This window comes from Rhinatrema bivittatum, chromosome 1, assembly GCF_901001135.1.
Source record: "Rhinatrema bivittatum chromosome 1, aRhiBiv1.1, whole genome shotgun sequence".
NCBI classification, from domain to species: Eukaryota; Metazoa; Chordata; class Amphibia; order Gymnophiona; family Rhinatrematidae; genus Rhinatrema; species Rhinatrema bivittatum.
The window spans coordinates 481,760,118-481,832,206 of record NC_042615.1 but is presented as its reverse complement, the minus strand read 5'-3'; the positions used below and the strand labels follow the sequence as shown (position 1 = coordinate 481,832,206).

Below are 72,089 nucleotides of genomic sequence, written 5' to 3'. Positions count from 1 at the left end.
CCCCAGAGAGGTTACAATCTAAAGGGGGGTTATTTAATAAGCATTTTTCCCATAGACACAGAATGGGAGAAAAACCTTTAGTAAACAGACCCTAGGTTTGTATATGAGGCATTAAAGGGTGACGTGACTTGCCCAAGGTCACAAACTGCAGCAGGATTTAAACCCTGGCTTCACTGATTCTAGGTTCTTGTTCTAGGCAGGGCCTCTGCGAAGGTGTTAGGTGCCATAGGTGAATCTTACAGCCCTGCATGCTCCCTACTCCCAGCCTTCCCCACACACTATTAAAAATTATGCATTTATAATAGATTTTACATGGAAAAAAACACATTCAAAGTGCAGTCTTCTGAGGTAAAAATATCACAACATATATTATATTTACATACATGCATTGCTGTGGTGCCAACCCTGCAAAAAAGTGAAAAAGATATTTGGAACTCCTTATAGTATTAGGTCTATTGTATCGTGTGTTGAATATGAGCTTGACGATCAAGAAGCATGAGTAAACTGAATTATAGTTACAATATCATAAATCTCCCATCAAAACAGCACTAACTGCAATCACTCAAACAGCAACAACCCTAATTATGAAAAGCAACTCTGCAGATATTACACCAAGTCCTATAACACCAGTACATATCCTATTAGGAAAACAGAACAACCAGGCTGACATAGATTCCTACTTAGAAACTGCATTCTAGCAGAATATTTAGCTTCTGTGACTCACATAGAATCCTCAAACAATACAGAATAAAGAGACAATAAAGTATATACAGAAACATGCAGACATAAACTGAACTGGAAACTACAAAGAGCCAGACTACATGCAGTGCAACAATGGAAAAACAGAAACATCACCAAACCTCATACAATATCAGACAATGAAATAAAAAAAAAAACATCATAAGAGTAAAACTATATAAATAAAAAGAATAAATATTTCAAAACAGCTGATGAATAGAATATCCAGTAATTAAAAACTCATATACAGCCTTGATATGTAAGTCTCTATGGAGCAATTGCAGATTTTAATCATAATCTAAGCAATTGGGCTTCATATCTGACAGCTATAGATAATTGCTGGTAGGGAGCACAGTGAAAAACATGTGGGGCTCTTACAGTAGAAATCCAGAACTTGTCTCCAGCCCTGCAGATAAAATGCCACTGTTTGGTCATAAGGAAAAGTGCAGGGAAAAAGTCTTTGCTGTCTGAAGCTAGGGTTTTTGGAATAGAAAGTAAAAATCTCTTAACCAGCTTGATGTATGTGCTGACTACTTGACAGCAGAAGCATTAGAAACCAGGTTTCCTCAATCTGTCATTTTGAACAATATAACAGATCAAAATGAAAGAATCATGCTCGTTGCTGTTAAAAGTCTTAAACACACAGTGAGGAATTTGCCAAGCTGTCTCCCCTTTGACCTTCTTATCTTTCTAAGGTTCACCCTTGACAGCCTGAAATGCCTTAATGAGAAAGTCAAGTCACTTGTATGAAAAAACTTAGAATGATGAAAAGGAAAAAAAAAAGCGTATGTTCTCTGTAATACGTTAAGTTACCTGTAAACTGATATGATGTACCCACGAATACCGGTATAGAAAAGTTCTTAAATAAGTAAATAAACACATAGGGGCAGATTTTCAAAGGCTACGTGCATAATATACGCACGTAACCCGAGAAACTCTGCCCCTGTGCGCACCAAGCCTATTTTGCATAGGCTCGGCGGCACACGCAAGCCCCGGGACGCGCATATGTCCCGGGGCTTGCAAAAAGTGGTGGTCCGGGGGCGGGTCCAGGGGCATGATGGTGATCTGGGGGCGGGTCGGGGTAGCGAGCACAAATGTACCCCGCGTGTGTAATTTTAAAAATCTGCTCCATAGATTTCTACAAAACAATAAGAAAACTAATGTAAAATCCAAGTAAACTATAAATCCACCTTAAACCGTTGTGATGGTATTCAGCTGAAGGATGGTATAGAAATTTTTTAAAAATAAATACATAAATAAATAAATAAAGTAACTACTTAAAAAATATAATTGGATTATGTGCTCACAACGTCTCCATGTCAAAATCACTAAATTCCACAATCAGAATTGAATGTTGAACATAATATCATGAATTTTTTAATCTGCGAAATAATTTTTTTTAAAACATCAATGATTTTAACCTTAAAATATAAAATTGTTAAAGATAAAAAAGGTTACCTGAATGGAGCTTACCCAAGCTTTCCTCTCGCTGCCAAAAAATGCAGGAACTCAAATCAAGGCTAGCTGAGCTCAAACAACTGGGGCTTTAAATATCCACTGGTTCTTCCATGGAGTAAAAAATTAGAGAAATTTGTAATTAATTCTTTAAAATTAGAGAGCCAGGCAATGATGTCAAACATGTAAAAATTGTTTAGCATGGACAAATATTTTCTTGTTTAAACTGCTGTTTATAAAAAAGATTCCCATTCTACAGCCGAATTGAGTCCAAGAGGTATAAGAGTCTGTCACTCAAAAATTAATCATTGCTTTTGGCGCCTCAAAGAAAGGGAGACATTACCTCCACAAGTATTTGGTAAGTGGTATAGAACAAAGAATTTTGTCAGCCTCCAAATGAGAACTAGCCAATCAGTGCTGTACTATAGGGGCATCAACTGTTTTAGTCCAAATGCAACTTTTATGTTGTATTATGCATATCTTTACTTGTGGTTTGGTATGTCCAATATAGATTTTTTGACAAGGACAAACTATCGTGATATATAACCTGTGCTGAAATGTATTAAAAAGTATTTTTTGTTGTTGGTGTGATTTTGACTAATTAGTTTTTCTATGTAATTTGTAAAAAATATTTTAGGTTTTGTTAAAAATAAATAATAAATATTGAAATTTTATTACTGTGAGTATAAGATGGTTTTGCTGGAGCGCTAGGGAGCGTCCCAATTCTGGGGAGAGTTGTGTGCCCTTGGATCATGGCGTGACTGCAGAGAGGAGCTCCGTGGAAGCGCCGAGGCAGGCAAGACGTGTCCAAGCATGAGTGGAACAGGCTGACAACCGGAGCCCTAACCTGCACGCACTGCAGGTTAGGGCTCCAGTAGCCCTTTTGGACCTGCCACTAGGGAGCAGCAGATGCGACAGGATGGACAGAGGTAGAGGACAGGCGATGGTACTGGAACTTGGAACTTGAGACTTGGACAAGGCTTGAAGACTTGAACAAGACGAGGACACTTGGAACTCAGATGCAAGATGCTTAGACGTAGATGGAAATCAGATGTAGACTCAGGAGAGGATTCTGGACACTCAGACAAGGATTCTTGGAACTTAAAACTCGGACGAGATGAGGATTCTTAGAACTCGGATGGGACGAGGAAGCTTGGAACTTGGATGGGACGAGGATAAGGACTCAGGATACTCAGAGACTTAGACAGGCACTGCCCCATCAGGTCACCATTCACAGCCGACGTGGGCTAGTCATGAACCACCCTGTCCTACTGCGCGCCCTACACAACCTGAAGAGGCTGGTTGCAGACCACGCGGAGAGCGGGACATGTGCAGGACTGAGGCTCAAGACGAAGGAGGAATCCGGGCAATGCTCGAAGACGGATCTAACCGGAAGAGGGCTCCAGCCACCGGAAACAGACACTGGATCAATACAGATTTACTCCCAGGAAAGGTCAGCTGGAGATGAGGTCCGGGGGCGAGGCAAAGCTGAACCCAGAGCTAGGAACTAGCAGTACTTCAGGATCAGAACTGGATGAAGGACATCAGGATCAGGACTTGGAGCATCAGGACTGGAAAATAGGGCATCGGATACAATAGGACACCAGTACCTCTGGAAACTACGACATCTGGAGCACGAAGCATGGAACATCAGGTTCTTCTGGGAGGACGGAGACATCAGGACAAGGAACATCTGGAGACTGGACATCAGAAGATGAAGGCATCAGAAGACAGGGACATCGGAACATCTAGAGTCAAGGAGGTCTGGACATCTGGAGACAAGAAAACGGGATCCGATGAGAGACCAGGACATGGAACGAAGATGAAGATGAAGGTTCAGGGACCATGGATGAAGACAAGGTATACCAATGAAGAACAGAGTGCCTTGAAGAAGCAAGGAAAGATCACGGAAGTCTCTTGGAACAAAGAGCTGGAACCGAGAATCCAGGAGCAGTCCAGCTCCATGACTGGCTCCTTGCGAAGGCGAAGATGGAATGAAGGAAGGCCCTCTTTATAGGGCTGAAGAAGAAACATCTTGGGGATGTCAGCAGGAGGAGACCAGGAGGACAGCCCACTGCTGGCCCTTTAAATAGTGAAGAGAGGCACGGCTGCGCACCTAGGAAGGGACAGGACCTTGGAGAGCGGCATCCTGCTACATGAAGAGGAAGCAGGCCCAGACGTGAGCGGCTCCCTGCTGCGATGAAAAGAAGATTGATGATGGCTCCGGAGCAGCCTCCAGGCCATGGAAGAGGAGAGCTGGTGGCGGCCTAGCCGGGAAGAGATGGCGGTGATCGGCGGTGGCCTCCAGGCTGCGAAGAAGGCAGCGGTGGTGATGTCAGCGGCCTCCAGGCCATGAGGAAATGGCGACGGGAAGGCTGGCAAAGGAGGTAAGAGGCTGCTCGCGGCTAGGCCTGCGGGCAGCATCGCAACAGATAGTTCATTACTTTGAATATAAGATGGTTCATTAGATCACTAAAAGATCCTTTCAAATCTTTATTTCCTCAGGGGTTCAGGCTGATCCTCAGATGTGATACAAGAAAGAAGGTAAATATGTTTATTGGTTTATATTATTCTCTTTAATGTTCTCTTTGTTTCACTAAGAAAAAAACCCACCAGTAGTAGCACAGTTTCCTTATTTTCACTTCTATGCAATATGTAAATATGTAGCTTTCTCAAATTATTACTATATTATGTTGCCCCATAATTTTGTGGTGAACGATTTTCACTTAGTTGTCCTGTAATCCTTCTGGAATGGTTCCTATCTTCCTCGCTGCATCTCTCCCTTTGTCTTTTCCAGGTGCTGGATGCAGATGGCTGTACGTGGTCTGTCTCTTTTCCTCTTCTCTCTCTCCTGGTGCAGGTGTTTGAAGTTCTACCTATCTTTAAATAAATCAAAGGATGTATTCCCTGAATATACTGTCTGCGACCCCCTCTTCCAAAGATCTGCTTAAATAATGTTTCTAAATGTGGTGTCTTCGACGTTTTATTGAATTGGTCTAACTTGCTGTGTAAAATAAAAAATAATCAGTTCCCACCCTAAACTCATTAAAAGAGGGCAAATGATTTGGTTCAGGTTGGTTAAAAAATCTTTACACACACACGCTGTCACACTCAGAGCTCTTAAGTGAAAAACAGCTTAAATATACTTACAGTTCTTCTCCTCTGATATATATATTACTGTTCTCAGAGGTTTTGAATTACAGCTGACCCAGAAATATCTAGTCCTGTTTCATATGAAACACTGAATAGTCACTTAAATTTCACAGTCACTCTCAGACCTGTAGAATTTCAAAAGCTCATTAACTCTCAGACTCTCAATTTATGCAACAAAGGTACATAGTGTGGTTAGACTGAAAACGTTTATTTACACTTTTCAGTCATCAAGTAAAAAGAATATTAGCACAGGGGTGGATTTTAAGAGCCCTGCGCGCCGGTGCGCCTATGTTCAATAGGCCTACCGGCGCGCGCAGAGCCCCGGGACTTGCGTAAGTCCTGGGGTTTTCCGAGGGGGGCGTGTTGGGGGCGTGTCGGGGGCGGGGACGAGTGGGGCGCCATTTTTGGGGCGGGACGCGGCGTTTCGGGGACGGGCCCGGGGGCGTGGTTTCGGCCCGGGGCGGTCTGGGGGCTTGGCCGCGCCCTCCGGAACCACCCCCTCTGGGAGGCGTAAATCCCCCAACAAAGGTAGGGGGGGTTTAGACAGGGCCGGGGGGTGGGTTAGGTAGAGGAAGGGAGGGGAAGGTGAGGGGAGGGCGTTAGCGAATTCCCTCCGAGGCCGCTCCGATTTCGGAGCGGCCTAGGAGGGAACGGCGGCAGGCTGTGTGGCTCGGCGCGCGCCGGCTATACGGAATAGGCAGCCTTGCGCGCGCCGATCCAGGATTTTAGCGGATACGCGCGGCTACGCGCGTATCTACTAAAATCCCGCGTACTTTTGTTGGCGCCTGGAGCGCCAACAAAAGTACGCCAACGCGCCATTTTTGAAAATCTACCTCACAGTGTATTTATACACCTCAATTTCTCATATACAGTAAATTTTCTCACCACAACAGTCTAACTGAAATAAGCCAATAAAAATCTCAGTGTCTTGGCTGTGATTTTAACTAACTGACTGTTACTATTCTTATGCTGCCACTATTCTTATCTGAGTTGCTGCTTGTGATTTAACTACTCTGAACAATTTTATATCATCTGCAAATTTGATTACTTCACTTGTTATATTTCTTTCCAGATCATTTATAAATATATTGAAAAGTAAGGATCCCAGTACAGATCCCTGAGGCATCCCACTGCCCACTCCCTTCCACTGAGAAAATTGTCCATTTAATCCTACTCTCTGTTTCCTGTTTTTTAGCCAGTTTGTAATCCACGAAAGGACATCGTCACCTATCCCATGACTTTTTTCTTTTCCTAGAAGCCTCTCATGAGGAACTTTGTCAAACGCCTTCTGAAAATCCATCTACCGGTTCACATGTTTATTAACTCCTTCAAAAAAGTGAAACAGATTTGTGAGGCAAGACTTGCTTTGGGTAAAGCCATGCTGACTTTTGTTCCATTAAACCATGTTTTTCTATATGTTCTGTGATTTTGATATATAGAACACTTTCCACTATTTTTCCTGGCACTGAAGTCAGGCTAACTGGTCTGCAGTTTCCCAGATCACCCCTGGAGCCCTTTTTAAATATTGGGGTTACATTAGCTATCCTCCAGTCTTCAGGCACAATGGATGATTTTAATGATAGGTTACAAATTTTTACTAATAGGTCTGAAATTTCATTTTTTAGTTCCTTCAGAACTCTGGGGTGTATACCATCCGGTCCAGGTGATTTACTACTCTTCAATTTGTCAATCAGGCCTACCACATCTTCTAGGTTCACCGTGATTTGGTTCAGTCCATCAGAATCATTACCCATGAAAACCTTCTCCAGTACAGGTACCTCCCCAACATCCTCTTCAGTAAACACCGAAGCAAAGAAATCATTTAATCTTTCTGCGATGGCTTTATCTTCTCTAAGTGCCCCTTTAACCTCGATCATTTAACTGTCCAACTGACTCCTTCACAGGCTTTCTGCTTCGGATATATTTTAAAAAGTTTTTACTGTGATTTTTTGCCTCTACGGCCAACTTCTTTTCAAATTCTCTCTTAGCCTGTCTTATCAATGTCTTACATTTAACTTGCCAATGCTTATGTATTATCCTATTTTCTTCTGTTGGATCCTTCTTCCAATTTTTGAATGAAGATCTTTTGGCTAAAATAGCTTCTTTCACCTCCCCTTTTAACCATGCCGGTAATCGTTTGCCTTCTTTCCACCTTTCTTAATGTGTGGAATACTTCTGGACTGTGCTTCTAGGATGATATTTTTTAACAATGACCACGCCTCTTGCACACTTTTTACCTTTGTAGCTGTTCCTTTCAGTTTTTTTCAATTTTTCTCATTTTATCAAAGTTTCCCTTTTGAAAGTTAAGCATGAGAGCCGTGGATTTGCTTACTGTCCCCCTTCCAGTCATTAATTCAAATTTGATTATATTATGATCACTATTGCAAAGCGGCCTCACCACCATTACCTCTCTCACCAAATCATGTGCTCCACTGAGAATTAGATCTAAAATTGCTCCCTCTCTTGTTGGTTCCGCAACCAATTGCTGCATAAAAATGTCATTTATTCCATCCAGGAACTTTATATCTCTAGCATGTCCTGATGATACATTTACCCAGTCAATATTGGGGTAACTGAAATCTCCCATTATTACCGCACTACCAATTTGGTTAGCTTCCCTAATTTCTCTTAGCATTTCACTGTCCGTCTCACCATCTTGACCAGATGGACGGTGGTATACTCCTATCACTATAGTCTTCCCCGACACACAAGAGATTTCTACCCATAAAGATTCAATTGTGCATTTAGGGGCGGATTTTCAGAGCCCTGCTCGCCTAAATCCGCCCAAAACCGGGTGGATTTAGGCGAGCAGGGCCCTGCGCGCCGGGAAGCCTATTTTACATAGGCCTACCGGCGCGCGCAGCGCCCCGGGACTCGCGTAAGTCCCGGGGTTCTCCGAGGGGGGCGTGTCGGGGGCGTGTCGGGGGCGGGCCCGTTCGTCGCAGCGTTTCGGGGGCGTGTCGGCAGTGTTTTGGGGGCGGGTACGGGGGCGTGGCTACGGCCCGGGGCGGTCTGGGGGCGTGGCCGTGCCCTCTGTACCTGCCCCCAGGTCGCGGCCCGGCGCGCAAGAGGCCCGGAGGGAGGCGTAAATCCCCCGACAAAGGTAAGGGGGGGGGTTTAGACAGGGCCGGGCGGGTGGGTTAGGTAGGGGAAGGGAGGGGAAGGTGAGGGGAGGGCAAAGGAAAGTTCCCTCCGAGGCCGCTCCGATTTCGGAGCGGCCTTGGAGTGAACGGGGGTAGGCTGCGCGGCTCGGCGCGCGCCGGCTATACAAAATCCATAGCCTTGCGTGCGCCGATCCAGGTTTTTAGCAGATACGCGCGGCTCCGCGCGTATCTACTAAAATCCAGCGTACTTTTGTTTGCGCCTGGAGCGCAAACAAAAGTAGGCTATTCGCGCTCCTTTTAAAATCCGCCCCACAGTCTCATGCATGATGTTTATCTAGTTGGACTCTATGCCATCCCGGACATAAAGCGCTACACTGCCTCCCGGGTGCTCCTCTCTATCATTGCGATATAATTTGTACCCCGGAATAGCACTGTCCCATTGGTTGTCCTCCTTCCACCATGTCTCTGAGATGCCAATTAAGTCTATGTCATCATTTACTGCTATACATTCTAATTCTCCCATCTTACTTCTTAGACTTCTGGCATTAGCATACAAACATTTCAAAGTGTGTTTTTGTTTGCATTTTCATTTTGCTTTTTAATTGATAGGGATAAGTTAGAATCTTTTAGCTCAGGTGAGTTTTTAGTTATAAGCACTTGGACTACTTTTCTTATTATTGGAACCTCACTGTCAGGATGCCCTAATTCTAATGCATCATTAGTATCCTTTGAAGATACCTCTCTCCGAACCATGCGCTGCTGAGCGACTGTAGGCTTTCCCCTTTGTTCTATTTTAAAAGCTGCTCTATCTCCTTTTTAAAGGTTAGCGCCAGCAGTCTGGTTCCACCCTGGTTAAGGTGGAGCCCATCCCTTCGGAAGAGACTCCCCTTCTCCAAAAGTTTCCCCAGTTCCTTACAAAACTGAATCCCTCTTCCTTGCACCATTGTCTCATCCACGCATTGAGACTCAGGAGCTCTGCCTGCCTCTGAGGACCTGCGCATGGAAGAGGGAGCATTTCAGAGAATGCTACCCTAGAGGTTCTGGATTTAAGCTTTCTACCTAAGAGCCTAAATTTGGCTTCCAGAACCTCCCTCCCACATTTTCCTCATTTTCCTATGTTGTTGTTGCCCACATGTACCATGACAGCTGGCTCCTCCCCAGCACTATCTAAAATCCTATCTAGGTGATGCGTGAGGTCCACCACCTTTGAACCAGGTAGGCATGTTATCAGGCGATCCTCATGCCCACCAGCCACCTGGCTGTCTACATTCCTAATAATTGAATCACCAACTATGACGGCTGACCAAACCCCTCCCTCCTGGGCAGTAGGCCATGGGGAGATATCCTCGGTGCGAAAGGACAATGCATCACCTGGAGAGCAGGTCCTTGCTACAGGATCCTTTCCTGCTACACCAGTTTGATACTCTCCAATCATGAGACCTTCTTCCTTCAAGGCAGCACCAGGGCTGCCAGTCTGAAGTTGGGACTTGGCTACTATGTCCCTGAAGGTCTCATCTGCATACCTCTCTGTCTGCCTCAGTTCCTCCAGGTCTGCTACTCTAGCCTCCAGAGATCAGACTCATTCTCTGAGAGCCAGGAGCTCTTTGCATCGCATGCACATGTCCAATTTCTCATCGGCGGGTAAAAAATCATACATGTGACACTCGATGCAAAAGACTGGGAAGCCCCCTCTTGCTGCTGGACTGCTGCCTTCACCTCAAATTTGTTCAGTTCCTACTTAAGTTTTAGGTTGCTATGGGAGCAGGAATGTGCCTAATTAATGTTCTTTAAATGTATTAGTGAATTTACTATATGTCTGGTAGTGGCCTACACGGGAATGATCAAACTCTCAATAAGGTGTTGTTTTTTTTGTGTTTTTTTTAAAGTGGCACCTGCATATAAATTAAAGGAGGAGCTAGGGGTGGGTGGGAAAAACAAACAGTCTAACTTCAATTAGTCAGCCAGAGTGACTCACTGCTCTCTTGATTAACAAATGTTGGTACCTAATCAAACCAAATCACACTACCTTAACAGCTTTCCAAGGTGAGTAACTGAACTGAACTTTTCAAACTTTTTACTTAGGTATACACTGCTGCTAGCTTATTTCTAGCTTCTGGCTACTTTTTTCTTTTCTTTTTGTTTTTAATATACAAACACTCTAGCTTCTGCTTACTAGCTGCCTTACAGACTATTAAAAATAATCACACTAACTACTGCTTACTAGCTGCCTTACTGACTGACTATTTAAAAATACAAACAGTCTAACTTCTGTTTATTCACTGCCTTACTGACTATTAAAAGCACAAACGCACTAAATAATATTCCCAAATAGTTTACTTTGCCCCGATACTTTAAAAAAAGAAAATGACCCAAGCAAAAACTTACTGATTCCTTTCAGCCAGAAGCACGGTGATCCTCTCCTCTCAGTGCTCCCACTGTTAGCACAGGTACGTTCAAATCCCATGTAAAAGAAGGCATTAGTTATGGCTTAGAAATACAGAGGGATGCATTAAAGGGCAATCAGCTTAAAGCACATTTTCTTAATGCTGAAAATTAAGCTCCTGGGTCCAAGATGGAGTAAACTCACATTTCTGCTAGCTATGTTATAGTATTCCTGTGCCCAGTGTGGTAGTTTCTAGCTGCTTCTACCAGACTGGGCACAGCAACAGAATAACTTTGACCACCAGAAATGTGAGTTTACTCCATCTCAGACCCTGAGTTTAATTTTCGGTGTAAGCTCTTGGGACTGGCACCTACAGCTGAACAGTACAGAGGCGCTGTGCATCCTGACTTTGAAGTATAATTCAACAGAAGATGCCCATTCTAGAGAGCAAATTCTTGCATCTAAGGTCATTTTGGCAATGAATGGCAAGTAAAATGAAAGCATAAACGTTCTGGGATGAACACCTACAGTTAGCGTAACAAAGCTGAATTTGATGCCAAAGTCGGATGCAGAGCGCCAAAGTGCATACTGTTCAGCTGAAGGTGCCCACCCCAGAGAGCTTATGCTTCGATTTTTCTTGCCATGTCTTGCTAAAATGGCATTACGGGTGAGACTGATGTTGTATATCCGAACTGTGGGCACATTCTCTCATTCAAGGCCATTTTGACAAGGATTGGTAAGTAAAATAAAGGAATAAGCTCTCTGGGGAAGGCAGCAACTGCTAAAGGAACAAAGAATAGGCTGCCTGGGTGGGCATCAACAGCTGAACAGCGCACATCTTAGCACTTTACGCGCACTGTCCAGCCATTCAAGAAAACCAAGAACACCTGTGGTTGGTGCCTACCTCAGAGAGTTTACATTGGAAATTTAACTCCTGGGTCTGAGGTGGAGTAAACTATTGTTGTGCCCAGTATTGTTCTCCACCTCAGACCCAGGAAGGACTATAATTTCCAGTGTAAGCTCTCTGGGGCGGGCACCTACAGCTGAACAGTATGCCAGTCAGAATGCACAACACCAAAGTGCATGCTGGAGATGCTTTCCCCGGAGACATGCTTTCTTCAGCTGTAGGTGCCAGATGGAGGGAGCCTACATCGGAAATATAACTCATTTTTTTGGTCTGAGGTGGAGTAAACTCACATTTTTGGTGGCCAAGGTTATTCTATTGCTGAGCATAGTGTGGTAGAAACAGCTGGACACTTCCACATGGGCACAGCAATAGAACATCATGGCCACCAGAAATGTGAGTTAACGTTTACTCCACCTCAGGCCAAAGAGTTAACCTGAAGATTCACAGTGCTTGAAGCTGGGAGGAGTGTGACCAACATGGCCTTACATGCAAGACTGGCACTGGGCACCCCAACTTAGGAACGATCTGGCATGCAAGATCATTTGAGTAAGGCATGTCAAGTGAAAGCATAGGATGAGCTCTCTAGAATGGGCAACTACATCTATTAGGGATGCACAGCACCAAAGTGTGCAATGTTTGGCTGTAGATGCCCCCCCAAGAGAGCTTTCCCTTTGATTTCACTTGGGTATGCCTTGCCCAAATGACCTTGCTTGCAAGGTTGTGCCCGTTGGAATGCCCAGTGCCAGCCTTGCATGCAATGTCATTTTGTTCACACTCCTTCCAACTTCAAGCAAGCACTGTGTAGGGCTAGGGGGTCAACTGAATGTTTTGTTGAATGAGAGAATAGATTGCTTAATGAAATTAACTAAGAACATTTTTTTCAGACAGGTGATATGCCAGAAGGCCTTCAAGCAAGACATGAGGGAGCAGAATGAATAATAATATTAAGGAGCTTAAATTGGAGGATTGGACAACTACTGCTGCCAAAGAAATAGAAGTTTTCAAGACTTTCTATGAGCATCTCTATACTACAAAAGAGAGGTGAATCAGGAGAGGATGGCAGAAATGCTGCTGACAAATGGATTATCAAAACTATGACTGAAACCTCAATCAGTGTTATAATGAAGGAGGGGATTGCCAGGTATGATTGAGTATCATATCATCCAATATCACTGTTAAATACAGACCTAAACATTTTCACAAAAATATTGGCTAACATACTTGGAATACTGCATAAAATAATGCCAGGTAGACATTCTCATGATAATGTGTTGTTTTCACTGGGGGTTATATATATGGGGTTAGGAATGGAGCTCAGGATGCAGTTCTGATCTCACTAGATGTTGAGAAGACCTTCGACAGGGTTGAATAGAGTTTTCTGGTCAAGAGGCTGGGGAAGGTAGGGCTTGAAGGTAAAATGAGATGGATTAATGCGGTGGTAAGACTTAATGGTATGGAATCAAAGTCCTTTATATTGCAAAGGGAGACTAGACAGGGATGTCCATTGTCCCCATAGCTATTTGTCCATTGTCCCCATGATTATTGAACCATTAGCAGCCCACATTAGAGGAGACTAACGGATATGTGTATCACAGTAGGAGAAATGGAGCAAAATAGCCCTTTATGCAGATGACATGCTATTGTATGTTGCAGAGCTGGAGAGATCAGCACTAGTAGTTATGCTGAGAAAACTCAAAGAGTGTAGAGCTATCTCAGGGTACAAAGTCAATATAAGTAAGTCCAAGACAGTGGTTTTGCATGAAGTGGAGGCAGGGGATATAAGAAGGATTGATTATCCATTGAGATAGACAAGAAGACAGATTAAATATCTGGGAATTTGGTTGCCCTCCAGGCTCAGTGAGTTATATCAGTTAAATTACTGTGTTATTCTTTATAAATTAAAAAAAGAAACAAAGAAATGGATAGTGCTGTCTAATTCCTAGCTGGGTAGGGTGAATGTAGCACACGTTGTTTGGGAGCATTCACTCCTGCAGTATTTTTCACAATGGAAAATTCCACAGGCTATGGTATTTTCCATGGGGAAAAATACCGTGGGATATACAGAGCAGCAGGGTCATTTATTTGTGGCTCCCTATGTATTTTCCCCCTGAGGGCAAAATACCCCAGCTTAGAAAAAGAGCCCCATAGACATAGAAGGATATGCTGTGTACAGAGTTGAGATGGTGGGGGAGGGGCACATTGAGGCAGAGGGTGGGGGAAGATTCTGAGGGGAGAAATGAATACAGTTTTTCATCTGGACACAATCTGAAATGTTCTATGTGGTCATTTTTCATAAAAGTTCTGGTTACCCCTGCCTTACATTAACAAAAATCTGCCCTAGTGAAACTGGAGACTGGGGGTCATATGAAGGAGTGTAATGCTCCCTACCGAGGAGAACCTAGGGGGAAAGGGAAAGATAACCTGACATGCAAAAACAAATTAGGCCTGGAAAAAAAGAGGTGCAGGAGGGCAGAAATAGCTAAACAATAAAAATCATGGGGAGGAGTCAGGGGGTGGGGCAGTGCTGAATCCCTGGACGCCACCCTTCTCTTTCCTAGAAAAGGTCCCTGCCCGAGTAGGAAGACGTTTTCTTTTGAAGAAGTTAGTGTGGTTGGTGTTACTGGAGAAGCAGGTAATGGCAAGGCTTGAGCTTATGAGCAGGGCTTTTGTTAGTGGAAGATAGTTTGATATTGCTTGTTTTGTTTCTGTAAATATTTCCTGGGCTCAGGTTTTAGGAAGGTAGTGTAAAATATTGGATGCTGGGGACCTTAAAACTAAGTCTGCCTTGCATCTGAGCTGCTGCTTATAGCAGGCTTGCACAATCTGTGCTCTCTTTATAGAGCTGATGTACTATGTAAGACATGTGTGGCCTGCTGTTGTCTAGAGTTGTGACTAGGCCAGGCTTCCAGACTAGTCACAATGACTAGATTTTGTAGGAGAGCTGTATGGTTACTGTAGTATGTCTATGTGTAGCTGGCAAGCCTTGTGCTGGATGACCTGAAGTTGGCAATTCCTGTGCTAGGTCTGTTCACTGCATACAAAATCACAAAAGCCCTTAATACATCTGACTCCAAAATAACTAAAGTTGGACTTCATGGTTAATGGAACTCAGACTTAAATGAAGTGTGTATTCTCTTCACTTGTGTCAGGAAACCCTCAAGGCTCTTATTAACCAAACATCTTTTTGGATGGTATTAATCTTGATACTATGTGTTTTAAATGTTCTCCCTGCCCCTGTTCCTTTGCTTGTCTGGTGCAGAATGGGGCTTTGGTCTGGTGGTGCTAGTTATGTCTACTAAACTTCAACTAACCCTTCCCCCACAAACTGAAACGTGATTCTGCTACCTGATAACAAACTGCATTAGTAGCTACTTCTACCCAAGCTAGGAGGCATTGCTCCTCTAGCTCTTTGTAGTTTGAAAGTGTATTATGAGCTAACAACCACCTCTTGTATTCTCTTCTCTTATAATTCCTTGAAAACCATGGCTTTAATACTTTTGTTACCTCATTTCTGTTGGCTGTTTACCACAAAAGGTGGAATAGTCATCTTTAAACTGGGTCTAAACCAGGCCACTCCTCTTCAGCTTCAATTGCTAAACTGCCCTGCCCCACCCCAAAGGAGTGCAGAAAGTGACTGAACTCAAAAGTTAGTAGTGAGGGGTAGGTAGTATATCTATCTACTTGGTGGCAATGCCAAGTGGGCAATTGTATGATCTGGTAACTGCAAACAGGGCAACACATGTTCAGTGAACTTACTAGTGTAGTAGTATAGACAACTTTTTTTTTATTACCCTAGTCATTAGCTCCCCTCATTAGTATCTTGTTGACAGTAAAACTACAATGAGCAGGTGTATTTGATGTTGTAGGTCTAGCAGATCATGCTATCTTAAATGACCTAACAAGGATTTTAATGTGTGAACTCAAATTGAGCTTATTACTGCAGAGTACAATAACATAACACTAGCCTCCCAAAGATTGGGGAAGTCCTATAAACTGCTTCTGGCAGGAAGTGAACATCAAACTCTGGCATGGAATTGAAGCTGAAATACTTTCAACTAAACTAATTTTGAAAGAAAATGTGTAAGTACTTGTTTAGTATGATGATTCTGCTAGGAGTGGAGGCATAGGCTAGAGCAGTGGGCTACAAACAAGGTTCAAATACTGCTACTGCCTCTCCTTGGGCAAGACTTGTACGTCCAAACTTACCCCTAGATGCATCAAGCTGCAACTTTTGAGTGGCCCTACTGTTGGGGGAGGGGGGGCCCTCCCCTGAAAACATTGTGGCTCTATGGTAGCTTCTTCACCCTCATGGCCAAACAAGAGTACCTAATGGCAACCGCCATCCTCAATAGACCACAATTGCCTTTTAAGGGCTGCTGGCACAAAAATGTCATGATAGCAGGGGTCAGTGCTGACACTCAACCCTGAGCTGCCAGTCAAGGTGGACCTGAATGTGTTGTGTTTCAGCACCGTTGTACCTGGTCCTGATACAGGATCTGTTTATGGATGTGAAGGCTGGGACATAATTCTATTTATTTTTCTTTGGGGGTGTAGGACACTTCTATATTCAGGGGTGGGGGGTCTAGGGCCACATTTGACTTCTGTGCTCTGGGAATGTTGGGGTAGCAGCCAGTGCTGGATGGGTCTCTTCCCAATTAACATTTTGGGGGTGTTAGAGGCTGCCTTGACTGGTGGCCCCAGGTTGAGATATTGGGAGGGGGGGTAGCACTGACCCCTGTTTGCTGCATTTTTTTGCTGTTGCTTTAAATGTGCATCAGGAGCCTTGGTACCTTTTAGGGTCCCAGGCTTCACACTGCATATTTAAAGTAACTACAACTATTTGGAATGTTATCATGGTTGATTCTTCATTTGGCTGCAATGATATTTATACTGAATTGACTGACATTCTTTGGATGCATTTGCATTATTCATGCATGTGAATCACATGCAAAAGGAGAGGAAACTTTGTTGGGGAGATGCAGAATATGTATCACACAATCACTTGAGTGTTGTATTGTGACAACATGCATGTTGGAGCACTACTATTGCTTGATGCATCACCTACTTAGATTGTAAGTCCTTTAAGGATAGGGAAATACCTACAGTAACCATGTAATCTTTGAAGTGCAAACAAAGCAGAATTTAAATAAACTAGAAGAAGCAATCCTTCATTTTTCTCTTTGAAGGCTTTAAAGATAATGGCTTCAGTAGCAGCTGGACCACAGCAGGTATGTATGAAATGGCTTGAGTCTTCTGTTTACTGATGTTCAGCTATGACTAGATTGCTAACTGTACTTAAACCTTTGGCTCCAGAGTGTGGTGGTGAGGGTGGCTAACCTGCCCCTGGTGAGCTCTACCTGTGACCTGGTGTCATCTGCTTACATCAGCACAAAAGAGAACCATCCATACCTGAAGTCTGTCTGTGAGGTGGCAGAGAAAGGGGTGAAGAACATCACTGTTGTGGCCCTCACCAGTGCAAAGCCCATCATCCAGAAACTGGAGCCACAAAGTAAGTGATGGCATCTGCTCACCTGAGTAAAGTTTGCACTCCTTTAATAAAGGAAAGCAAAGCAAGTGGTAGAGGATTTATGTAGCAAATGACACCTAGACTAGCTTGGGCTGAGTAGGTCTAATCTTTTCTCATAGTAACATTGTCCTAAATAGACCTAAACTATATTTTGAGTTAATACCTGGACTAATCTGTTCCATAAGCAATCAACTATTGAGTACTTTATCACATGTTAGCTCTCCTGCTAGTTCTTAAGTTAGAGGTTTTGATTTTTAATTTATTCTAAGTGCAAAAAAGCTTTACACTTAGCCTGGTAGTCTCCTGCTCTGAGCTGCCAGCCTCTGGGCTATGGCACTGTGATACCTTAGGATCATCTAGTACAGAACCCAGAAACACAAAGTGGCACAACTAACTTGCTGTAGCACCCCCTGTGTGGTAGGCTGCATCACTCAGATCTGTGTGGCCCTTTGAGTTGGCAGTTGGAGCAGGAACTGTTGCTTAAGGAGTTCCCCCTGCTCTAGGCCTTGAAGTAAATAGGAAGGAAGATAAGTTGTGCATAAGATAGGTCTATCTTTTGTGAAAGTAGATTGTATGGCATTCTTTCTCTCTGAATGGTGACTTGCTGTAGAAAAGTTCTGCTATTCACCTCTGTGAAGACTTGGTTTTTTGGTTTTTGGGGGCAGGAAAGAGTCCTGCTGCTCAAAAGTGAGGCCTGAGTTTGAGTGGAGCTTCTCATCTGAAGAGTTTCATCTATCTGGGGACACCCCCCCCATCCCCATGTTCATCCTGGGTGAAATAATGTGGGAGATGTGGGATGCCTTTTGGGCACCAGTGTTTTGTGTTTGGGGGGGGGGGGGGGTGGGTAGGCAGGGTGTTATACCCATCTGGGATCCCACTTTTCAATGCCCTAGAGGTGGTGGTGGTTCCTGAAGGCTGCATTTGGAGAACTGGCTCCAGTGTGGACTGCTAAGCTACTAGAAGACCTGCAGCAGAAGTCTTACTTATCAACCTGTCTTGGCATGCACATCCACTAGACACACTGAACTAGTCAAACTCCCCCCCCCCCCCCCCCCCCCCCCATGCATTGGGACCTTGGAGGCATAGTCTTCCTCCTCCATGCTCCCAATCAGAAGAATTCAGATCTTTTGGTCCTGTGGTATTTCCACAACCCCTTTATCCATGAAAAGAGATAGACCCAAAACTAAAATACAATGATCTTTCCATGCATCTGCCTGGTTCTCTCTCCCCCTCACCCAACTTAGTGGCAAACTCATGCTGTCAGTGTGTAGGTAGGAGCTTTGTTCATGGCCACAAGTGTTGCAGGATGAATACTACCTCTAGAGCAGACTAGATAGAAATCCTGTACATAGTAGGACATAGATATCAGTGCTGCTGGGCCTACCCACTGCAAGCTCAGCTTCACTACTGCATCTGAAGGTTTTCTCTTCCTGAAAGACTGTTTCCCCCCCACTACCACCACCTCCAGTAGTCGACACATGTTGCCTGATCTCAGCCCCATTTTCACTCCTTTTCTGTAGTTGACTGCATTTTGGCAGCTTTTTTTCTTTGTAATGCAGTAACATCTATTGAATTAAAATAACTTCAGTAGAAGTTCTAGTGGCTCTTGAATAGAATGACTTGGTTTCCATCTTGCAGCTTCCTATAAAATGTGGTTCCCTGCCCCTTCAGTTGTAGGACTGCTTGAGGAAATACACTGGGAAAGGAGTCTACCCCATTCCCCCCCCACACCCCTCTGCCAGCTTTGGGCAGTGTTATCTGCTTGGTGCAGTGGGCAGCAGTCCCACTAAAAGGTGGTTAGGCTGCAAGTGAAGGACCATTGAGAAATGGCCAATTAATGCAGCATATTGTCTTGGACCCAGTTCCATCCTGTGCAAGGCACCAACCTTTTCCTCTGCCTCCCAGCACTGCTGTGGGAACTCACTGGCACCTGATGCTCCTATCTCTCCTGTCCCCTCACCCATAAAGCTGATGCAGTTGGTACCACTCTCACTTAATAAACAGGAGTCTAGCACTGCTTCCAGGCTTTGCCATGCTGTCAGACCAGGCCCTAAAGCATGTTGTAGTCTTGTATCCTAGTGCTGGCATTAAGGAGTGACTCAGTCAAAACACTGCTAGCTGTACCCTGCTGCTGTTGGCACTGGCTCCTTGATTGGGGGGGGGGGGGAGATGGAAAAGGCTTTGAGGGAATATGGCCCTAGTGCACAATAGCTTACACCACCAGGGCCTCTGGTTATGGCTGTGCCACTGGCAATCTGTTTGGACTTTAGGTAATGTCAACATTTTCCACAAACAAAGTGAGGAATTACAGTATTCATCTCAAACTTTCTATATTGCTTGCCTTTGGACAGATAGCAGTCTTATCTTGCTTTTCTAGTTGCTCTTGCCAATAACTGTGCCTGCATCAGCCTGGATAAAATTGAAGAGAAGCTGCCTATCCTCCACCAGCCAACTGATAAGGTGAGGCAACTTCCCCCTTTTATACATGAATCTGACCTACTTGTAAAACCTGAGAATACTTGCACTACAGACATTAAAACAAGCTTCATAGCCTTGGCAAGGTGCTCTTCTGGGCTACCATAACTTGTAAAGCCTTAAGTTACAAGCAGTGTTGCTTTTTTAAAAATTAGAAAAAATGTGGAAAACATTTCTGCAACTTTAATTTATAAACTTGTACTATAAGCCATTACAATGCAGACTGTCTTGCTGTGTACACAGCTTTACAGGGAACTGGTTATAGATGGCTTTACTCTGCATGGACCTATGTCTATACAGCTAGAAATCAGATCTGAGTTTCCTATGCTTTTTTAGTATGTATCAACAGCTTCTTGAACTAGTGCAGATCAAGCTTTCCACTTATGGGGAAGGGACTGTTACAGATGTCTTTCCCTTATGGAACAACAAAAGAGCAACATTCTCCACATTATGAAAATGGAGCAAGGTGGATATAAAGACAGTAGGAACAATCTGCAACTCATTCTCAAAATGAGGGCATTGAATTTCTGAGCTCAAACAAGATGCTATTCTCTCAGCCTTTGAGTTTGATGCAGGTGAGGCATTAACTGTAAACATTTCTCCATGTAGCTTGTTGCTAATGCCACAGACATGGTGGCTGGTGCAAAGGAAGCTGTATCAGGGACTGTGACAGGTGCCAAGGACACTGTTGCCCATACAATCACTGGAGTGGTGGACAAGGCCAAGGGAGCTGCACAGGAGAGCATGGAAATGACCAAGGCTGTTGTGACTGGCAGCATTAACACGGTTCTGGGAAGCCGCATGGTGCAGGTGGTAAGCACTGGGGTAGATGCTGCACTGACAAAGACTGAGGCTCTTGTGGATCACTATCTCCCATTGACTGAAGGAGAAGCAGGTAAGCGAGTTTCAAAAAGCTTTAAATGTCTTGTAGTAGCTTGTTAGAATAACATTGGCTCTGCCTGGATTCCTATCTGTCTTCTCTTCAGGTTCTGATTGATTTGGAATACTTCAGTGCATGTGTGGCCTAATGCTTCAAGGACAGAGTTCAGCTAGACTTGTCAGTTAAATGTTTGACTTGGTAGCCATCCCCCATAAGAGGGAATGCTAGGTGTTGAGACTTTTACTTTCTGTACCAGGCTGACAGTTGCTTGCTTTTGCCACTTAGCCAAAGAAATTACCAGAGCTGAAGAATTTGGTGCTGGAGCCCAGAAGCCAAGTTATTACACTAGATTGGGGTCTTTGTCTTCCAAGATTCGCAGGCAGGCTTATGAGCAGGCCTTGACCAGGGTCAAAGATGCCAAACATAAGAGCCAGGAAGCCATCTCTCAACTCCACCATACAATTGATCTGGTAAGAAATATTGAAGTTGGGTCTGCAGGGAACTGTTGGCACAGATTTCATAATTAGCTGGCATTAAACTCCCAGATGTATTGGCCACCTCCTAGCACTATTTCAGGAATGCTTGTTGCAGTGCAGGAGAGGCCAGGTGGTTATGCTGTCATAAGGTTCAGTGGAGATTCCTGCAGGCTCAACTAGCATGTAAAGGTTTAGGGTTTCCTACCTTTAGCACTAACTTATTGAAAAATGTAGATGAATCTTGTACTAGGCATGCTGAACACTTAATGCAGTGCACATGCCTATGTACATAAGAGTGCAAATACTTGGGCTTCAGCTTTTTTTTTTGTAGAGATCCTCCATAACAGAACAGGCACTCTGCTTTCAGGTGGAATATGCTCATAAGAATCTGTCTAGTGCCAACCAGAAACTGCAGGATACCCAGGAGAGGTTGTACCAGTCTTGGGTAGCATGGAATAGCACAGGACAGCAGGATGGAGAAGCACTCAGCAGAGAGGTAAATATCTGCATAGCTATCCAGAAGCTAATACCCATAACACTAAACTCTTAACCTTGTTAACACAACTTCTTCTTGCTTGCCTTGCTTAATTGAAATTCTCAAATTTCAGCTCTTTATAGAGCCATGCCATGTCAGTAGGGCCAATACAAAGGCTAAGATCATACAGATGTGCACAGCTGCTGAGCCATTAGTTTTCTGATCCCTTTTGACACAGTGCATAGATGAGTTGAGGCTTAGTATAGTGAGCTCTGAAGCCCAGTGTTCGATATCCAGGGTAGCAGAACTCTATTAGTAGCTAGGCTTCATGGAACATGGTCTCTAATAGCATTTTTCCATTCCAATCCCTTGCAGCAGTTTAGTCATCTACTAGACAATTCAGTCTCCAGGAAGACTGACTTGTATGAAAACCCCTCAATTCTGTGCTTGTATTGAACATCTGGGAGCTTTGGGGGGCCATCATGCATCCCATGAGACAAACAGGCCAATGCAATACCATGCACTTAGGCTAGCACACAGGTTAACCTGCAGTTGGAAATGTGTTCATAACACCTGATGCAAAAAGGGGTCCACATGTCCAAAACCTTCTTCCAAACCAGCATGTAGCAAATAGGTGGGATCACATGTAAATGCCATGTTGAGGCTATAGCTAGTACCCCTTATGTAAATAACTGCATCTGATGCACACTTTAACCCTTAACACTTAATGCCAGCTCTGGGGTTGGAGTTTAAAGTCTTTGGGAGCCCCAAAAGTTTTCACAAAAGCAGTATCTTCTGTTCAACTTAATATGGTGATATTAAGTCAGAACCACAAAGCAACATGAGAATCTAAATTCTGGCAGTCAGGCTAGGAAAAAGACACTTGTAAAATGGAGCATTCATCTTCCTAACCCACAGCACCACTTCTCCTGGGTGCCCAATGCCAAGGAGATGCTAGGGCTGCACACTTTCCTCAAGTTGCTCCTTAATACAGCAACTCATTAGCCTACTGCATTGCACACTGGGAGAGGTGGATGAGTGCATGTTAGGGAAGTGGGTGCTCAATCATGAGCTTCCCCATGCAGATATTGCATTGGCCTGTTGGTGGCAAATCCTTACCTAAAACGCCCAAGCTCAACAAATTTAGTTCCAAAAAGCTCTAATTGTAGAACTTGTAACTGGCAAACCCCTTGAAGTCACATCCAAAACTGTTCAACAGGCAGCAGGGGCTCTGGTTTGGGAGTCAATTGAATACTGTTAGTCCCACAGGCTGTGGCTTCCTTTCTTTAACTGAATCATTCAGTGACTTCTCTTCCTCTAAGGGCAGCATTCCTATACCAGAACACAATACTCTTGCTCTAGTGGCTCCCCTAGGAGACTGACAATTCACACTAACTCTGCAGGTGCCAAGCCTCTTCCCACTGGACTGCATGCTCAGTGGCATAAGCATGTAGTTCAAGCTGCCACCACACTATTCTTGCTTGGAGCCCTCACAGATCTAAAGTTGCCAAACTTAAGTCCTGGACTACTTCAACAGTCCCAAAGGATCTGTTTCTTGGCTATATTTCAACTCTTCACTTCTACATCTTCTGAGTGTCTAATTGCTAACTATTGACATGGCTATGTCAGACACCTGTCTAGCAAGGGACATGCTTGTTTGGACAAGCACATTATAAACATACAGTAACCCAAGGGTGTCCAACTAAGCCACAGACTGGTCTGACTTTCAAAAATGCACTGATTACACTACCTCCATTGTCTACAAATATCCTGCATAATTAGGGCTGGTCTGATCCAGGCTTGTCTGCAGCTTGAGGATCAGTTGGCCACTTCTGCAGTAGCTTGAGTTCTAAGTGAGAAACAGGTACAAGATGCATGCATGTCTGCCAATCACTAACTTTGGATTAAATTGCTACATAGTTTGAGCAGAACATAAAACTAGAATCTTTGTACTATAGCCAGCTAAACCATTTTAACTTTTTTTGTAGCATATTCAATCACGTGCTCTAGCTATTGCCCAGGACTTGTCTCGCCAGCTTCAAACAAACTGCCTCACACTGGTATCAAGCATCAAAGGCTTGCCCCAGAACATCCAGAACAAAGCCCTCCACATTAGCTGCCTGGCTGGAGACATCTACCAGAACTTCAACTCTGTTGCCTCCTTCAGGGACCTACCTGATCAGCTCCTCATCACCAGCAAAGGACAGCTGAAGAAAATGAAGGAATCCTTGGATGAGGTGATGGCTTACCTTGCTAACACCACACCACTCAACTGGTTGGTAGATCCAGTGTGCCCACAGCTGAAGCAGGAAGAGCAAGCCAGCCAGCAAGAGTCTGAACATAGAAGCAGCTAAGTCATCGGTCTAGCACCAACAAGGATGTTAAGTAGCTTAGTAAGATAATTAATGCTATTAAAGTATCTAGTTACTGTTAAGATATTACTAAATGATTCAATTAGTGTCTCGAAGGGGGTTCTCTTGATGGGATATGGTATAACACCTAGCCACTAAGGAGATGAATGAATGGGTATTCAAGATTTCATATGTAGACAATGAAACTGCAGCCTACCACTGGTTCAACTCAATGCTGTGGAGTCTCAAACATGGCCACTGAGCTTGTTTCAACTTCAGCTGTCAAAGTTCCAGATAACTTCTAGTTTGAGACTAGACCTCATCTAAATTTCTAGACCACCCAGGAATGACAGCCTGATTTTGTAAGTCACTGTCTTCATCCCAGGCTTAAAAGCACTGGAAGTCCTACATGCTGAAAGCAAGCAGCTTGTAGATTCTAGGACTCTACAAATGTCCTGATGGACACCACATGTAACCTTGAATACCTCAATGTTTAGATGGACTATAGGCCCAATCACTAGTTTGCAAACAATGCTTGTAAAACTATTGTACTAATTAAGGCATTATCCATGTAAAGAACTTGACAAACTTTTGTAGTGGTATAATAAAACATTTTTGGCAGCCATACTTGTTCATGAAGTTTTGACTGTCCTATCCGTATTAGTCTTGGAATGGGCTGCCAAACAGGTTTAGACTGCTTTTGATTCACTAACTTTCATGCTAGTCATGTAGATCTGGTAATGGGGCAGGAGGGCAAACCACAATCATTACTCCAGAGCCATATAGGGCAAAAAAAGACTGAAGGTGGTACTCTAGCATCACCCCCTACTTTTGGCATGCGGCCTCTACCCTCCAGTGCAATTGCATCAGACTTTAAAACATTCAGTCCCTGGGCTGAAACCCAGGTCTCCCTCTTCAGTCATTTACATAAAACCTGTAGTTAGTGGATGCCATATCAACTGCCCTTCCAAACTGCTTTAAGGATTTGAGTGGCTTCTAATAACATAAGAATCCAAGCCCAGTACGACTGAGGAATGTTTCTGTAGTCTCAAAACTGTTCTTTGACCTTCACAGCAAGCTGCAGTTAACCTGAATTGGGTGTCATTCTTTTCCTAAAGCTCATTAGTAAAATGGTTTTTCCAGAGCCTCCCACTACTATTCAAGGACCTGAATATTTGACCAGAACATTTTTCCCCTGCCACTTAATCCCTTCCTGTAGTGGGCAGGGGAAACATTTCTAAAGTTTTGGACTTTAAAGGACTGCTTCATCAAGACCTTGCAGTCATTCTAGAACAGATCAGAATTAGTTATATAAATTCCTTTTTTGACCCCCCCCCCTCATAGGTCAACTTCAGGTGTAGCCTGCTTTTTGTAAAGCTAGTACTTTCAATACACCAGGTAGCTAATAGGTTTTGTTGCAGGATCTTTACATCACCTTCTCAGTAACAAAGGTAGTGTGCTAACTAAACATCAAAGTACAGATAGGGAGTGTGGCTTGTTGGGATTCCTTATTACACTCATGGCTTGTCTTCACTTGGAGACCACAATCTGTGTCCACCCTTATCAAAGTCCATAATATGGAGCTACAAGCAGTTTCTCTTCTACTACTCCCAAGATTTAGTATGGAGCAGGGATGGCAAACGTGGCTCTTGGAGCCAAAAACAGGCCTGGTTTTCAAGAAATGCATACCTCTATATTGTAGGCAAATCCTATCCCCATTTATATTTATTGTGAATATCCTGAACCAGGCTGGTTTGACTCTTGGATTAGATGGCCACCCCTGTCCTACAGCAATGTTGTACCTCTGGTAACCTGGGTTCTAGAGGTCCTGTCGGGAGACCCTGAACACTCCCACTAGGCATGAATTTGGATGGGGGACCCCTAGCTTGGTAGAACTTCATTGTAGGCTTGAGATGCATTGGTCATGGATATGTCTTCTCACATTTTGGGAAGAAAAATAAGCAATGCTAAAGTTTACCCCTAAAGGGTAGAGGCTAAGTGGTCTGTCCTACTAAATTTCAGAATAAGCAATTCTTCCAGTCAGTGTATACTTCAGTTCCACAGAGGGGATAACAATCTTTTCACTGTCCTCTTGTCTGTGCATAGGCCTCTCCACAGGGAAGAGAACTGGCACACCAAAAGACTTGTGTTTAAAAATGGAGTTGACTAGTTGTCTGCCAATCTATCACTGCTAAGGTGTATGGCTACACTTCAGTCCATTTACCATCCAGACCAAGATCTGACATGGCAAATAAGATCTCTGGTCCTGCAGATGTATTCAAAAGTCATGGGGCTGGCCCTTCCTCTATGCTGACTTCTCATGGAATAAGAACCAGAGCCATCCCTGCAGGTTCTAAATACTTGTAGCTCCAGCAGAAAGGACTCCTGCCCACTACCTCATACAGTGACAGAAAATGGAGAGGCTCCACTGGAGTTGCTGACATGCCATGCTGTTGGCAGCTGAAAGAGGCCTGGCCTGTACATGTGACAGAGCCCAGCTGCATGCAAGAAACTTGTGCACCTTTCCTCACTAATCCAGGACCCTCTCCCAGGTGACCTGGAACTCAAGTTGAGGTATAGAAGGTCTTAATCCTAATTAGTTTTATTGGATAGTTCTGTTTTTTTTTTAGTGTTAAATCTTAAACCACATACTAAATGTCTTGAATCTTTTGGGTTTTGCATGGCTTTTTTCATTTTTTTGACAAACTATTGCACTGCATAGTCTGGCTTGTAGTTCCCAGTTCAGTTTGTTTTCTATTTATGCTTTAGTCTCTACTCCATATCTAGAACTAGTTTGAATGAGGCATCTGTTTTTAATGGCTGCTTTACTGGGAGGCTGAAGTGTGGTAGAGCAGTTTTCCATATAATTTAACTTGGGTTTCTTTGTTAGCTACTCTTAGTGTATAAAAAAAAAAAATACACAAGAATCCAGGAAAATTGGAGAATGAACCAAAATGATTCATAGTAACCAGTACAGCATATTACAATTTCCTTTACTTATGCCCATGATAGTCAAGTTGACACTAGAGGAGTTAAAGGTCTTCTGGAGTCAAACTCAAGGTTTAACACACACTTAAATGTACAAGATCACAGGCCATGTTCTTGGATGTGTTTTACCCTCTAAATACAAGAAAGTGACTTCTTGCATCACATGTACAAAGGTGGGGGAAAACCAGATGCTGACCATTTACTAAAGATGTAATTTGCACACATTGGGTTTCTTTTATATCTTCCAAGAGTTGAGTAAAGTAGAACTCTATAATCAGAACTTGAGTCAAACTAACAGCAGAAAAGAATGGAGTATTGACATCTTGCATAGCTGCAGCAGAAGTAATAAGAAAATGGTCAAACAAAATAGGGGTTCCCCATAACTTTGAATCATGATAAAGTTTAGGAAACAAATTGTAAGCCTAAGCAAATTTTGACTCCTATTCCAGACTAAACATACTCTACACACTGTGGCATTGGACATTAAAGCTTTTAATATTTCATTACAGCAGCCTTTGCATTTATTGTAGATGACCCTCATAGCCCTTCCCACCCCCCCCCCCAAAAAAAACTTTAACATCAAGTCTTCAACAGCACCTAAATCCTGCTTTTAGTTCCTGAAAGGAATTGCAGTCCTGGATGGAACTACAATGCTCTCACTGCAAGGAATTAAATTCTGCTGGAGGCAGTTTCATACAAAAGGTGCTCCTATCAGCCAGGGCACAAGCAGCTTGAGGGCAGCATCAAAGTGGGCTCTCCCATGCGTTTCCTTGTCAGGTCACCATCTCTCGCCAAAGTAGTTGTACCAGCAGTCACTGGTAGGTATCATGGGGGTGCATGTTGAGTCATGCCTCTGTGCTGGAGGTAGATACATCCTTGCACCCATTGAATCAGTGTCTTGTGTGGATGTCTACAGTGCTCCTTTACACAGGTGCCAGTAGCCACCTCGGCTCCTTGTACACTAAGCAGTGGCAGGCAAGCTGGGATCAGGTGCATAAACCTAAGCATTCCCTTACATTGAAAGTTGTGTAGAGAAACCCACTTCCAAAGAAGAGCAAGGAGTTTGTCTGTGGCCTCTAACTCTATCCTGCTGCCATCTTGACTCCCCCCTTGGCACTCTTATATCTCACATTCAGGCATTCTTTTTGATAACTGAGTGAGTGTAACTACACTCAATCTAAGTGCATATGAACACATTCATACAAATGGATGTTGGTGATGTGTCAGTTTACTGTTATACATACACACAACTCATGATTTTATTTTTTGTGTAGTCTTGTTTTTCTACTTCCATCCTGTGACAATGAGCCTTCATACCTCTGAAGACCAGTATGTAAGCCTGCTAGTGCTAAGGAAATACCTCTAGTACCTAAATGGCATCTGCTTTAAAGTGCCAAAAAGCAGAATATAAATATCTTAAAGTACAAATAACAGAAAAAGCAGTGCCATTGGGCAATGAAGCAAACATCACACCACAGCGATCAACTTCTTACCCATTCCCAACCCTTTGGAATTTGGGCTGCCCCTCCCCCTTTTCTATACTAGAGCACTTGCTAAAACCCACAGCCAGGATGTAGGATATATAAGTAATAGGGTGCAGATATCTCTTAACCAATTAGCTATCTTGTCTAAGTTCTGCAGGAAGCAAAGAGGAGAGAGGCCTCTAAATAGCATGAAAACATCTAAGAGAACTAGAATGTGAAGGATCTGCAGAACCGACTTCCAAGAGAAGTAAAGCCAATATAGCCAACCCCTAAACACTCAGAGCTAGATTTTAAAAACGTACGCTGGATTTATAAGATACACGCATATCTTATAAAAGCCCGTGTCGGCGCGCGCAAGGGGGTGCACATTTGTCCAACTTGCGTGCGCTGAGCCCTGCACACGCTGCCCATTCCTTCCGAGGCCGCTCCGAAATCGGAGCGGCCTCAGAGGGAACTTTTTTCTACCCCCCCCCACCCTTTATCAGAAGTTACTACTGCCTCCGGGCAGTAGTAACTTACGTGCGCTGGCACAGCAGGCCCAGACACAGGCCACTGTGTTGGGGCACTCAGCTGCGCCCCCAACCGCCCCTTTTTTTTGTAAGCCCCGGGGCTTGGTGTGCCGCCGAGCCTATGCAAAATAGGTTCAGCACGTGCAGGGGGGGTTTGGGGTAGGCTTTCGGGGGGTACGCGCATATCTTATGCACATACCCCTTTGAAAATCTACCCCTCAGTGTCTTGTTACTTTAGCAGGCTATACCCTTAAAATACACTTCTTAGCCACAAGGCAACTTTTAAACAGTATTAGGTTCTGGGTTCAGAAGGTACCGCACTGACCACATTGTGCTTGATATGTACAGGGAAATCAAGATTGCTAAGCAAATTCCAGAAGCCTTGGATACAAGGACAATGCCAAAGCCAATGTAATGGTGTGGAAGCAACCTCTTTTCATTCTTGAGCAGGCATTAGAAGTTGAAAGTCCTGCTTTAAGCAGCCAGCACTATATTTTATATTGCATCTCTGTGAGGGCTATGCTTTGAGCAGTGTTTGTGGTGAACATGCAAGAAGATCATGATCCATAACTTCAATCACCAAATCTTTGCTCCATACGTCAGCCAGTGAGGTCAACCATACTGTAATCAGTAACAGTAAATATTGTACAACATTGATTAGACTTTTCTTTTTCTGATAAATTGCACAATTTTGAACTGGACCAGAGCAATATGAACCTCTACTTGTGAATTTTCTCTAACTTTTTTAAATTGTAGATAATGGAAAACATCTGTATTTTGCATTGTTCTGTAAAACTAAAGGGAAAGAATATATCTTGTTAGTAGTATTAAAGTATTTTACACTAGCTTTACCATTGTATTTACTAATACAATGATACTCAAGATAATCTACAAGATAATCATAATCATATATTAGTGAGGAAGAAATGGAGAAACTACAAGATAATCATATATTAGTGAGGAAGAAATGGAGAAACATCCCAAGATTCAATAAGCCTCTTACATATTTCCAAGAAGGAATGCACTAACAGATCATCTTAGTAAAGTCTATGTGATTTGGCAGTTGGACCCTCCCCTCCTGTGAAATAAGCCTCTTGATACCAGTTTTACCTTCTCTCCTATCCACTCCCTCACAGATATCAAAATGTACAAGGACAACAAAGTTGCTAAGCAAATTCCAAAAGCCTTGGATCCAAGGACAATGCCAAAGCATGTTGTATTTCAAATTAGAAACTCCCAGGCCCCCTCAGGGTCACTAATTTAGTCAAGGCCATCCTAGGTTGGATGGAAATAAATTTTTCCAGAAAAATGTATTGGATGGAATAAATGATAGCTTTATGGAGCAATTGGTTCAGGAACCAACGAGAGAGGGAGCAATTTTAGATCTAATTCTCAGTGGAGCACAGGACTTGGTGAGAGAGGTAACGGTGGTGGGGCCGCTTGGCAATAGTGATCATAATATGATCAAATTTGATTTAATGACTGGAAAAGGAACAGTGTGCAAATCCAAGGCTCTCGTGCTAAACTTTCAAAAGGGAAACTTTGATAAAATGAGAAAAATTGTTAGAAAAAAACTGAAAGGAGCAGCTACAAAAGTAAAAAATGTCCAAGAGGCGTGGTCATTGTTAAAAAATACCATTCTAGAAGCACAGTCCAGATGTATTCCACACATTAAGAAAGGTGGAAAGAAGGCAAAACGATTACCAGCATGGTTAAAAGGGGAGGTGAAAGAAGCTATTTTAGCCAAAAGATCTTCATTCAAAAATTGGAAGAAGGATCCAACAGAAGAAAATAGGGTAAAGCATAAACATTGGCAAGTTAAATGTAAGACATTGATAAGACAGGCTAAGAGAGAATTTGAAAAGAAGTTGTCTGTAGAGGCAAAAACTCACAGTAAAAACTTTTTAAAATATATCCGAAGCAGAAAGCCTGTGAGGGAGTCAGTTGGACCGTTAGATGATCGAGGGGTTAAAGGGGCACTTAGAGAAGATAAGGCCATCGTGGAAAGATTAAATGATTTCTTTGCTTCGGTGTTTACTGAAGAGGATGTTGGGGAGGTACCCGTAATGGAGAAGGTTTTCATGGGTAATGATTCAGATGGACTGCATCAAATCACGGTAAACCTAGAAGATGTGGTAGGCCTGATTGACAAACTGAAGAGTAGTAAATCACCTGGACTGGATGGTATACACCCCAGAGTTCTGAAGGAACTAAAAAATGAAATTTCAGACCTATTAGTAAAAATTTGTAACTTATCATTAAAATCATCTATTGTACCTGAAGACTGGAGGATAGCAAATGTAACCCCAATATTTAAAAAGGGCTCCAGGGGCGATCCGGGAAACTACAGACCGGTTAGCCTGACTTCAGTGCCAGGAAAAATAGTGGAAAGTGTTCTAAACATCAAAATCACAGAACATATAGAAAGAAATGGTTTAATGGAACAAAGTCAGCATGGCTTTACCCAGGGCAAGTATTGCCTCACAAATCTGCTTCACTTTTTTGAAGGAGTTAATAAACATGTGGATAAAGGTGAACCGGTAGATATAGTATACTTGGATTTTCAGAAGGCGTTTGACAAAGTTCCTCATGAGAGGCTTCTAGGAAAAGTAAAAAGTCATGGGATAGGTGGTAATGTCCTTTCATGGATTGCAAACTGGCTAAAAGACAGGAAACAGAGAGTAGGATTAAATGGGCAATTTTCTCAGTGGCAGGGAGTGGACAGTGGAGTGCCTCAGGGATCTGTATTGGGACCCTTACTTTTCAATATATTTATAAATGATCTGGAAAGAAATACGACGAGTGAGATAATCAAATTTGCAGATGACACAAAATTGTTCAGCGTAGTTAAATCACAAGCAGATTGTGATAAAGTGCAGGAAGACCTTGTGAGACTGGAAAATTGGGCATCCAAATGGCAGATGAAATTTAATGTGGATAAGTGCAAGGTGATGCATAAAGGGAAAAATAACCCATGCTATAATTACACAATGTTGGGTTCCATATTAGGTGCTACAACCCAAGAAAGAGATCTAGGTGTCATAGTGGATAACACATTGAAATCGTCGGTACAGTGTGCTGCGGCAGTCAAAAAAGCAAACAATGTTGGGAATTATTAGAAAGGGAATGGTGAATAAAATGGAAAATGTCATAATGCCTCTGTATCGCTCCATGGTGAGACCGCACCTTGAATACTGTGTACAATTCTGGTCGCCGCATCTCAAAAAAGATATAATTGTGATGGAGAAGGTACAGAGAAGGGCTACCAAAATGATAAGGGGAATGGAACAACTCTCCTATGAGGAAAGACTAAAGAGGTTAGGACTTTTCAGCTTGGAGAAGAGACGACTGAGGGGGGATATGATAGAGGTGTTTAAAATCATGAGAGGTCTAGAACGGGTAGATGTGAATCGGTTATTTACTCTTTTGGATAGTAGAAAGACTAGGGGGCACTCCATGAAGTTAGCATGGGGCACATTTAAAACTAATCGGAGAAAGTTCTTTTTTACTCAACGCACAATTAGACTCTGGAATTTGTTGCCGGAGGATGTGGTTAGTGCAGTTAATATAGCTGTGTTTAAAAAAGGATTGGATAAGTTCTTGGAGGAGAAGTCCATTACCTGCTATTAAGTTGACTTAGAGAATAGCCACTGCCATTAGCAATGGTAACATGGAATAGACTTAGTTTTTGGGTACTTGCCAGGTTCTTATGGCCTGGATTGGCCACTGTTGGAAACAGGATGCTGGGCTTGATGGACCCTTGGTCCGACCCAGTATGGCATTTTCTTATGTTCTTATGTTCTTATAATTGAGAAATCAGGCACAGGTCCTTCTGTAGGATGAGTAATAGAGCCATTTGTAATAGTATAAAGTTTAGGAACCAATATCATTTGCATTGGGGCCACCTGCCCCATGACTTATGGAAGCATTTTCCAATGAGTCCATTTTCTATCTAAATTCACTAATTATTGGCATAATATTACATTTATACCAATGTGCAGGGTTTGGGTGAAGTGTAATACCCAAATAGTGAAATGATGTTTTAGCCCAAGTTAAAGGAAATGATTGCCACTGGGATTGTAACTGGCCACTAATATCCAATCCTTCTGATTTTTGCCAAGGTTTAATTTTAGCCCTGAAAAACTTCCACATTTCTTTTGCAATACGCAGTACACGTGGTAGGGATTAGCGCACATTTGTCAGGGTCATCAACATGTCATCTTGCAATATCTTCAAAGTCTCTGTGCCTATTTTCTCCCCCTGCACTCGTACATCCACTCTTATTTTCCTAATAAGTGGCTCTAGAGTTAATATAAATAATAGAGGGGATAGTGGGCAGCCCTGTCTCGTTCCTGGGGACAGTGTAAATGGGAGGCAATCATTTCCATTGACATTTATAAATGCAATCAGCTTTGAGGCTATAAATATATTTTATTCTAACCTATGCCCTAAAAAAAATATTTTTTAGTCAAGACATAATGCAGAAGTTTCAAGGATCTCCTATCAAATGCTTTTTCAGCATCAAAACTTACCACTAAAGGGTCTATAGGTTTAAAATAAATGCTAGACTCCAGAGCCAGCAACAATTGATGAATATTTGTTTAATGTCCTCCCAAAAAAGAAACCTGATTTTGTTCTGGGGCAATTTAAATCAGGCATATTATGTTTCAGCTTATTGGCTATCAATTTAGCATAAACCTTTATGTCTAAGTTTAACAAGGAAATCAGACAATAGGAGGAGGGATATAAAAGGTCCTTTCCTGGTTTTGGTAGTACAATTATGCTAGCTTCTCACATAGCCTGCACCACCTGACTCTCCCCCACCATATGGTTAAATAATGCTGTTAAGATATCACCTACATGTAACTGTAGTGCCTTTATAAAAAGTTTCTTCAAGCCCATCTGGACCTGGAGTTTTGCAATTATGCAGGCTTTGTATCACACTTATGATTTTTCAGATTTTGAAAAAGGAAAATTTAGCTTTTCCATTTGTTGAATTTCTAATTTTGGTAGCTATATGGATGATATAAACTTTGAACAAGCATTGTCAACTTCCTATTCTGCCATGTGAAGATCCATATAAAATTTCCTAAACGTATCGGCAATCTCATTTGGCCCAGTACAGCACACATTAGGTGCAGCTATAAGACCACTAACAAATCTAGATCGTCCCTGTGCTCTAGCTAAATTAGCTAGCATTCGCCCAGGTTGGTTACCATAGCAAAAAAATGTGTGTTTTACTGTGAAAAGAGATATAGTAGCTCTCTCTTATGGAGTAAATTGTGTAACAATTTTTGCGTAGTCTGATATTTTAATTTTGCCTCTGATAAGCAAGAACCATCTGTCACTACCTCTAGTGGAAGCCATTTGCCTTTCCAAATCCAAGATTACCTTATTGATCATTTTTTCTTTTTATGCACAACCAACTAATAATCTTGCTCTCATGACTGCCTTCGCCGTCTCCCAGTATAGAATTGGGTCTGAAAGATGTTGTGCATTGGATTCAGCGAAACGCAGCCATTTCTTTTCCAATTATGCTTTGAACATGATATCTGTGAGTAACCAATAGGGCATCTTCTAAGATGAGATCATCTGTGAATTATTTGGCTTGGAAGAAACAGCAAATGTTAGGACTAAGGTCTGAAATCACTAAAGGGCCAATAGTTGATTCCATTATCTTGGAGAATAGGAATTCTAGACCATGAGTCATGTGCCCTGGCATGATGAGTGAATTCTTTAGACTCTGGATTGAGGGTTCTCCAAATATCTATGATTTCCAGCATGTTACACAAGAATCCCACCCCTTTAGTATTATGAGCAGATACCATTGCTGCATTCCCACTTTTATCTAATTAGGGGTCAGCCACACAATTTAAATCACCTCTCACAATAAGTGAGGCGGAACCTGTTGCTGTGGGTTTGGAGCGTATACCGAGACCAGTATGATCAACTTACCAAATAATTACATAAGAACACAAGATATGTCAGACCAAGGGTCCATCAAGCCCAGTATCCTGTTTCCAACAGTGGCCAAGTCACAAGTACCCAAACATTAGATCACAAGCTACTATTGTTTATTAAATAATAGCAGTTTATGGATTTTTCTTCTAGGAACTTATCCAAACCTTTTTTAATCCCAATTACACTAACCGCTGTAACCACATCCCCTGGCAATGAATTCCAGAGCTTAACTATGCGCTGAATGAAAAAGAATTCTCTTTGATTTGTTTTAAATGAGCTACTTGCTAACTTCATGGAGTGCCCCCTGGTCCTTCTATTATCTAAGAGTAAATAACCAATTTACATTAACTTGTTCAAGTCTTTTCATGATTTTATAGACTTCTATCATAATTCCCACTCAGTCCTCTCTTCTCCAAACTGAACAGCCCTAACTTCCTTAGCCTTTCCTCACAGGGGAGCTGTTCCATGCCCCTTATTTTGGTTGCCCTTCTCTGCACTTTCTCCAGTGCAACTATATCTTTTTTTTAGAGATGCAGTATCACAATGGAGCAATACAGAGGCAATATAACATCCTTTTGTTTTATTTGCCATTCCCTTCTTAATTCCTAACATTCCTTTGCTTTTTTGATCGCCACAGCACACTGGCTGATGATTTCAATGTATTATCCACTATGACGCCTAGATCTCTTTCCTGGGTGGTAACTCCTAAGATAGAAGCTAACATAGTGTAACTACAGCAATGGTTATTTTTCCCTATATGCATCACTTTGCACTCTAGCGAAGACATAACGACCTTCTAGATCTGAGTAGCCGGTTCCATACTTTTAGTAGAGCCAGAAGCAGAAAAAACTTGATACCCCCTATTTTCTTAATTTTGCATGTTCTGTTTTTAACATGTGAGTTTCCTGAAAAAAATATTACTTTTTCAATTTTTCAATTGTGGTATAATTTTTTTTTAAGTTGTGTCCCCATTACACTTGGAAATTAGTATTGCTTGAAATATCAGATGGACTATGCAGTCCTAGAATGAGCCACAGCCTCCACCCACCCAAAGCATACTGTACATTATCTTAGTCAACAGGACCTCAATCGCTCCCCGCTCCTTCTTCCCAACATATCCCTCCCAAACCACCCCAGGGATAGACCAATATCCCCTTGTAACCAACAATAACAGTACAAAACAACCAGCATCGTGCAAGAACCCCCCCCCCCTTTCCCCATTAAGAAAATCCCTATGCTAGTTAGAAGTCTCCTCTCATAGAGAGCCAGAGACACCTATGAATGCATTCAGGTGCCATCCCCTTATACATCTGTGTAGGTATAATGACAGCAATGCACATTGAAATAAAATGATTCACATTGAACTCCAGCGGACCAAATTACTAATCATCACAGAACAGTATGTATGGTGGCTAACATGTTATTAGCAGACCGACTCAGAGCTGCTACTCAGGAACTTCTGTGCAGAATCTACATCTTTGCAAAGCAGGAGGAATTATTGTGCCAGACTTTCAGTTTTGCAGAATATTGTAAGACAAATCTAATCTCCCATTTCACCTAAGGAGAGCATACTGGGACAAATTCCTTTCAGTTTGCAGAGACCTTCGCAGAGAAATCTTGAAAAATCAAGATTTGATGTTCTTGAAATTTTAATTCTCTGCATTTATGGTATGCTTGTAAAATTGTTACCTTATGCATCTAATTCAGCAATTTACTGGTTACTTCTTTTGGCCTGTAATGCTCCCAGTTGGTGAGCATGTTCAATTTTTGAGCAGGTCTTCCATTGCAACAACCCAAGGGTCACAGGCAGCCACGTTTCCAGTGTACTCAGCAGATTACTCTCAGATAGGGATTCAGGTATTCCCACAAGTCTCAAATTACTCCTTCAGGATCTGTTTTCTAAGTCTTCTAAGTTTTTCAGTTTGCTCCTGAATTTGTTTCTCCAAGTTGTGAATTTTGCACTGCATAGCCATCAAATCGACTTCCACGCCGCTCAGTCTGCCTTCAGATTGGTCTATGTACGGCTTGAACTCAGCAATCAAATTCTGAACATCCAGGGATTTTTGCTGAGAGGGAATCAAAGCGTCCATTTAGAGCTGTTATTACAGATGCGGTCAGCGTTGCTACATTGGATTCACTTATCTCAGGCTGAGAGAGATTTTCCTTATCGGTCACCATTTTGGTTGCAGCGGGACACCGGTAGATTTTTCTCTCTCTTTGCTGCTCTGGTACATATAACCCCCACGAACAGGAAAAAAGTGAATTGGCACTCGAGCCACAACCAGGTTCATAATATTTTAGCACAGTACCTCACAAATATAAGCTGGATGGTAAGTAAGGGTAGGGGATGGCACCTGTGTCATGATTTCATTTATTTAATTGTTGTTCATGTTTATGTATATGTAATTTCATGTTTGTAACCATTTTATAATTGTACAGCTTCAATGGATAGTCATGTATTAAGGAACATAGAAACAATGTATCAAGAAACTACTCATTTTAATTTTCAGTTTACTAATAAAATATTTTAATGTGAATTTTCAACATTAATGCTTTTTTCCCCACTGGGATTTTTTTGATAATTTTGAGCACATTATACAATATACACATAGGCGTATACAAACAGTAATTGGGCTATCTGAATATATGAAGCTGTCTGCATCTTATTTATTTTTAACTTAGTATATCAGTAGGTTCCTCCTGCTCGATCCGGTTTACAGTAGTTTAAATTTGAGCCAGGGTACCAGATAGAATCAAAAACATTTCTAATGTCAATAAAACATGAAAATATTCTCTTGAATATTTTTTTTCCCCATTGATATGTGTGCCTGAGTCTGAGACCAACATGGAGACTATGACTCACCCAGAATCCTCTGCTGCCTTGGCCTCCTTGCAGTTCTGGCCATGGGAACCTTAAATGCCCTATTGACTCTTAATTTGGAGAAATTACAGGAGTCCTCTGGACAGCAGCAGGAGATGTCAAAAACTTATGATGGAAGGTCAAGGGGTCACAAAAAAGCAGAAGGAAAAGGTCAGAATCTCAGAGGCTAAAGTTTCAACTAAAGTAGCACCAGCGAAACCAGAGTTTTGGAAACCTCCCTGTGGGAGAAAACCTGACAGGACAAATGACGAACAGAAGATTGATGTGAAGTAGGCCCCAATTTGGAAGGGGGATCAGGATAACTTAGGTTTAATTCATCTTGTTTTAACATGAGATAGAGATACTGTGTATGTGATACTCCCATAGGTTCATGCAACTTAGGGATTATTGTATGTTTTACCTATAAAAAGCAGCACTCACAGACATAGAGAGAGACAGAGTAGTGCTTCTCCTGGGCATTTAGACAGAGAGAACTGCTGTGACTCTGTACCTCCCAAGGGTACCTGCATTGCTTGTTGATATGAAATAAAAAAAATTGAGATTTTTTTCCACTAAATTTGGTATGGTACCCTTGTGTTCATGGAGAAGCACCTTTAAACGTGAATTAGCGCTTAACATCATGTTTGTTAATCAAGGTTTGTAAGGTGAGAGCCAAAGGTTTGATACTTTGGGAAGAACTCAGTTTGACTTCTGCGCAAACCTATGATATTCAGTTGTTGAGAATACTACTGTAACACCCCCCCCCCCCCCCCGGTATGAACCCTTCATTAAGGAGTTGAAAGGTACATACTTAAAATTCTTGGGGCCTAGAATTCATTCTTCCCATTGTTGTTCTAAAGACCTTAAGTTGATTATAGGATCTTCTTCCACTGATCCAGTTGTGGAAGAAGAATTTTAACTTCTGACCTAAACCAAGTGGCCAGCTGAGCTAGTCTGAGAGTCCTTTGGGAATTTTCAAGGACTCTATACTTATTCTCTGGGTAGAGCAACAGGAAGCCCGTGGAGAAGGTGCAGCATTTGCAGTGGGAAAGAAAAATTAAGTGGAATAAGCATAATCATGCACAAGTGGCTTGGTAAGTGCTGAATGAAGTGTAAGCTGTTTCCTGGCTGTTGTATTTATTTATACACTTTTATATACTGATATTCATGTTGACTTCATGTCAGTTTACAATATAATTCCAAATACAAAACACAATAATTAATAAAACACAATATATAGTGATTGAAAAAAAAATATTTAGCTCGTGTATAGCTTAAAATTCTTAAAACATCAATTCATCTAAAATTAGTAACAGGCAGAAACACTGATACCTAAACAATCCATAAACCCATAAAATAAATTTAAAAAACAAGAGCAGGCTGTGAAACTCAGGCTAATAAAAGAAACTCCAGTAAAATAAAATAAAAAATAACTAAAGTAAAAGAATAAATAAAAATGAAATAAAATAAAATAAAAGATAGATAAAAAAATATGCACAGGGGATCATTCTGGCTGTATGAAAGCTTGTTCGTATAACCATGTCTTTAATTTTTTTTTTTTTAATGAATGTGGCTTTGCCTCTAGCCTGATGTCTAATGGTAACGCATTCCAAATTTTGGGACCAGCCAATGATAATGCCCTCTCTCGTACCATATTTAGATGTGCTGTTTTTGGTGAAGATATAGTTAAGAGTGCTTTGCCGGAGGACCTGAGATTGTTGTGGTGTATGGATATGTAAAGCCGCATTTAGCCATTCGGTCTTATTTCCATATTGTGTGGATTGTTTGTTAATTTAATCTTGTATCTGCTAAATTTTGTCAGTTTTTTTTCCAATAAACTTTCTTTGGTTTGGACCACATTCTAAAGTGGACTGTTTATTTTATTGAGTTTTTTTGTTTTTTTTTTTTTTGTGGACTGTGAAACCCTCCCTCGTGGTAGCCCTGCCAGCATATTCCTGCCACCATTCCACAGAGCCTGAATTTTCTCCTACCCTGGGTGAGCGGTCCAGTGCTCCCTGCCTAGGAAGGTGGCTCTCTTCCACAAGGAGAGAGGTGGGGTTTACACTCATGCTCATAGATTGGTGTAAATAACCCCTCTGAGTAACCAAATCTTAGAGAAACAGCCAGAAAGTAGGATCAGGTTAACTACCCCTTAGCAATACATTCTCAAGCATTCTGTGACCTTCAGGCTCTTGCTGACATGCTATTTTCATTTTTAAATCTGAGAACTACATTTTTTGTGCTTGCAGGCGTGCAGTTTCCCCTTCCTTTTTATATTCTGTGAAAAGTGGACATCCGTTGCTTTCCCAGGCTTGCTTTTTGCTTGGCATTACAAATGTTTTTCTCGTCTTCACTGGCACCGTTGTGTGATCCTGTGCTCTCCAGCAGATGGCTCCTGGGACTTGTTAACATGCCTTCCAGCATCTTGTTGTGACATTAATTGCAGTGCTTTTTCCCCTTTTGGATGAGATGCAGATATGTCAAATGTATTAATTTACTAAGCTGATTCGTGAATAATCTTCCTGTTTGAAGAGTTGTATTGCGCTAACCCATGGCTTAAAACAACATCCTGCAGTTCCTGCACCTCTTCACTTCCCCCCCCCCCCCCTCCCAAGCAACATCATCCTTATAGTCCAAAATGCTGATTCCTGCTTGGCTTCCAGGGACAGTGGCTAAAACCGCTCCAATACAACCTGCAGAGCGCCATCTCGTAAGGATCAGAGGCAGTGGCACCAGATTCCTAGCTGGGCATGCGGATGAAAGGCCTCTTGTATAGACATAGCCACATTCAGTCCTGGAAGGGTACAAACAGTTTTGGTTTTCAAGACCCCCCCCCCTCCCCTCCCCCACAGAGATGCATAATTGTAGGCAGTGAGTCAAATTTTAGATAATCACATCAACTGGCTTCTGAGGATTGTCCTTAACACCAAAATCCGGTTGCACGCCTGAAGGACTGGTTCTCCTTGCTCTTTTGAGAGATGTTGCTTTGGCCAGTCTGTGCATATATAATTTTTTGATCTTGAAAAACTTTAACGATCCAAAGACAATGACAAACCTTTTCCAACAGAAAAAAATCAGCAGAACCAGAAGTCACGAGCTGAGGCTCCAAGGAGGAAGACTAAGAACCAATGTCAGGAAGAATTTCTTCACGGAGAGAGTGGTGGATGCCTGGAATGCCCTTCCGGAGGAAGTGGTGAAGTCCAAAACTGTGAAGCACTTCAAAGGGGCATGGGATAAATATTGTGGATCCATCAGGTCCAGAGGACGCATATAAAGAGCAGGTAGTAAAATACTGCACGGAGCGGCAGTAGCCACAGAGGCATTCACGGAGCGGGATGCCAGTGGCCAGTGGTAGGTGTCCACCTTCATGGAGCGGAAGGATGTAGGGCTGTCATCTCCCAATTAAATAAAAAACAAAAACAAAAAACAAAACAGGGATGGGATCCATCAGGTCTAGAGGACACATATAAAGAGCAGGTAGTAAAATACTGCACGGAGCGGCAGTAGCCACAGAGGCATTCACGGAGCGGGATGCCAGTGGCCAGTGGTAGGTGTCCATATAAAGAGCAGGTAGTAAAATACTGCACAGAGCGGCAGTAGCCACAGAGGCATTCACGGAGCGGGATGCCAGTGGCCAGTGGTAGGTGTCCACCTTCACGGAGCGGAAGGATGGAGGGCTGTCATCTCCCAATTAAATAAATAATAAAAAAACCCAGGGATGGGATCCATCAGTTCTAGAGGACGCATATAAAGAGCAGGTAGTAAAACACTGCATGGAGCGGCAGTAGCCACAGAGGCATTAACGGAGCGGGATGCCAGTGGCCGGTGGTAGGTGTCCACCTTCACAGAGTAGAAGGATGAAGGGCATCCATCTCCCAATTAAAAAAAGAAAAGAAAAAAAGAAAAAAAAACAGGGATGGGTTCATGGGCTTATAGGTATTACCAATTATTAGGCTTTTCAATATTTGATGATAGTTAATGTGACTTTCAAGGCATTCTTCACTTTCGGTGCATGTCCGGCATGACTCCTTGCTTCAATGACAGGGGAAAAGAAAAACTGATACTTCACACATTTCCAGCATTGCCCTCTGCTTCATGGCAGAGAGCTATGCTGCCGCTTACCCAACTAATCAAACTTAATATTTCACTTGGAAGCAGCTCCAGCACTGCTCTCTACATTAATGGTGGGGGTGAAAAGGGAATTAGAACATAAGGTTACTAAGAGCCAAGAGAAACAGTTAAGTATGAGAACAAATGTGTGAAGCTTGCTGGGCAGACTGGATGGACCGGTTGGTCTTCTTCTGCCGTCATTTCTATGTTTCTATGTTTCTATGTTTAGTTTAAAACAAGTTGCTGTTTCTCTTCCACCGTGTGAAATCGGAGTAGTGTGACATCGTCATCCCATCAATCAAAGTAAGACTTCACCAGCAAGATATCCATGGGCCTGGGGACCTAGCAGGCTTCCCTGGTTACTCCTCTTGATTGGTGACAGCTTTCACAGATTGCCAGGACACTTTGGTGGTGGTGGGGGCAATAGTAAAACTGTCTGCATTGGTTCAAATACCACAGGCTTCCATCAATATTCAAAGCAAAATTATGAGCATGGTTTAGCCTTGTTGATTGCTGTGGGTACAGAGCAGCCGTGGGATTTGTGCCTGCTTCCTGGATGGGGAGAAAACTTTAAAGGAAAAGAATGCATGTAGATTTGAAAATGAAAAATACAAGTGTTATTGCCAGCCCTTAAGCTAAACATATCCTCTGCTGAGACTCCTGTCACATCACCTGCATATTTAAAATGGAAGCAGTTCCCTCCGGTGGGCCTATGTTTTTCAGAATGTCGACTTTTGATTTCAACATGGCAGCATGCGGTATGTTTTCAAATGGGATCCAGATAATATATTGATGAGTTAAATAGCAGGAAGTGATGTGACCTATCCAGATACATTAAATACTTATGCACGAACTGGTTCTGTTTCTTGGGCTTCCTTTGCCCTCTTTTCTGTAACCTTTTAGAATGCATCAAACTGTTTTTTGTTTTAGTTTCTTCTAGGTTTCCTTGCTGATTTTTTTTTCTTTCCTTGTGTAATAGTAAGCGCCTTATAACAATCAGCAGAATCGACCTGGGATAACTTTCTACGGGTGACCTACCAAAGTGCCAAGTGATTTCACAGAAGGGGGCGTCACCCGACAAAACGCACAAAAATGCTGACTTTTCGGCATTTTACGTGTTTGTTCACACCAGCTCCCCTTTTGTGAAATCACGCCACACTTCGAGCTTCACAAATAGTAAACTGCCGCATGTGATAGTTTACTAAAATCTGGAGTTAATGAGCTGCTGCAATGCAATATCATGCAAAGCCGCTCATTAACTCAGAGTTCAGCAAAAACTGGTGTGCAAAGCCATCTTTGTGGGATAGTTTTTTTGCAAAAAAAGATAACTACATTTTCATGAGGTGTAGTTTATCTTTTTTGGGGGCCATCCCAGGAGCTCAAGTATGCTGCCCAGCTCATTTGCATGAGTAGAATACTTGCATGTGCATGAGGCCACTAATCCTTGGAAAATCCCACGGTTAGTATATTGGCCCCGTATTATGCTGCAGTTCTCTATATATTGACTTCTTTCCAGTGGTAAGTTTCAAAATCCATCCTAAGTGGATATTTTTTTAATCCTTCTACTGTTTGTTTTTGTGGTTAGTGTCCAGACTTTTTCACCTCTCTGTTTTTGCTGCTTATATTAGAGATTAGTAACCACGTCGGTAATTTTGACTTCACATGATTCACTGGCTCTCATACATTCCAAATTCCTTTTAAAATGTTTTATTAGCTAATTTGCCTACTGGTACACAGATATATTCTACTTCTCCTTCCATGTCAGGAATTGCTACAGATGAAGTTCTCTGCCGTCTTATAGGCCACTGTGGTCTAGTTTGCCCCGTTGCAGGAAAGGGGAGGGCATTTTCCTCCAGATATTTCCTATTCCCCAAGAAAACTGGAGAATTTAGTCCCGCTAGCCCTAAGGGCCTTGAACAAATTTCTCCTGAAGGAAAAGTTCAAGATGGATTTCCTCGGACTTCATTATTCCTCCTCTAAACAAAGGAATTTGGCTATGCTCTCTGGACCTCAAGGACCCAACACATATCTATGTTATGGTGGCTTCGTAACCCTCGCTAAACTTTTATCTTGTTACAGCTATTTTGGGATTTTCTGCATTTTTTTAATCCTTCCAGAGCATCCTTGGTTTTGGGATGGGTCTTGCCCTGTGTATACGCTCGAAGGGGCGATCATCTTTTTTGAGGAGTGGGAGTGTGTGGAGCTGAGGAAGATGTTGTATTGGAGGCGGGGGTGACCAATTTAAGAGTTTTGTGCAGAGAGAGGAATTTTTTCTAACTTTGACCAGTTCTCAACAGTAGGGCCAGTACACCTTTGCTGGAAGGGCTGGATTTCCATTTACCTCGCCCCTGCGACCAGTTAACGGTGAGGACTACGGGCATGGAAGAAGTGCTGGCACCCGGTTTTGAAGTAAGGAAGGGTTTTTCCATTTTTACCTCCTGCTTATGATTTTGAGAGAGGATAATTTTCCAAAGCCTTCAAGGGGAGGCCATAATGCACATTGATTCAGCAGATTAGAGTTAAGAGGTGAAGCACTCTAGACAAAGAAACTGCTGCCCTAGGAGGAGTTGTTCTGCTTTTTATGTTAATGATTTTCTTTCCAGTTTGGCATGGATTCTGTTCTTCAAGTTGTCTGACTGATATGCTTTCTTTCTTTAGTGCTCATTTGTCAGCTTTAATTTTGGCACTAAGTCCAAACTCAATATGAGGTAGTGAAGTGTTAACAACAAAATATAACTAATACTCCACAATGCACTCTGGGAGAGTTGGATCATATTGGGGAGTTTTAGTTTTATACTGACACTATAGGCATCATTACGGGGTGGGAAATGACCCCCCCCCCCAAATTGCTTGCCCCTCCAGCTAGAGCATGCCTTGCTGGAAGATGAGCTGGAGCCACTTGGTAGAATAGTGTATAATGCAAGGATTCCCAGGCCCCGTCAGCTGAAGAAATCTGAAGCCCCAAGCAGGAGGAGCAATGGGAAACCGTCCCTTCGCTCTGCCTCCTCCTTTAAGCTGCCAGCACCGCAAGCATGCTTGATAGTCCCGGGCCAGCACTTTCTGTTTCTGATCCTGCAAGATCAGCAAAAGGAAATGCTGGCCTATGAATATTGAATGAGCTCAGGGTGCCAGCAGCCGGAAGGAGGCGATGGAGCAGTAGGAAGTGGACGGACAGGCTCCCACTGCTTAGCTAGAGACAGGAAGCAGTTGGCAAACATTAGCGGAGTGGGGTAGGTTGTGGTGGGGGTGTGTGTGTGTGTGTGTGTGCAGATTATGATGATGGGAGGGTGAAGGAGGAGAAGGGATCAGGTGCTGGGGATGCATGCTGGAGGGAACATGCTGGGGAGAGAGAGAGAGAGATGGGGGAGCAGATGCTGAGGGGAAGTGGAGACAGATGTTATGGAGGGAGGGAGAGGCAGAGCAGATGCTGTGGAGGGAGGGGAAGGTGGAGTCAGAAGCAGGGGATATAGATGCTGGGATATGGATGCTGGGAAAGGAGGCAGGCTGGTGTCCAGCAGAGAGCAGAATCTGGGGAAAGTGGCAAAGGCAGAGGGGATAGATACTGGGGAAGGGGTCCTTTTTCATCACTGATGATCCTGGAAGAGGATTCTGGGAGGGGGAGACTACTTAACCTCTACTTAGGTTCTCATGCTAATTTTTGTGGAAAGGAGGAGTGTAGAGATACTGTAGGGCAATAGAACCCATCCATATAACCTAAACTCAAGATCTGGAAAAAAATGTGGAATGGTACTTATCTATGGAATAAGTTAGACAGCCACTAGATGGCGCAATGTATTTTCCCCCTGCATGTGTGCAGGGGGAAAATATGTGAGAGAGTTCATTAAACTTTATGGGGGAATATCTCCATTAAGAGGTAATGGGAGAGAGAGCCTTTAGGAGGAGTGTATTGGGACTATAAAATGCTGAGTTCAAAGTCTGGCAGAGCTGGAAGGAACCCACCAGGAGAGTAGTGGCCCAGATGAGGGCTCTGCAGGGGCTTTCTCTCAAGGGAAGAGGATGGAGGATGTTCTCCTAAGGGGGAAATAACCAAAGTGACTTGTCCGGGGTCCACAAGGTAGAGCAGTGGTTGAAGGTCCCACTACAAATGGACAACCTGGGAAGGAGGTGGCATGGATGAGACTTGATGTGGGGAATCCAGGGTAAACCAGCTTCAAGGAGTATTTTGGGTATGGTCCTGGGAAGAGAGGTGACTCCAGGATGGGAAGAGGAGATTTTTTTGTTTTTGAAGAAAAGGGTACTAAGGTATTCCAGTGAAGAGAAATGGTGACGTGGCTTTGTGTAAAGAGTTGGCATGAAGTGATTGGAGGACAAGCAGTTGGGAGCATTGTATTTAGTACTGATATGGAAGTTAGAGTTGGTAAGGGAAAAGACTAACAATCTACTATTGCTGACAGTTAAGGCTGCTACAGCCTACTGTGGAAGCCTTAAACCTCAATATTAATTATTGTGTTTGAGTTCGTGTGGAAACATCTGACTGCTGGTATCCCCAGAATTAAAAAGGCGATGGTTTGAATGCGCTTTTGATTGAGCCCTACTTTGTCTAAGTGTGGGAGCTTCTAGGATCGAATTGAAGAAGTCAGAAGGGGTTCCTAAAGGGAAGACTGGTATGTTGCTGGGTCCAGCTCAGGAAAAGGGATATCCCAATCTTGCCTTTGGGTTCAGATCTAAGATGCCCTCTGCTTGTCCAACCTCCTATTGAAACTCTCCCAAGAGACCTGGGCCACGCATTCCAAACAGGCAGCAGACTCTCCACTCATCTTTACCTCTGATGTTCATTTTGGAGTTCACTCCTTCGTAGACGCCCACAGCTGAATGCTTGGAAGCTCAGGTTTTAGCTATGTAGAAACAGGAGTTCTTCCACGGGTAATCATAAACAGCAGAGTCCGCCGCCTTGCTCACCAGGCTCTGAACCTCCTCATACAACACTGGGGTGCACAGGGCAATCAGCAGAAATCGAACTTTCGAGGAGTTGTAATTCCACATAAAGATTCTCCTGCCATCAGGCTGAATGAGAAAGGAAACCTTTCCTGTTCCTAGGATACACACACAGACCTCCCCCCCCCCCTTTTCTCCTTTGCACACCCAGCCTCTGTTTTGCACTGCACATGTAGACGATGTAGTCAGTCGAGTGCAAGTTGATTCAATAAGTGCTTCGCCAACACTCAAACATTAGCAACCCTAACTATGAAAAGACCATTTTGCAAATATTACAACAGGCTCTAAAACACCCAAACAAAAAAAGAAAAAGCCAGGCTGCTGTAGTAGATGCCTACATGCTAGCAGAATTCCTCACTTTGGTTATACATGCAGAACATGGATGGACCTCCCCAAATACAGAAATCATAGTAATGTGCAGACAAAAACCTGAATAGTTAATGTGGATGGGGCAGACTATATAGGCTATATAGGTTTTTTTTTTCTGCTATCATGTTTCTATATTTCTAGCATCACCCCAAACCCTCTCTTTTTGCCTATGCTCGGCAACAATCCCCTACTCCTTCCCTCTTTCTCCTCTCCCCTGCCCCACCAGAGGATCAAGGATGAGGAGCCTCCGACTTGCTTCAGACCCCAGCTCTCATACCTCCATCATTGGACCTCCTAGCCAGCCCCCACAGTCAGTCTTGAATTCCACAACCCCTAACCTCAAATCTCCCAACCTGCCTTGGATCCCCAGGCCCAGAACCTCAATCTTTGGACCAAAAATCCTAAGCCTCAGACCCCAACAGCCAGTCTTAGACCTCTAGCTAGCCTTGGACCTCCTAACCAGTCAGCCTTCACCTCCCCCCAACCCCAAGTCACTTACCCTACATCATCCTGGAAGAAGTCCTACAGCAGGCATGGCATGGCATGGCTCTGCAAGTCTGAGCCATTCTGATGCCTGTTTTCTCGTGCTGAATCTCGAAAACTTCAGCGTGAGGCTACAGGCACCAGCATGCCTCAAACTTGTGAGTTTGAGCTATGTGTCTGTCTTTATTGCTCTCTCTTCCTCTTCTGGCCTATCGTGCTTTGAACCACAGAGATCAAACCATAATCCTGAGGTTCCCAAACCTGTCCTGGAGGACCCTCATCCAGTCAGATTTTCAGGATATCCACAATGAATATTCAGGAGATCAAATTTGAATGCTATGGAGGCAGTGCATGCAAATTTATCTCATGCATATTCATAGGGGACATCTTGAAAATCTGACTGGCTGGAGACTGTATCCAAGACTATCAGCCAGGGGTTATACTTATGTAATGTCCAGTTTGTGGAAAAGTGCAGGGTTGCAGCATGCCTCTCAGTCCTTCTCTGTCTGTGTGTCTTTCATTATGCCGGGGGGAGGGGACAGGCACAACATGAAGGCTTTTTGACATGTAGTATATCGAATGCTTTCTGTCACATAGCTACTTGGAGACACACCACAAGCAAGAAGCAGCTATTATGTGAGGATAAGCTAACAAATAAATCCCACACCAGCCCATCATATCACAATAAAGTGAAAGTGTAAAAAAATTTTTTATATAATAAAAAAAAAACCATATAAAAATATATTCCTCCAACAAAAATATTTTTTATAAATGTAATCATAAATATCACATACAAAATAATTATACTTCTTAAACAATATCACAAATATCTTCAAAACAATCATATATCAACACTAATACAATATACAAAAAATCCCCAAAGACAAAAGAAAATTATACTCACCCCACCCAAACAAATTCTTCCACATACCTTGGAGGGGTTGGATAGGTTGGTGCTCTTCTCTGTACTCCTTTTACTCAGCAGATGGTACGGATTATTACATCTCATTGGTCCTTAATACAGGATTTTTCCATTTTTTCCAAGACCCCTCTATTTGCATATAAGTGTGGTAGAAATTTGAGGGATTATTTGGTGTCCTCTTTTCTTCGACTAGGGGGAAATAATTTACCCACTGTAGGGGGTGAGGATCCCAGCATGGTCCTTGTGGAAACTGCAGTGTTTGTGATTTATCACTCTTCTTGACACAGTTTGTATTAGAGATGTGAATCGGAACCAGAATCGGGTCGGATTTCAGTTCCGATTCACATCTCTAGTTTGTATATCCAACTTCCTCTGTCAGGTATTCTTTGAAGTCTTTAACAAATTGTTTATCCAAGAACTTGACATATATGATACTATGTCCCTGTCGACTTATCTATGTGGGTAGAACTGTTCATGCTATAAAAGTCTGTATCATTGAGCATCATAGTAGGAACATAGAAACAGAAACATGACTGAAGAAAAAGACTGTATGGCCCATCCAGTCTGCCTATCTTCCAATTAACTTAGCATCAATTCCTCAGAGATCCCCTGTATTTATCTCATGGTTTCTTGAATTCAGATTCTGTTTTTTTCTCCACCACCTCAACTTGGAGGCTGTTCCATGCATCCACCACTCTTTCTTTAAAAAAATATTTCCTAAGATTACTTCTGAGTCTACCCCCTTTCACCCTCATCTCATGACTCCTCATTCTAGAGTTTCCTCTCCATTGAAAAAGACTCACCTCCTGTGCATGGAAACCTTGGAGCTATTTGAATGTCCATATCTCCCCTATCTCGCCTTTCCTCTAGGGCAAGGGTGGGCAGTTCCGGTCCTCGAGGGCCACAAACCAGTCTGGTTTTCAGGATATCCCTAATGAATATGCATGAGAGAGATTTGCATGCACTCTGCCTCAGTTGTATGCAAATCTATCTCATGCATATTCATTAGGATATCCTAAAACCTCGACAGGTTTGTGGCCCTCGAGGACTGGAATTGCCCACCCCTGCTCTAGGGTATACATATTTAGATCTTTAAGTCTATCTCCATATGCTTTAGAACTAAGACCACTGACCATTTTAGTAGCCAGCTTCTGGACTGACTCCATCCTGTTTATATCATTTTGAAGGTGAGGTCTCCAGAAATGTACACAGTATTCCAAGTGAGGTCTCACCAGGGACCTATACAGGAGTAATATCACCTCCCTTTTTCTGCTGACCATTCCTAATCCCTATGCGGCCAACCATATTTCCTGTTTTTACCGTTGCTTTATCCACCTGTTTGGCCACCTTAACATCATCAGATACAATTACCCCCAGATCCACTTAGAAGAATTTCACCTCCAATACTGTACCTTTCCCTTGGGTTTTTGCATCCTAAACGCATTACTCTGCATTTTTTAGCATTAAAGTTTAGTTGCCAGACCTTAGGCCATTCCTCGCGCTTTGCTAAATCCCTTCTCATGTTTTCTACTTCTTCCTGGCTGTCCACCCTGTTACAAATTTTGGTATCATCAGCAAAAAGACAAAACTTTCCTGACAACCCTTTCGTTATGTCACTCACAAATATGTTGAAAAGAACCGGTCCCAGGACAGATCCCTGAGATATACCACTAATGATAACCCCCCTCCTCAGAGAAAACTCCATTTACCACTACCCTTTGTCACCTCCCACTCAGCCAGTTCCTAACTCAGTCAGTCACTTTAGGATCCATACCAAGGGTGCACAATTTTTTATACGTCTTCTGTGTGGATCCGTGTCAAAGATCCCTTCAGAGGAAATGTTTTTGATTATTATTTTAATTTTGATTTTGTTATATATAATTTTATTTCAGTTCCCCTAAGGAAGCCTCATAGCTGAGGCAAAACCCAGATCTGTGTCGGAAGAAGGAAGAAGAATGTAATTTTGAGAAATTTAGAAGGAAAAGGAAGTATATTGAAGTCACATGGGGATTATGAGACTTCTGGAGGAATTTGGACCATATTGGTGATGGTAGTCCAGCATGGCTTGGAAGTGATAAGTTTTTGTTATAAATTTGTTGTTTGCTCTGCTGGAACAGCCTTTGTTGGGTTTTTCCTCCAGTGGGAAATGGTGGTTGATTTAGAGAGAATTGATAGATGTAAGCTGCATCTTGTTTTAACCTTTTAGAAAAACTTTGGGTTATTTTTGGGATTGTTTCAGATGGCAGTTGCATTCCTTAAGGTATGTGGAAGAATTTGTTTGGGGTTTGGGTAGGGTGAGTATAATTTTCTTTTTTTTTCTTTTAGTTTTTTGGGATTTTTTAAATCTATTGTATTGTATTATATTTATTTATTGTGATGATTATATGATTGTTTTGAAGATATTTATGATATTGTTTAAGTTGTATGAAATTTTTGTATGGGTTATGATTACATTTATAAAAAAAAATATTTTTGTTAGATATATATTTGTGTGTGGTTTAAGATTTTTGTTTTTTTTTAATTATATAAATAAATTTTCTTTATGTGAGGATAACCAGGGGATAATTTAACCTTTAACTTTGTGTCAGGAACAGTTGTTCTGGGGCCCAGTATGTTGTAATTTTAACCTGTTCAGAGCTGGAACTAGTTCTCTCACACCCTAGGACAGTGTCTCCAGCAATGGTGTGCTGCGTAACCAGCTACTTCCTCTCAAATCGCAGTGGAGTTACAATGGTAAAATATTCAGGCTCAATGCCATAGATTTGCAGAGGGCCACTGGCCAGGAATGTGACACTGGCCGAGGATTGACTAGAGTGTTAGCATCCAGGATGATGACAGTTTCTGATGTCACAACTGTTCCCGCCCACAATTATGGAAATGCTCACACCAGAGAGATGTGCGCTCCCTACTGTAGCCTCTGTGGCTCAAAAATGTATGTGGCCCTGAGCTTCTGGGACCAACTTTATTAGAGCAGCAATAAACTGCAAAATTCTCTCATACAGGCATGATTAGCAAACACAACACTGGCTTGTGCTGCTTCTGAACTAGACTTCTTTCCAGAAGGGGCAAAAAGAGGTAAGAGGTCATCCGTACATATCATCCTATTGCATTTAACAGGGCATTGACTTGTTCTTTTCTTTCCCATTTTGGAGAAAAGTCTTTCTTAATTTTCCCAAATCAAGTTTTAAACTATAATGTGCTCTATCTGTTTCTAAATGAATGAACCTTTACAGTACAAGCAAATTGATGAAATTAACTTAAGACTTCAATATGCATCATTAGCAGGTCATACTGGGCATGAATTGGTACTGGTTGCTGCTGGCTCTTGATTGCACACCAGGATCAGTTACGGTGAAGAAGAGAAATGCTTTTTCTTTTTAACCCTGCAGTTTCTTTCTGCTCTTGTGGTCTTCCAAACTCAGCTGGAACCTACTGCAAATGACCCCGTGGCATCATGAGCATTCACAACTTACCCAGCACTTGTCCATTTGTTCTCCTCTTATTCCTGCCTACCCAGTTACTGTAGCAACAGCCCAGCATGCAGCTTGGCTACCTCTGGAATCCAGTACAAGCGTAACTCTTCACCAAGTCAGTAGGGTCTCCTCTTGAGCAAGGACGGGGATTCTCTCCCTCCTACTTCCACAGCATGCCCCCACTCCTGCAGAGTCTGCGGAGCAAGAGCTGGGCCTGGGGATTGAACACAGCTCGCCTGTAGGGCAGTGCACCGTATTACTGCTGGGCCGTTTAGCTCCTGGATTGTACATGCAAACCCCCCCATTCCTTTTAAGAGGAAAAGCATGCCCCAGAAAAACATGTCTTTGTTTAAAAGGAAATAATTTTATAATATATAAGTGTGTGCCCTTCACTTGCATGGCATCTGTGGCTTCAGCTGGTCTCAGTGCCCTCAGAGTGACGGGGGGTGGTGGTCTCACTAATCCTTGCCCTTGTGTGATGTCACTGAAATGACTCTGTGATAGGAAGGTATACTACTCCCCATTAGGAGTTCTGTTGTATGTTGGGGTTTTCTCTTCACAGAATGGTACCAATGGGCCTGGGAAGGCTCAGGAGAGGAGCTGTGATCCTGCTCGAAGGAGGTGGCTGGGACCTAGGGAGAGGTTGGCCAGGTCTCATTTGAGAGGGAGGGAGGCTACAAGAGGATAGTTCCTGGGAATCCAATAGCATGGAAGGAATAAGTGTTCCTGAAGGGAATCAGCATCTGAGGAGACCCAAGAGAGAAAGGCATCTGTCAGATCACCGGACGAGAGTACAGGGAAGGTGCCAGAGGAGAGGCATCCTGCCCGGGAAAGCTCAGGTTCAAAAACTGATCCAACCTGTATCAGCCAGGTAAGTGAGGAACAGAGAACAGAAGAGTTTTCAGCTACCCAAAAGGTAATGGAGGGCCCAGGCTGGAAGGGTTTTGTGCACGGGTGCCTGCCCCCTAAGAGCTTTTCTGTTTCGGGGGAGATGGTGCTAGGAGGAAAAAGAGTCCAAGCTTTGTTTTGTGCCTTTTGGACTATGCTGCTGGGGGTGCACTATCAGTTAGTGTACTGTCTTGGACACTGTTTACCTGCCACCAGTTTATAGTAAAGATTTTATTTTTGAACAACGGAATAGGAGTGGAGGTTAATTTGAGTGCGTTGGAGCTGATGTGCAGTAAAGCCCCAGAGAGGGAAACACACTAAAGGCCTTGAAAAGACTGATCTTTCCTGCGCTGTGTGAGACCCCTGACCGGGACGGGGAAGATACATAGCAACCTGCCAATCATAACACTATATCTGGTGAATTTGTCCTTTGCCTGCTTATTTGGTATTATTGGAAGCCTTGCTGGTTTTATGCTATTACTGTTTTGCTGTCCCTTGCTTAGAGTAGCACTTGTGAAGCCAGAAATAAATGTAATAAATCAGATGGATGAACAAACAAATCCTCTGCATTGTCTTTTTATTTTCACTCTTAAAAGACTTAGTTACAATAATCAATTGCTATATGATACAATATTTATCAGTAGTATGGGGGGTGTACATTAGTGTGTAACAAACACAGTGGGGAAAAAAAAACCCTAAAAGCTTTATTGGAGAAATGCATTTGACAGCAATAAATTATTTTCAACAGCATATTTACAAAATAAATATATCTGTGTGTATATATTATATATATATATATATGTATATATGTATATATTCCATCCTATGTACAGACTTCTATTCACAGACAATATACTGATGCAGTCACAATACCTTTGCTTTCAATAAATAGTGAGCAACCAAAATAAATAATAAATCAAAATACTTATTTTTAGTTGGATATGCATTAATTAGCTCTCTCTTTCGCCATCAAGTAGGTTTTCTGTATGAATGTGTAAAGGGAGGAGGAGGAGGAGGAGTGAAGTTTTTATTAGTTTTAAAGTTTGGATCACTTCAGCATTTGAAAAGGAATTCCTTTATGAAAATGAGTTAAGGTTACTGGAACTCTTTTTTTTGTAGGTTTCAAATCTTTATACTTTTATTTAAATATGTGCATCGTGCAAGAATGAAGCCATATCCTTCACTGGTTATTGAAGCAGGACTTTTTGTCAGGGGGGTACCTGCTGACACTAAGTACCAGCCCCTTTTCCTCCAACTGCTCGATTTACCCTGTGTCCCTCCAAAAAAAAAAAAATGCCTCCTGCATGTGAGGACTGACATCTTTTTTTTTTTCCCCCCCCAGACAGAAATCACTGCATTGGAGGGCACAGACTGGCCGATCTCGTGACTGACTGATTTGGGGGCTTCTGCGTTCATAAGGTATACTGAAGCGTCTCAATCCTGACTGGACTCTAAAAGGTTTTGCTTTCATAATGCTGAATCTAAAACAAAATCACAAAAAGAAAGAGAAGCAAATTCTTCCCTCAAAAAGCCCTGTCCAATCAAAGATCAACACAGTGGACCCCAGATTCACAAATACTTATTAATCCATATCCATAATGATGATAGGCAAAATCATATAAACATTCATGCACGCTTATTTATATGCATAAAGAGATAAGGCAAAATTGTTTAAGCACAATCCTGCATTCACTGGAAAATAATAAAACAATCCTGCAGATCTGAAAAATCTGTAACACTTTCTAAAGCATCCCTAGTGTCCATTCCTCTTTACCCTTTTCTCTCCTAGAAAGTATTTGAATTTGAAGATAGTCGTCTGCCTCTAGATGATAGAGGCATGACATGTATTTTGGAACAAAAATGCAAATACATTTTTGCAAGTTTTTTGTTTTTTTTTTCTTCTGGATGTTGTATTTGAAGTAATTCTTGAAGGTCTCAATTCAAAGATTTAATGCTTTCCCTGAGGTAGCTGATGGGTCAAAATGCAGACCGTGTCAGGAATTCAGACTTGAGGACCATTGCAATTCATTAATACATATTTTTCAGCATGCAAGAGATACAGCAAGTACTGAATTTGCAGTTATATATTATTTTGGGTACACTAAAATGCATGGATGTTATAGACGCTGTCAGCAAAGTTAAATTTAAAGAAAAACGTACATCGATGACACTTTTAAAAGCTTTTTTTTAAATTGATTTTTCAAGGCATATAGGATTTTTTTTTTCCCAGTGAATGCAGGATTGTGCTTAAACAATTTTGCCTTATCTCTTTATGCATATAAAAAAGTGTGCATGATTTTAGGATCCGCTGCTTTCATGTGCTACATCAAGGTTGCTGTGGCCTAAAATATCCTTAATAAAGGGCACTTGCCAAACTAAAAGCCGGCAAGGTCATTTGCTCACACAACTTAACAAAGCAAAACTAAACACCTTTTTGTTCAAAGGTTTTCATTTGCAGGCTGCAGCTTCTGGAAGGGAAAGATTTGTGCAGAAAAGGCCTCACGGCAAGTGACCCACCAAGGCAGAAAGCGCTGTGGAACCTTTACTCAGATTTCCAAAATGATGGGCTGGGGGGGGGGGGGGGGGGGGGGGGGCGGAAAGTCCCACACTGCATTTTGCACAAGGATTGTACTTGCAGTTCTATTTTTCTGGGGGAATTTATCCCTGCCAGAAATATTGCCGGACCTTTGCCCCAAACTTAAATCTAGTCCTAAGACTGGCTAAGAAAACAGGGAATCCTTCCCCCCTATTTTAACATTGCAGAAGGGATAGAAGGTAAAGTTTATCTATTTGTGGATGATACTAAGATCTGCAACACAGTAGACACACCAGAAGGAGTAGAGAGAATGAAAAGTGATTTAAGAAATCTTGAAGAGTGGTCGAAGACCTGGCAGCTGGGATTCAATGCTAAGAAGTGCAGAGTCATGCACCTGGGGTGCGGTAATCCAAAATAATTATATGCGTTGGGGGGTGAAGGGCTGATGTGCATGGACTGGGAGAGGAACTTTGAGGTGATAGTGTCTGGCGATCTGAAGGATTTTTTTTCTTTTAGGAACTGTCAATAATCCTTTGCAGTACAATTGTTTGGAAACAGTTACTGGAAGTTGTTAGCATGCTTATATGTTTTGCATCATAGGTATAGGTAGATAATCTACATAAATGTGTATATCTTTGTTTCTCTATAGACATAAGTACACACAAACACACACATATATATATATGTATACTTGTGAATATACCAATAACAGTTTAAGGTATTGTTTATTTATGGAAGTATCCTTACACATCGAAACAAATTAAACCAAAACCTTTCTTCTTTCAAAATTTAAAGGCATAGTTGTCTTTCAGCTTGTGATTGATTTTCTGTCATTTTTTGATAATCTTCTAGCATCTAGCATGCATTTGGATGAAAACGAGCAGCGGGGCCATCAGCAGAGATGGGTGACCACCTGGGGCACCAGACCCAGAGGGCACTACACTGCTGGCATCATCATTGCAGCGGTGGACAAACTCAGCTCCTGAGCAGCATCTCCTGCAAGGCTCAATGGGAACCACTGGCGGCCATGTCATCAGCTGCTTGCCTCACTGGAGAAGGTGCCCCCTTCTCCACCCCTCAGCACTGCCTTGCCTCCTGCCCCGCATAGCCCCAAGATGTCTCTGAAGCTAATGCTGCTGCCTTCATGAACACACCCACGAGAAATGGAATTGGCAGGGCTGGGCCAAGTCTGCGCTACTTAGCCATAGCTGAGTAACTGGGCGCTTTCGTTGCAAAAAATACAACAGCAAGAGTGAAAGAAAGCATTGAGAGTTGTCTGTGCTCTGCTACACCCTACAATGTAAGCCCACTATGAAAATGCTGGGGTCCTGGGATGAGGAATTTTAGGCTGAATTGTTTTGTAAGTGTTTGAGTGCCCATCCTCTGACTGGTGGAGCTGCTTTTGGACTAAAGGACAGGATTTTCAACATATTGGTCTAATGTTGCACCGGTGTTATTTTCATTGTTAAAATCAGAGACAATTAAGTTTGGTGCCTTGGTCCTGTCTTTTCTCCTTGGTTGTAGGATGGCATGGAATTATGGGTGGTTTGTTGTTTTTTTTTTGTTTTGTTTTAATGGCATTTAAGCTTTGTGGGACCATGGGACGGAATTTAAAGCTTGTTAACTGCAACGTTAACCTGAGCCTCCGAGAACTCTCTTCCCGCTATTCCCGGGGACACCGCGTGGAACGTGCCGTCGGATCTGCGCTCAGCGTGTCGTTCCCAGCGGGCCGGGACTGGCACTGGAGCAGCTTCGGTAACAGCTGAAGAGATCTTCCGAAAAGCAGATGATTAGATGATGCAACAGTTTCAGGAAACAAACAACGACTAAACGGTTTCAATCCTGAGTTTTTGTCCCGCTCGCACTTCTTTGAGATACCCGCTGGTAACGAAGGAGGCAGAAAAACCTAATGTATTTATTTATTTATTTTTTTAGTCCAGTAGGTCCTCCTCCCTCCTTTTTCTTCCAGCTTCAGTTGGTATCCTGGTATTCACAACTAGCCAGGGAATCCCCCAGCCTCCCCCATTTTAATAGACCCTCTCTAGTCTGCTGACTGCAGCAATTTGATGCTGAGGCAGGGAGCCCAGCACCGAGGGCTCTGAATGCAGCCACCGGGTGTCTTTCTTAATCGCAAACACGACGTACTTTAACTCTTTGATACGATGCATTGTACAGTTTATACTGTACAATGCATCGTATCAAATGCATATTCCTTCTGTATTCTCACTTTTATTTATTCATAAACCTTAGCTCAAAGTGAGCGCGGCGAGTTCACCCTGGCATCACTCCCATTTCCTGTGATACGCAGGCCGACGGCAATGGCCCCTTTTGTAAAAATGTCTGAGCAATATTTATCGACCAATGGGACAAGAGGTCTTATCAGGCCCCTTTCCAACAGAGGGCTCCGACTGCCTCTTTTAAGAAAGGTCCATGCTGTAATAAAGTTGCTCCAGAATAACTACAACTCACCATATTCTAACACCCGCTTACAGGCAGTACCTGAAAAAGGAGAAAACCTGTCAGCTTCTGTCTTAGTTCCACGGTCAAGCTGTTATTTCTGCATTAGGTGTTGAACAATGGATAACTGTATTAGGGAAAAAAAATAACACTTTGCGGGAAAATCATTGCATTATGAAAAACTTTCCTTCCAGCTAAGGATATCCATAATTATTGCATTTCACGGAGATGTGAGTTTACAGATTTAACTGAAGTGGTTTTGCCCATTTCCAAAATGCCAATCTTGCCTTATTTCACATCATCCACACACGCTATGCTTTGGGAAGGCTTTGTATAAAATACCCCACCTCCCCACCCCCATTGAATCCGAAACGAGGACCGATGCAGGGCTTCTATTCTTCGAAATTCCTAGGAGCACAACCATTTTACGTCTGTTTGGGGAAGCAGGCTCAATAATGCTTTAAGCTGGCTCTGATGTTGTTTCCTAGTGCTTGGTAAGGGTAGGGGGTAGAGAAGAGAGCCATGGGCTGAATTTCTCCAGACGTTCAATCGTTTACATTTCTGTGGAACTTCACAGAATGGAAACCTTGAGATTTTATTTGGATGACTTAGGGCTTGCTACACTGAATTTGAAATTGTTACATTTCTTCTTTGGATGCTAACTGCATTCCCTAAGTGCTTTTTTTTTTTTTTTTTCTTTCAAAGAAACATAACGCAACAGCAGATAAGGACCATCAGGCCTGCACAATTTAATTCTTGTTGCAGCGTCAGAGACCCCGGTTGATCTCTGGCATTTTCTTAACTTCTTTTCACAAAATAAGGACCATTTATGCCTCGTTCAAGGCTTTCTTGAATTCCATTACTGTTTTGCCCTTTACAATCTCCCCTGGGAGGTCGTTCCGTGCATCCATCACTTTGGGAGCCAAAGATAAACATTAAAAAAAAAAAAAAAATATCTGAAACTTCATTCAACTGGTTATGTAAAAGGCTGGCGCAAGAAGTATTATAATCAGATTTCCCCGGCAAGCTTCTGAAAGACATTAGATTACCGCACAGAAAACACCCAGAGGGCAGCATTCTCTTCTATCAACTCTGGAGCCTGGGAGCTTGACAGCCTTCCTCAGCACGGCCATTCAATTATTCCGATAACCGCTTCCAACCAGACGCAGGGGAAGCAGAAGCTGCAAGGTTTCTCATTTTTTTAAAGTGCAATTTTTAAATGCCTGCTGAATAAAAATGTGCGAGGGTGGTGACGGAGCAAGTTAATTCGGCCAGACTCACCGGGAGAGAGTGAACCCGCCCCCTGTAATATAAAAAAATGGGCAAATGCAATTTCAGTGTCTGCGCACCCAGCTCTGCACAAACTGTACTCTTAAGGCTTATTTATATCCTATTGTGCGACCACACCACCTCCACTGCATGCTGCACTGATTTAATGATGATTGCTACCCTCTCCCGCTACCCTGCTGTTATTTTAGGCTAATGCATTTAATCTGCAGCATACACACCACGAGGACCTCAGCATGGAGTCTCTTGTGATAATTGTTTATAAATGGAAGGGCTGCTGTTTTAATACTCTTCCCCCCACAGACACAGTGTATGCTTTAGGATCCCATTCCTAATAAGTCATTTCTCCTTGGTTATACATTTATAAGAAATCCCCCTCTGCTATCTGATAAAGAATCATTCTACCTCATCATTTTATTTTAGGGGAATTTTAATCCTTCAGCACTGGTTTTTTTGTCCAAATGGTTTCCATCTCCCCAACCTGGTTGAGAGGCAGAGTGTTAACTGTCCCCTTCCCCCCAATGTACAGGTTCTCAATCTTAGTCAAAAGGCCAAGGAGAGACCTTCTTCAGGTCAAAGCTCAGACCTCCTATTTAAATCGGGTGCCATAACGCAGCCCAGAAACATTCATTGTGAAATAATGCCACCCGAAAGAGCCTAAACCCTGCCCTCCACCCAGAAATGACTGCATAATTACTGCATAACAGCCGTGAGTCTTAGGCTGCATCACTAGGGCCAGTGTCTAATGGACAGTCATGGAATCAGTCTTGCCAAAACCCAAGCACGCTCTTCCCTAGCTGTGTCACTAAAATGAGCCATGCATCAATGCGTTCTTGTCTGTCTGTCTCCTTCGCTATTCCTTTGTGTGACAGTTGCATTAAGAACATCTTACGTAGAACACGCTGAGCTCCCCACTCCCAGTTTATTTTTTTAATTGAAAAACACAACTCTTTCTGGGATCCTTCTGCCTAGTTTCTGCTGTTTTCATCCCTTTGTTGGTGGCTGCCGGGCTCTGTGACACAGCAGCTTTGAGCAGACGAAACACTAAAGCCATCTGTGTGCACAGTCCTCATAACACAGGGCCACCCTTACAGGTGAGCTCCAATATATTAGGCCAAGCTGCTGCAAGGCTGATGACATCATACTCTCACCTTCCGGGTTGGTTTCCAGTCAGTGAAAGAATGATGTCATTGGCATGGGGCAGGCTCACCCTTGTGGGGGAGGCGCAGGAAGCTTAGTCTTTTCAAATGCAGTTTTTCATGATTATCTTCCAAATCAAAACTGATGGTAGGAGCATTTGATTGGCAAGTAGACAGAATATGTCTTTTTTTTTTTCCACATTTAATTTAAAAAGCATGAACATTCTCTTTGTGGGTAATTTTCGAAGGGACTACTGTGCGACTGATATATGCATAAAATTACACACATGCACACTTTACTAGCACACTTTTGTAGGCACAAGGAAGCAGCATTCAGGGTGGGGTGTGGCGTCTGATCAGATTGGGATTTACGTGCATCCTTTTTAATTTTAAAAGGTATACGCTTAAGTTCTCTCAGCAAAACTATGCACACCCAATAGCAGGTGTGACTGAGCGCATGAAGTTAGGACAGGATCATTTTGGAAAAAGACTTATATGCATATTCGTCGACTAACTTATTACAAATGTTTCAAAATTACCCTTTAATGCTTTGTGCCTGCTTCTTCTGGTACCTCCCTTCCCCAAAACACACACACACACACACGCATGTGCACACACACACGCACACACACGCACACACGCACACACATGCATGTGCACACACACATACACACACATGCATGTGCACACACACACACACACATACACACACACACGCACGCGCGCACACACACACACACGCACACACATGCATGTGCGCGCGCACACACACACACACACACACACACACACACACACACACTCTCTCTCTCTGATTCAAGGCTCCTTTATTTTAAAAAGGACTGAAATTTTAAAAAAACTCCAAAATTCCTCTAAAGCAGGGGCCGGAAATAGCCTGATACATGTTTTGCATAATTCTTTCACCAGAGACGTGTGGGAAGGTACCAGCTGTCCCTGCTCACAAGCAGGTTTGGACTTTCCATGAGTTGACTCCATATCAATACATTTTGTTTCCATATTACTATTCTCACTGCTGTCTGCATTCAACAACTGTGCTTCTCTGACTGGGGGGGGACAGGGACGTCTCAGGTATCTCCATCTGGCATAGTCAATATGAGCTGCTTATGTTTATACAAAACCACAGTTACATCCAAAAGTGAATGAATGTGATGGCAAAAACTTATGCATAAAAACATATTGATTGATTGATTAATAGGGAAGTACAGGAGAAAAAAAATTAGTTTTTGTTTTCGGTTCATTTTTGGGAGGGTTTTTTTCCATGAATTTTGGTTCATGGATTGTTTCATTCATGAGAAAAATGCCAGGGCCGGGATCCCCCCTGCCCCATCTACCTAGTCCAGTGGGAATTTGTCAGATTTGGCCTAGGCTCAGGCAGAAGCCTTTGCCTTGCATACACTGAGGCCTCAGTAGGTCGCCGTAACCTCGACCAACTGAAGGCTGAGGCATTGGCCTGAACCAGAGGCTGGGTCCTGACAACTGAGCCTCAGCCTAGGCTGGGGCCTGGACCCAGGCCGGAGGCCATGATCTGGCCCAGTGGCCAGATCCTGATGCCGGGGACTATGCCCGGACCCAGGCACGAGGCCGGGTCTCGATGCCAGTGACTAGGCTTGGACCCAGATCACACTTTGCGACCCAACCAAGAAGTCAGGTCCCGATGCCTGGGACTTGGCTTAGGGTCAGGCACAAGCCCGGAAGCCTCTTCTTGGTCCTCTTTGTTCTTCGGCACTTGCAAGCCAAATTATGTTGTCCACTGGGATCGTGCAGGAGTTAAATCTCATGCATTCACCCCAGTGGACGGCACCATTTTGATGTACAGCAATGTGTACGGCATTGTCCAGACCTAGGCCCAAGCATTGGAACCCAACCTCGGGCCTGGGCCTGGGTCCTGGTCTAGTCTGAGGCCCCAGCATCGGGCCTGGGTCTGTGCCGAGGCTCTGGCATCGGGACCTGGCCTCCTGGTTGGGTTGTGGAGTTGGGCCTATCTGGGTCCCAGCCTAGTCTGAGGTCCCAGCATCAGGATCCAGCCTCTGGGTTGGGTTCCAGAGTTGGGACTGGGTCCAGACCAAGGTCCTGGTGTTGGGACTTGGCCTCCAAGTTGGGTTGAGGTGTCTGACCTGGGCCCCAGCCTAATCTGAGGCCCTGGCATCGGGACCCACCTTTGCGATGGATCACAGCATTGGGTCTGGGTCTGGCCAAGGCCCCGGTGTCGGGACCCAGCCTTTGGGTTCGGTCTAGGCATTGGGCCTGGGTCAGATCCAGGCCCTGGCATTGGGACCCAGTCTTCAGATTGGGTCTCAGCATTGGGCCTGGGTCTGGCCCCGGCCTTCGTTGGATACCCGAAGTATAAGGTAAGTTTTTGATTTTTTTAATTTAATTTTTGGGAGTCTTGGCTGAGGCCCCAGTGTTGACACTGGGGCCTCTGCCGAGACCCTGGTGTCATGCTTGGGCCTAGGCTGCGGACCCTGCTTTGGGCCTCGGGCCTATGGCTTCAGGCCTAAACCTAGGCCTGAATCATTAGTTTAAAATGAAACAAATGAATAAGATTAGAATGAAATGAAGTAGCCTTATTCATTATGTTTTGCAGTTTTCTTTTAAACAAATACACATCCCTATTGATCAATATCTAAAGGATAGGTGGGGAGAAGGAGGCAGGGGAAGGCAAGTTTGCCTTGCCTGTAACATGACTTCATCACCTTTAGGAACAATCCAGTTTTCTCATCTTCCTATTAGTTTATCACTGCTTTAATCATTATTATTGTAAATATTAACTTTAGTTATACAGATTAAAAGATGCAGATTAAAATGAAGAAGCGATGCACTATCTACTGACAAACAGAAAGAAGAAATGAAATGGCATTTATACAATGAGATCATTTTCAAAAGGTTTTACGCATGTAAAGAGTTTCCACGCGTAAATGGGCTTTTGAAAATTGCTGCAATATATGCTGCTTTTACACATATAACATCTTTGAAAATTCACTCCTAAGTACAACTAAATTTCAGATAGTCTTGATAAATGGTCATTTCTGCCCAGACATGACTTGTATGTTCATGTACTCTAATACACCTCTGTATGGTTTGGACAGCTGACCAAAGTTGCAGAGGGCCTGGGTTGGTACAGGTGAACCTAAGATAGGTGGAAGTGGCATACAAAACAAAAGGCAGAATGTCTTCTTATTAAGGTTTATTACAGTATGCCCCCTGAATATGCCCGATCTCGTCTGATCTCGGAAGCCAACCAGGGTTGGGCCTGGTTAGTACTTGGATGGGTGACCACCTGGGAATACCAGGAGCTGTAGGCACTTTTTTTTCACTTAGAGAATAGCCACTGCCATTAGCAATGGTTACATGGAATAGACTTAGTTTTTGGGTACTTGCCAGGTTCTTATGGCCTGGATTGGCCACTGTTGGAAACAGGATGCTGGGCTTGATGGACCCTTGGTCTGACCCAGTATGGCATGTTCTTATGTTCTTATGTTCTCTTATCACACTTCTTGTCCTACATTTGTCTTTTCAAAGTTTTTTTTTCCTGCTTGGCTTCATTCATTTACATAGAATATGCACAACAAAGTACAGGACAGTTTATCCCCCTGATAAGGTAACAGTAAATAAGATAATGTGGTCACCAGATTAGTCCAAGTGCAAGTGACACCTATCATTAGATTAAACTAGATGATAAAGAAGCTGGAAGGCTTCCCTAAATCAAACAACTCACCCTTTCTTGAGATCAGAGGGCAGAGGAAAAGTGAGGTGCAGATAAAGGAAGCAGGAGCTGCCAACACCACAGGCCATGGGATAGCTAGGTTGGAATGAGCAAGCTGCACTCCCCAGAAACTAACTTGGCCAATGCTGAAAGGTTGGTGGTGGCAGGGTATCATCCACCAGCAAGATAAGATGAAAAACAAATAAAGATAAAAGAAGCATGATCTAGTGACACCACATACCCAAGAGTAGCTGGGTTTTGTGCCAATGGGCTAAAACTCCTCAGAAACCAACTGGGAGAATGCCAGCAAGCTGTTGGGGATGAGGTACCATTCAGCAAGGTCATGGGGCCTAGGTGGCCAGATAGTCCGGGAAGAGCCACACCAGTTTTTGTAGCTGTTTAAATTATTACATGGGAGGGAAGCCACTGGAATAGGTATGAGAACTTGCATGCTCATTTATCTAGGAAGGTAGAGAACCAAAGAAGAAAATGACAAGAAGTGACATGGATTAGGGTTGATATTCTGGAAGTGGTTAAGCTACTATGACTGGCAGCTGGGATATATCCTTGGCAGTGTAGACAAGAATAACCAGAATAACTGGGTAAAATGAATGGGCTAATTATATTTTTATCTGCCATTATCCAAATCATTCAACCCTCATCAAACGGCTAACTAAAATCGGTATCACAGGATCTGCACTCTTATGGCTCAAATCCTTCCTCAACAACCGGCACTACAAAGTCAGAATCAATGATAAAGAATCCCACCCCGTCCAATCCAATCATGGAGTACCGCAGGGTTCCTCTTTATTCCCCACACTATTTAATATCTACCTGCTACCTCTATGCCAACTACTAGAAAGCCTCAACCTTACACACTTCATCTACGCCGACGACATACAGATCTTAATCCCCATCACAGAACCCCTCTCCAGCACCCTAAACTTCTGGAACAGCTGCCTTCACTCCATCAACCACCTACTATCTAGTCTCAACCTGGTACTTAACACTTCCAAAACCGAACTCCTCATCATCACTCCTAATGAAAACAACCCCCTCGTCGGCAACCCAATCTTACCATCAACATCTCAAGTAAGAGACCTTGGGGCGATTCTGGACACTAGAATGAACTTCAAAAAATTCATTCACAACATCACTAAGGAATGCTTCTATAAGCTGCATGATCTAAAGCAACTAAGACCTCTCCTACACTTTCAAGATTATCGTTCTGTCCTCCAAGCCATACTATTTTCAAAATTGGACTACTGCAACACGCTACTGCTCGGCCTCCCCGCCTCCACAACTAAACCTCTACAGATGCTGCAAAATGCAGCAGCCAGGATCCTCACAAATTCCCGACGCAAAGACCACATCACACCAATACTAAAAAACCTACATTGGCTCCCCATCCACTATAGAATTCAGTACAAGTCACTGACCATCATCCATAAATCCATCTATCATAATACCTCACTCCAACTAACAATCCCACTCGAACCCCATTCTTCTAACAGGCCAATTAGAGCTGCACACAAAGGAACTCTCCAGGCACCCCCGCATAAATCAGTCATGCACAAGTCTATACAAAAACGAGCAATGTCCTCCGCGGGACCACAACTATGGAACACACTTCCCGCAGATCTTCGACAGGAACAATGCTTGCTCTCCTTTAGAAGGAAACTGAAAACCTGGCTATTCTCCCAAGCCTACCCCTGATTGAAAAGAACTGTTTATGCTTGAACCACTTAGTTAACCATCTATGCTAATCAATGGTGTATTATCTCGTTATACTCTTAGGAGAACTCTGTTTAACCTAATTCTTCCTCTTTCAATTGTCCTGTTTTGTAATCCCTGTTTATTGTAACTTTCTCTCTTCTGGTTATTGGTTTCCCTTGGTTATAATGTAAACCGGTACGATAAGACATTGTCTTGAGCATCGGTATAGTAAAAGAATCTAAATAAAAATAATCTAAATTATCTACTATGTTACTGTATAATAATAGAGTGGCTAACTTTTCAAAACTAACCACAAATGCATCAGATGGGTTCAATATCAGGGTTGTCATCTGTCACCTGTTTGCTGAGCTTTATTTTTGCTTATCAATATATTTCAGAGGCTAAAATGAATAAGGGCGAATCGAGTCTATACAATACAGAAGGAACGTCACAGAGAGACACACATCATATAAACTGAATAAATAAAAGCTCGCATGGTTTATAAGACATATATCTCTACTAGTGACGAAAGGAGACTATGCTTAGTGGCAAGAAGACATGCTACGAGGAAATACTGGGAAAGCGCCACCCAAACAGTGTTTTGCACAGACTTCAGAAATCAGATACTGGTCCAAAGACCAAGCTAAACAATTGCGTGATGTCATGTGTGGCGTAAGGTGGCACAACTCTACGTGCCCACAGTGTAAACCACCTTAGGGTGGCAGGAGTACTCCTAATCCAGCTGTGCTCTGCAATGCAGCGCAAGGTGGCTGCCAGAGGTGCCCGGAGGACATGGTGGGAAGCCAGTGCCACAAGTGAAAAAGCGTTAAGCCAAAGAAGCCAAGCAGGAGAACAAATGCGAGAGAGTACTTTTCTGGATTGTCTTATGCAGGCGTTTGGTAACTGGCAATCCCTTATGACAGTCGCAGGAAAATCCCAGAAATGAACCTCTCTCTAGAACCCTTTGGAGTCTGTTAGCCTAGAGCACCAACCATTTACTGCAATATGCTTTGGCAGTCGAATATTTAGACTCTAGGCACCAAAGAGTTATAACTGTTTTCAACAATGCGCCTACCTTTTGATACTTCTTTTTAATTGGTTTCTTTTTTTCTGTCATATTTGCATACTGTGTGTGAATCTGTGTATATATGGGACTTAATTCAACCCAAATTCAAACAAACAAGATAAGATTAAGATATTCTGTGAATCTGCGAATAAAAATAATTCAATCCTATGTTAAAAAAAAACAAAACACCATGGCTAAAAAGCCCTGCATATCTTGGAAGAACTGAATAAACCCTCTTCAGCTGGGCTTTTAGGATGGCCCTCACTCAGAAGAGGGTAAAATATTATCTTCTTTGCATTATACATGAATATCATTATCGCTTTTCAGATATACAAAGTTGCCCTCCTGACTTCACCAATATCTGGGATTAGGCAGAGGATGCATTCTGAGCATGCCCTCACCGTGATGTCAGAGCTACCTATGGACAAAAAGCTATATGTAGTAGTCCTGCTTGCCAATGTGATGGTGCAGTATGCCAGTACAGTGTTGAATGTGTCTTCTAATACCACTACAGTCCTAGGGATTTATAATTCCCTGAACGTGTGTTATGTGGTTGAGATGACAGTGGTATGTATGTAAAGAGATTGCTAATCATGTAGAAAGTCTATAGAATATAGGAGTGAGTTTGTCAGTTATTACTGAATGACTATGTTAGAGAGAGGGAGGAGAACTGTGAATACAAGTAAAACTACACGTGGAATAGGACTAGACAGATTATATGGCATGTATATTATATAGGCTAATGTAACTATCAAGGTTGGTCAAAGTCGTTTTTGAAAAGCGAGCATCACAATCCCTTGCAGGAAATATGGCATTAGCACTTTGAAAAAGGCTTTTGTATGGGAAAGCTTAGCCAGTACTTAAAAGTATTGGATGGTTGTTAAAAATTCTGGGGCGTGTTATCTGATACACTAAAAAAAAAGAAGATGATTTGTTGTAGTGAGCTTTCTTATTTCTTTTTTTACTAAGTATAAAAATGTTTCAAATATGTTAACATTTCTCCCATAGGGTGCTCTGGTCTGTCTTGAGCAGGGGTAAATATGCTTGAGTCTAAGGGCTCATGAAGGTGAACCAACAACATGTAAGCCTCCAATTTTGTGATCCAATTGATGCATCTGCTAGAGTTTGTTTTCTTCTATTTTGTTCTTATTTTTAAGTATCTCTATATTGGCTTAACGTGCATCGGTTTTATTTCAGGTTTTCTCGAATGGTTTGCTGCAAACTTTATAAACAGATAATAAAATGGAACGCGTTTATTTGGCTGAACAGGTGGTTCTGCGGGCAGCATGCAGGGATTAAATGGAAGCTCAGCGCTGGCTCTTTCTGCATTGCTCTGACATGCAGAAAGAGCCATGACCAACACTTTCCCCCCCCCTACCCCTCTAATTACCTATTAAAACTATTGTTGCTCAGCAAATTCTGAATATTTCAGAAGCCAAAAAATGAATGGGGGTGACTGGAGTCCATAGGTTACACAGAAGGAAAGTCACAGAGAGACACACTGTATAAGTGGAATATGTAAAAGCCTGCATTGTCATAAGACATGTGTCTCTCCGCCGGCGAGGAGAAGAGACGGTGCTCTCTCGGTGACGAGTGGACAAGCTGCAGGTTCCTCTGCCCTCTTCCCTCCGCCTTGTAACCTGCCTTGGGCACTGAGGCTTTCACAAGGTGCAATTTGCATCTCAGTTTCAAGACAGTTAACTTGTCAGCCTTTTGCAAAAGACTTCTGGTTTTACAGGCTCCTCTGGGAAGGGGAGGGGAATTAGTATCTCACTGGCGCTCCCCCACTCTTCTCCCAATCTCAGCAGATTCTGCCTATATGGACACAGGGCACAGGATAATCCGATCCTCTAAGAGTACGCTGAGCACCAGGAATATGAAATAGAGCCCAAACATTGCACACCCGAGAACCTTGTTCATCTTCCACCGGCAGCCAGCGATGGAGAGGATGACAAAGATCAGCATGATGAAGAGCAGGACGATGGCACAGAACAAGCCGTTGCTGGAGACAGCCACTGGGGCCATCTTTTTGGACAGACAGTGCAGGAACCATGGCAGCGGAAGACTGGGGGAATAAGAGAGAAAGAGAAAAGTTAGCGTGTGGCACATTTAAGACTAATGGGAGAAAGTTCTTTTTTACTCAACGCACAATTAAACTCTGGAATTTGTTGCCGGAGGATGTGGTTAGTGCAGTTAGTGTAGCTGTGTTTAAAAAAGGATTGGATAAGTTCTTGGAGGAGAAGTCCATTACCTGCTATTAATTAAGTTGATTTAGAAATTAGCCACTGCTAATACTAGCAACAGAGTTTTTTAGAACATGAGTTTGAAGCTACACAGGTCACATCTCAGGATGGGACCTACTGTAGGTGGTCTTGAGAGCCTATGTACAACTACTTTGGATTTTCCTTATATCTAAGGATTATAAGACTTACTATTTCATATCAAGACTGCCTTTTCAATAAAACACCATGGAATACTAAAGCTTATTATATCGGGCTATGGTCTTTCAGTATTTACTCACCCCACTGTGATGTCAAAAATGTTGCTTCCAACAGAGCTGGATACAGCCATATCCCCTAGTCCTTTACGTGCTACAATAACACTGGTTATGAGGTCAGGGATAGAGGTGCCAGCGGCTAAAATAGTCAAGCCCATGATCTCTTCAGTGATGCCAATGGTTTCTCCTACCTACAGGATGCAGGGGAAAGAAAAAAATGCATCAGGGGACAAAAAAAAAAAAAAGAAGAAGAATGCATGCCTTGGTCTATTTCTCTAACAGGTGGAGCCTCATTTCCTCAATTACAAAATTAAAGGACGAGTGTTGCAAAAGTGTTGTAAAAACCGGGATGATTTTCTGAAAGTTAAAGCTCTGTTTTATATAGAAACCACTTGGATATGGGAGAATTCAATATGTTGTGTAACCCATACAACACATTTGCCTGGGCAGTCTGTAGTTACACACAAAAAATGCAAATGGTTAGAAAAGGCAAAGCATTGTAAGTGACACAATGGTAAAAGAACATCACTACCATATTGATCACTGGTCTAATGTATGATGCAGGGCACATGTTGGATCTCACTTTTAGTCATGAGCAAACAGATTGCACATTTTTTTGATCTTCCAGATGCCCTGGTCAGATCATTGGTTAATTGGGTTTGATATGAACTTAAGGTCTAAGATTCCCTTTCCAGTTAGCATCGGTTCACACAACTGGGGTGAGCGGTAATGGATGTATCTAAATTTGGTACTTGTTGGCAAGATCCAAAGGGCACTATGAAGAGTGGTAGCGTATCCTTTCTAGTAGAGTCTTTGACTGGTTCATTGGGCAGTAGCCGTAGAAACAGTTGCACCTTTGAGGAATGCCCCCTTAATTAAGAAGAGATAAATTCCTTGGTTTTCTTCAGAGACCGACTCTAGGGGTCCTTGCAAAGAGCTGAGCGGAGATAAGAGGAAAACAAGGTCTCCAACTGACAAAGATTTCTATCAGTTATTTTTCAGGAAGTATAGGGGTGCTATAGATATGGCTAAAAAAATCCTGTATTTCCAAAAGGATTCAGGTTTCTCTGAATTGTTTTCTTGTTAAAAGAATAATGGAAAAATCAACAGCCCAGCAGAAAGAGAATCACAGCACAGTCTACGGAAATCAAATTCAGAAACAGAATACAGTTTCTTCCAGAATACCAACAAAGCCGAGTTCCACAACACTAGCATCCCAGGAAATGCCATCAGGGTTTTTATCCCTTCAGCCTCACACTGAAAAATCTGCAGAATTCCACTCTCAGTTACCCACACTTAGCTGGCTTTCCCAGGACCAATTCTCCCATTACCAAGACCTTCCTGAGTTGGCATTTGCCACTTGCAGAAGAGAACCCCTCTCTTCCACGGATCACACTGGAATCCCAAGGCAGGATACAGTACCTTGCTGCCCTCCGTAGCCCCCAGCAAAAAACCATTTGCAAAGCAACACAGAACTCCTCTGACTCCTAGCTGTGACTCCTCCCAGTGCCTCACGGAAGCACCATATATATACCTTGCAGATTGCAAGGGGGGAGGAGGGCTTGGAAGAACAGGCCTATCACTCACACTACAAGCTAATATCCCCTGAACCTCCCATTGCTGGAAAATTCCTAATGAGAAAACATAGTACACTCTAGTGAACCCAGACTTAGGTCATACCGAACTCATTTTTCACCGAGGAAAACGATGAGGGAAGCAGAACTCTTACCTGCTAACCAAATATATTTATTTATTTATTTAGCAGTTTTCTATACCGACCTTCATAGTAGATAACCATATCGGATCGGTTTACATTTTAACAAAGGGTAAAACTGAGGTAACAATTCTGGTAAATAATAGATAACAAAGGAAAAGGAATAAGTCAAAGTTACAATCAACAAGGTATGGAAAACTTGGAGGCTTAAAGACAAGCTGGAAGGAAGATAGAGGCAGGTAGAATAAATATAACATGATACGAATAATTTAACGGGTTAGAGCATATGCTTTAACCAGGAAATGCCAGTGTCCATTGTTCAGGAGGAAGTGTGTCAAGGTCCTTGTAAGAAGTGAGGCTCAAACTAGTGATTATCCGGTGGATCTGGGAAGGCTTGGTGAAAGAGCCACGTCTTTAGTCTTTTTCTGAAGGTTAAGAGGCAGGGTTCCAATCTGAGATTTGCTGGGATATTGTTCCAGATAGCTGGGCCTGCAATTGAAAAAGCTCTGTCTTTGGTCGTAGAGAGGCGAGTGGCTTTAGTAGGGGGAAATTTCAGAGTGCCTTTGTGGATATCTCTCGTTGGTCTGTTAGAGGAGTGGAGTTTGAAAGGGATATCCAGGTCGAGTTGGAGTTGCTGATGGATGGTTTTGTGTATTAGGGTAATAGATTTGTACAGGATTCTGAAATTTACTGGTAACCAATGTAGGTTTCTGAGGACGGGGGAGATGTGTTCACCGCGGCTGGTGTTGGTCAGCAGTCTCGCTGCCGCATTTTGTAACATCTGCAGTGGTTTGGTGGTAGATTTAGGGAGGCCTAGAAAGAGGGCACTGCAGTAATCTATTTTGGCGAACAGAAGAGCCTGGAGGACTGTCCTGAAGTCTTGGAAAAATAAGAGTGGTCTCAGTCGTTTCAAAACCTGTAGTCTGAAGAAACTGTCTTTGGTAGTTGTGTTGACCATTTTTTTAAGGTTTAGACGATTGTCTATTATTACCCCAAGGTCTCTAACGTGCGTACAGGTGATGTGAG

General features: G+C 42.8%; 2 protein-coding genes and 1 pseudogene across 2 annotated transcripts; 2 read left to right on the top strand and 1 right to left on the bottom strand.

Annotated features, from left to right (window-relative positions):
• The first annotated feature begins 14,284 nt into the window (after nucleotides 1-14,284).
• On the top strand, nucleotides 14,285-24,551 carry LOC115094212 (perilipin-2-like). The gene is made up of 8 exons (XM_029607029.1): nucleotides 14,285-14,372; nucleotides 16,927-16,968; nucleotides 17,054-17,249; nucleotides 19,645-19,727; nucleotides 20,352-20,637; nucleotides 20,908-21,092; nucleotides 21,466-21,594; nucleotides 23,562-24,551. Exons 2-8 carry the CDS (start codon nucleotides 16,939-16,941, stop codon nucleotides 23,925-23,927), a joined length of 1,275 nt encoding a protein of 424 aa, XP_029462889.1. The 5' UTR covers nucleotides 14,285-14,372; nucleotides 16,927-16,938; the 3' UTR covers nucleotides 23,928-24,551.
• Nucleotides 24,552-63,552: 39,001 nt separating this feature from the next.
• On the top strand, nucleotides 63,553-63,669 carry LOC115082840 (annotated as a pseudogene).
• Nucleotides 63,670-68,264: 4,595 nt separating this feature from the next.
• Nucleotides 68,265-69,536, bottom strand: LOC115094206 (sodium/potassium/calcium exchanger 2-like). Its single transcript, XM_029607016.1, has 2 exons — nucleotides 69,374-69,536; nucleotides 68,265-68,917 (listed from the first exon to the last, which is right to left on the bottom strand). The coding sequence occupies exons 1-2, from the start codon at nucleotides 69,505-69,507 to the stop codon at nucleotides 68,668-68,670; spliced, it is 384 nt and encodes a 127-aa protein (XP_029462876.1). The 5' UTR covers nucleotides 69,508-69,536; the 3' UTR covers nucleotides 68,265-68,667.
• Nucleotides 69,537-72,089: the final 2,553 nt, after the last annotated feature.

Bases quoted from the DNA above. Each gene is read 5' to 3' on its own strand.
- LOC115094212 (XM_029607029.1), top strand. From the start codon at position 16,939: ATGGCTTCAGTAGCAGCTGGACCACAGCAG. The intron at 17,250-19,644 runs GTAAGTGATGGC...TTGCTTTTCTAG, and splicing joins CCAGAAACTGGAGCCACAAA to TTGCTCTTGCCAATAACTGT. The intron at 21,093-21,465 runs GTAAGAAATATT...CTCTGCTTTCAG, and splicing joins TCCACCATACAATTGATCTG to GTGGAATATGCTCATAAGAA.
- LOC115094206 (XM_029607016.1), bottom strand. From the start codon at position 69,507: ATGGGCTTGACTATTTTAGCCGCTGGCACCTCTATCCCTGACCTCATA. The intron at 68,918-69,373 runs GTGAGTAAATAC...TTATTCCCCCAG, and splicing joins ATTTTTGACATCACAGTGGG to TCTTCCGCTGCCATGGTTCC.